The following is a 55872-nucleotide window of genomic DNA, read 5'->3' as shown; positions in this document are numbered from 1 at the left end:
TGTTTTCGATAATTTATGCTACACTGTTCTATTTTAGATCTAGGTTTTTTAAATACATTAATATGAATAACGTAACGAGAAAACTAGTTATTATTTTTAGTGCTAAACCCTATAGGAAGCAAATAATTATTATTTTCTACTTCAACATAGCTAAATGTTTAAATTGTGTTTCTATTTTGTTTAAAATTTTCTCTAATAACGTCGTATTAATAAAATGCTGTAGAAATCTCAACTTTTTTTGTTTCTGAAAAGCTTCATGTTATAATCAAACTGTTACTTCAATCGAGTGATATTTACGTTAATTATCATGAGTTTATAGACAAATGTTTTTTTCCCTAGTGAAAAAATAGTTTGCTGCTTTTCAGTTTATAATTTTCCGTATTATCCCGGCTTCTAGTCATCTAGCAAAGTTACGAGAAACTCTGGATTCAGTCTGAGTTGAACTAAAATAAACGAATCACCATTGTTTTTTACAAAGATAATAGTTGTACAATTAATTAATAATGTAAATTGTAGAATAAAAATAAAAGATTAATCGGTGGCGTAAATGTATAGAGAAAAATATTAAATTCATCATTTTTTTATTGCTGCAATTCTCATCTCTTTTTCCAACAATGACACGGACAGCTTTCTTTTTTTTTAAATCAATTTGGTATTACATCAACCGTGAAAAACATGGTCGAAACTTTCAAACTTTGCTATACATTCTCCAGTCTTGTTTGCTGAAATACTTTCGACGCTTTTGTTCATGATGCAGATAGAACATTTTTCAATCTTGGTGTCTTATGCCCAGGTAGCTAAGGCGAAGATTTTCTTCAAAGAGCTTTTTTAGTTGGTCTTGAAGTAGTCGCTTTACTTATTTTTATATTATATAAATCTATTTGAACCTTTAACTCTATTTCTTTTGCTTCCAAAGTTGGAGAAAGGTGTAAAAAATACTAAAACAGCCTTTAAGTATTGTAATACTTAATATATTAATAAAAAACTAATTTAAGATAGAACTAATGTTCAATAAATTTATCTTAATATAATAACACCCTAACAATATTTAAAAACTATAACTATACTTAGTTTGTGTAAAACTTCTTTTGGTTTTAAATTCTAAACTGTAACTCTTAGCTTCAACTGATTTATTAAAATGCATTTTGCTACAGTAAAGTTTTATTTCTATAAACTTTATAACTAAAGATTTTAGTTTGTTTGAGTTAATCAAAACCTTATTGTAAGACTTAGTAACTTAATAATATTATTTATCATGTTTCATAATTTTTAAAATCATAACTTTTTTACCGATTTGAATATCACACTCAGTTTTTTCTTCTTAATACTAGTAATAGATATAGTGGTTTTGAATAGAAATATTAAGATATCACATTAAAGGTGATATATTATTAATAACAAGTTTCTATGGTATGAATCAATAACTAATAAATCTTTTAAGATTAGCTCTTACATTTAATCAACAAACATTTTCTTCAAAACTATAAAGTTTTGAAGCAGTTCTAGTTTTATATAAGTTAATAACAACTTTGATTCTAATTTTTTAATAATTTAAATTATAACCATAAAAACTTTTGTTATTTAAAATACTACACAAACATCATTGTTAACTGGAACAAAATGATGATGCTAAATATTAAGTAATTAATCTAATAATATTTTTGCATCTGAAATCGGTTATGTAATGTACTAGAAATAACTAAAATTGGTATCGCACTTTTGACAGTTAAAAAATATTAAATAATCAAAAATGGTAGGCATAAAATTAAAGACAATATTTTGTGGAATTAATTCATATCAAATTGCTTAGTTTAAATTAATTTTTTCAATGTTGAATTATAACATCAATAAACTATTTAAACTGGTTATTATTGCTTTACTAATGCTTATTCTATCACATTTTTGATTTGAAATGCTACTTTTATGTTGATAACAAATGCGGCCCGCGAGCAGCCTTTCGTAGGGAAATTGGCCCACGACTTTTAAAAGGCTACCGATCCCGGTTTTAATTTTAAATTTAATGTGAATATTTTCAATATAAAATAACTATGAATAGTATTTTTATTGTAGGAATAATATTAACATTTACTTGTTGTGGTATAATTGTAAAGCTAGTATTATGCTTAGGAAATATAATTTGTTCAAAATTTACAACTTTAAACACTGATGTTACCCTAATTAAAATATTTTTTATTAATAATAAGGAATGCAACAACTAACAATATAAAAAATAACGCATAGTACATCTATTTATAAAATATATAAATTTGAAAGTGATAAAACATTAATTAAATTGTGCTAAAAGCGATGAAACTAAAAATAAAATAGAACTCTAATCACGAAAAAACGAACTAATTATGTTAATGTTGAAGAAATATTTAACAAAAACAACAAAAATCATCAATAAGTTGAAGGCATTAAATCTGTGCATAAATAATCTCAATTTATATCATACTTTATTCCTACTATTCACATGCAAAAAAAAAGCTTATAAAATTGCACGGAAACCATCTGAACGTAGAGGCTCATTTATCTTTATAAACCATAATTTAATTTTTTTTAAACTGTGTAGTAAAGATTTTACTTCTAAAATATCATTTTTTCCTATTTATCCAAGTAAAACTTGAATTACCTTTTAAATCAATAAAAACTGAAAGTACAAAGTTTATAATGAAAATAGTATTTACAAAGATCTGTTATTTGATGATATTTTAATTTTTCAAATTAGTTTAACCGAAAATAAAAAACAGCAAACTTTAATTAAAAATATTAAAATACAGCTTACAATAATAAACTTAATCATTTACTTTGAATAGCAATAAACTATAATTTATAAAATTTAATATTTTTAAGTTTTTCCAACAGAAGGTAAGTTGGTAAGCTAGAGGTTTATGTATAAAATCGTGTTAAAATAAATTATACAGTGTGTATCAAGTTAACAACTCAATTTAGTCTAAACTAAAAAGCTAATTAATTGCTTATACAGTTGCGCAATACAATATAGTAAACTATATTATTTTTTTTTTTAAATACCAGTCTTAGAGAAAGGCCAGTCACCAATCATTTTTACTCCAAAAATCGACAAAAACTTTATACTATGAATAAAAGTTCTACAGTATTAAAATATTATTATAAAATAATATTATGCTTTTAACTCAAAAACCATCTAAATTGTAATAAACTGATTACTTTATCTCTTCCCAACATAGCAAATTAATGATAACTTTATAGAAAAAATACTGTTTTTATATATATATTATAATACTTTACACCACTGTAAATAGTTAGGTGAGTACAAATACAAACCCTGTGATAAATAATACTTGAGCCAACAAAGCACAAAATACGTGGAAGCTTGTCCTGAATATAATTAAACCCTGCAAAGTAGCAACAATGTTGGAATGAACACGGACAAGCTGATGATGATGGGTAGGAAGAGCGAAGTGTGATCGTCCTTGTACGGGTCCTCCACCTTCTTCGATCCCTTCGTCTTCCTCTTCACCGGCTTCTCCTCCTGCTTCTTGTATCCCTGCGTCTGCTTGTGCAAATCCTCCTCTTCCGGATCGTATTCTGCATGGATATGATTTGTTGTTACAATATTTTCTTACATTAGTTAACGAGCATTAACTTAACTCGATTAGCATTTTTTTTTAAATGACCAAACTTTAGATCTAATTATTTTCCTTATGTTTAAAGCTAAGTAAGATTTTTTTTAATTCTAGAGAACGCTCCTTTGCCTTTAATTTAAAAAAGAATCAATTGGATTGGGGTTTATATTTTTGAGTGTCGCACAACTTATAACATTTTTCCATATTTTATTTATGAGGGATTTCATGTTCAAATAATGACAATTTTAGTAAAACGTTTATGGGTCATGTCTTACATAATAACAGTTTAGATAAATAAAAAACGATAACCATTTAAAAAAGTCATAACTAAGTGCATTTAAATAAGTTTAAAACTTTTTTTGCTACAGTCACCGTTAGAAAATTGAAGGTTTTGGAAATTTACAATTGGGAACATTTGTATAAATTATTAAAATATTAGATATTTGAAAAAAAAAAAACAACAACCCTTGAGAACACAGCAAAATAAAAATATTAAAAAAAAAGTATATATTTTGGCTAAAACATCCGTTAGATTGAAATTCTAAAAAAAACATTTTTTTTCTAAGGGGACCCACTCAAAAATTCAAATCTAGATCCAATGAGTTTTTTCTAATTAAAGGCAAATGAGCGTTCTATAGAATAAAAAAAAATCTTAGTTTACTTTAAACATAAGGAAAAAAATAGGAACGAAATTTAGGACATTTTTAAAAAATTGCTATAAATGCTAAGTTAACGCTCGTCATTAGTTATGTCAAAAAAGTAATGAGTTTTAAATAAGCATGGCATTTTATGTTTTATTGCATGGCATGATTGTAGCACGTAATGTTAGACCAGGGGCAAGCAAACTGCGGCCCGCAGGCCTTATTCAACATTTTATTTCAACTTAAAATTTATGTGCTATCTATAAAAGATAATATTGCCTACTTTGTGGTTCAAAAAAATTATTAAAATTGTTCATTTTTGCCAACCCCAGCGTTAGACAACACTAACTTATCTTATTATACTTTACATAACCACAGTAATTTATGTCTTTCTGCAAAAATAACTAATAATAACTAAAAAAATAACAGTAATAACTACATCCTGCGATTATAAACTTATATAGCGTACCTATAACCTCATATGATTAGTACGTTTTGAATATCAAAGTGTTTTAACTTTTCATTGTTTACGTTTATACAGTTAAGTCAGTACAAAAGCACATTAATGTAAAATCAACAAAAAAATGTAAAAAGAATATTATAGATGAAATTTAATATCAATACTTAGTTTATTCAAGCACCTTCTTCGTCACTCTCAATATCGAAGTTTTTCATCTGATTGTTTTCCTCTTCGTTTTGATTGGTCGGTTTCTTTTGAGCATCTTCTCTCTCAAGTGGTGGTAGCTTGTCTACATCTGTTAAGAAAAATCTACTTGCAATAATTTATATTTCTTAAACATTATCATTTTGTGTATAGATTAAAAGTATAATAAACAAACCTTTTTCAAAAACCTAATTTTTTGTATATTTTCAAAATATTCATAACATACTAACTACACTCTTAATACAAAAAAGGCGAACAAAATCAACAGCTATTTCATACTGATTTTAAGCATTTGAAGAACTTTTTTAATATAAATTTTAGCATAAAGTATGTATAACTAATTAGAATTAAACCAAAGCTTGATATAAATTTTAACACTGGTAGTTCAGTTTAAAACTTTTTAATGTTACAATTTAGTATAAAAAGAGAATTTTATTGTTTCACAATGATTAATAGTTTTTTTGCTTATGCAAAAGTCGGAAATTGAAAGATTAGTCATAAGTTTTGAAACTTTCCAACGTTGCATAAAGCTTAAACTTATTAGCATACATTTGCAACGACATATGTTGCATTGGAAGCTTTAGTACAGGGTTTCCCAAACTCATTTACTAAATCGCCCCCTTTTCAGTAACTTGAAAAAAAATCGCCCCCCACGATTTTACAAAGTAGTTTTTCTTTTGAGTACAAACTTTTGAGCTAAAAAAAGTTGTGTTCGAAATGTAATTTAGTCTTGTACTTCTTATGCACGCACTTTTGTGTTCAAAGTAGTTTACAGGGCTTGAGAAAATAATTTACAGTTATTTTCTTAGAAGCCCAGTAAAGTGTATTAAAATACTTGATTACTAAAAAGCCTTGAGTAATCTGTAATCAATCCTGTTTAAATATGAACTGTTTTGAAACTATAGAAACTTTTAGGTCAGTGGTGGACAACTTTTGTAGTCAGCAATTCATATTTACTAAAAAATATTTTCTATTTTCAACTCGTTAGAAAATGTAATTGCGGGCTGCATGATTTAGAAAAATTACAAATAAGAAAATTGAAAAACTCGAGCAAAATTGTAATAAAATGATTTAGTATTATTGTAATCTAGGAAGTACTTTTGTGAACTGAAAACGAAATGAAAGCGTATATCAAAATATTAAATATCAAAAAACTAAATTTTAATTAATTTTCACAAGTAGTTTTCAATTTACTTAGCGGGTCGAAATTCGACTGGATCTGCGACTGGATCTGAGCCGTACGTTACCCACCTGAAATTTTAACTTAAACCTGACATTTTAATAATATCTCATATAACAAATTTCTGACATTTAGAAGTTAATACTAAGTAACTCATTTAAGCCGCACAAAATACTTAAATTACTTTATAAATAGGCTTTTTTTTAAATATCTATACCAGAGATTAAAAAACTATAAAAGAATTAACAGTTTATATTACACTAAATGAAATAAATATTAAAACATTATTTCTGATCTGGTTAAAGGAAGTTTGACCGACTGGTTGATTATCTCACATGAAAAGTGGTTTCATCAACAGCTTCAGTTAATGCAGTAAGTTTACTAATTTCAATGCTAAGATATATTGTAAGCAATTAGTTGTAAAGTTAAAAAGATAATTTTTAACTTTTTAAACTATTTGTTTCGTAGTAGAATACCATGAAATAGCATAGAAATAGCATGTTTCGTAGTAGAAATAAAAACTTTAATGGTTGTCAAAATATTACAATCAGATAATAGTTTTATAGTGATATAAGTTGTATACATATTAAACTAGTAATAACAAAAACCTGTCAAATAAAGGTCTTTCAAACAAATAAATTAATCACTATGCTATAAAAACTTTTAGTGTAATGTAAAACAACGAATATCAACTAAAAAATTAACCAGGTCAAAATAAAAATATTAAAATCTTTAAAACATAAACCATTTAATAAATATAGTAGACTTCCGCTTGAGTACGCACTTTGAAAAAAATCAAAAAGTGCAAACTCAAAATATTATTACCATATTATTTTTTACAAAATGACAAATTTCAATATGTTATATGCAATGATGTTATGAATAAATATAAAATCCACTAAAACATAAAACAAACTTTCATAAAAAAAAAAGATCTATATAAGCTATAAAATATTATATATATATTTTGTTTTATTAATATTTAGTTAGTAATAGACTTTACTTTAGTTAAATTTAATAAAATATAAATTTGCACTTTTTTTTGGTAAAAAGTGTTAACTCAAGAGGAAGTCTACCGTAAATAATATTTATTAGGCATTATGCAAACATGTTGTAGAATTAATAGCTTAATAAAGTTGTTATTATAAAAAGACTACTTAAATACAATACAAACCAGGTGAAATAAGAAATACTTCAAAAGATCAAATAAAATTAAAAAACTTTCATAAAATAATGTCTGCTACTGAAGTCTAATATAATGTGGAGGATGAGGAATATGACTGCTTGCAAGTTTTTCTAATCTGATTCTTAATTAGTAAAATAGAGCCTTAAGTCACCTCCTTTATAAATATCTAGATTAGACCTTTTGCTCAAGATGTTGAAAGCTTTCTCAACAACATAGTTAGAAGGAAAAGGTATAAACAACAATCTAAATTCTCTAAAATGATTGGATACTTTTTCCTTAGTTTTTGTTGAGTCCAATAGCTTTCATATCGTTCTTTGGAAGAATTTACTTTAAGTTCAAGGTCAGTTTGTAAGTCTGAGAAGGTTTCCTGTAAGTCGTTTACTTCAAAAGTATTTGCCTCGAAGAGATCCATACTTTTATCTATATGATAGCTTTTTTGTGTCAAATCTAAATTTTACTACTTATTATGTTAAAATTGTTAAAAATTCCAGATTTTTTCCAAGTTTTTTTTGCTTAAATTGTCAAATTCTAGGTTTTTTTAGATTTCTAGGTAAATTGGCAACCCTGTATAGGTTTATTTCTTAGTCTAACTTAGTGACTTTTCAAAAAGCAACTGGAAATATCATGAGGTGATAGATAGTAATAAATAACATAGATTTTTACAAACCATTTATAACCCCAAATAACATATATGTCAGGTTATAAAGTAGTGAGAGGGATTCCAATCGTCTATGATATATTTAATTGTTAAATATGGAAATATATAAATGAAAATATAGTATTTACTTGAAAGTAGGAGTCATAAGCACTAGATTATTTTTCTTTTTTTTTCATAAATAAAATAAACTTTTTGTTTAAGTTTTACCTCAGGATCAAATAATTAATAGAAGGCTAAAAATAGTAAAATAGCAAGAAAAAAAGTAAAAATTTATGACAACCCAAAATTTTAAAATCGCCCCCTTTTCGCCCCCTTACTAGTTATCGCCCACCCTTTCGCCCCCTTACTAATTATCGCCCCCCAAAATACTAAAATCGCCCCCAGGGGGGCGATATCGCCCACTTTGGGAAACCCTGCTTTAGTAAAATACAGTATCACATCTTAAAACTTTCCGAAAAAAAATTAAAGAAATATACTCTTTTGCTGTAAAAGCAAGCTTAAACTTTTATTTATAGTCGTACATGAAACTCGAATAAAAAGCTATATGACAAATTGTAAAAACTATTGTGATATTGCACAATAGTGTAGGCTGAATAAAAAAAAATTATAAAGTTACAATTTTCAATACAAAACATTCAAAGTATTTGTATATTTATTACTCAAATACAATACATTTTCATTTGGTTCATTTAAAAACTTGATTAAGGGCAAAGGAGGTATAACACTTTTTTTCAAAATTAATTTTATTTTTTACATAACAAGATACTTTTTACCGCTTGTTAAATTCAAAGTACCTTTTGAGAAATAACCGATCAAAGCTAGAGCGTTCAATAAGTTCTTTGTGGGAGGCGCAAACTAAAAGGACAAAAATAGACTATTTTACTAAAAATCTTTCTCCTCCTCAAGTTTTTGAGCAATTGTTTTGAAACTTTTTCAGAAAAATATAAAATAAATTTTAAACAACTTTTAGGAAAAAGATTCATTATTTTTTGTAAAAAGAATGTTTTATAAAAAATAAACAAATTATTATTATTTATTTTGGTTGTAAATTCTTATATGGCGTTTAAAAAAATTCCGTTTTCTACAAGTTGTTTGTAATATTGAAAAGTACATTTCCTGAAAATTTGAATTAAATAGCTTTAAAAATTAAGGAGGAGATAGTTTTTTAGTAAATTTTCAAAAATTCAGAGAAAATCGGCATAGAAAATTTTTGACCCCATACGGTTGTATCGGATTTTTTTACAAAACTTGTCATATCTCAAAAGTAATTTTTTTTTTGTTAAATTAAAAGTATGTTATAGTTTTTACTGTAAACTTAAAAACAAGAGCCAATGGTTTTTTTTAAATAATAAATATTGTTAATACTAATAAATATTAATTCAAAAAGCAAACTCACCATCAACAGTTCCTTTGAGCAAATAGAAAGCGCAAATTTTCGGGTTGTCCTGAGAACCCTGTTATATAAACATTGTGAAAAATATAAATCTAATTTCTTGTTTTTTAATCTTAATTATTGCATTTTCTAAATGGGTTAAAAACATTGAATGTTAATGGGTTGTAAAACATAAAGTTTAAAAAAGTTAATAAACTGTTCATTAATGATGACTTTTTTACAATCTATAAAAGGCAAAAAATATATAGCTTGTTAATTACCCTATTTTGTTTTGTATTCTGAACTTATTTTCACCTTACCATAATATTTGTATTAGATTTTTTTCAAAATTTAATTGATATACACACGATTAAGTTAGACTTCACTGGAAATTTACATTAAAATTTTTCTTTTACAGTAATTTATCGAAACTATTAATATTTTTTTTTATAGAAACAACTTTTGCTTAATTGTACTTTTTTATGAGATGTTTTTTTTTTTAATAAATGAACTTTATTTTTAGCTATGAAAACTTAGTAATCTGACCATTAAAATTTTTTTTTTAACACATTAAAGCTTGTCAAACTTGGAAAAAATTTTCATACTTTTATAATATTCCCGAGATCATTTGTTTATCTTTTTTGTATTTCAATCATATTATATACTATATCAAAAAAAAAAGTATTTCAGAAGTTAAAGGTAGATTTTATGTGCGATATAACTTATAATCCCAAAAAAATATTTCAATTCAAAGACAGTATGCTCTATTGTGGTTTTTTATATAAACTAATACCGTAAACTATTTAAAAAACTAAAAAAGCAACTTTAGTTCGGTTAAATTTTATGAAACTAAAATAATACTTTAAGTACTTTTGGTTGATTTTAGATTTTTTAAGCTGTTTGAAATTTTTCTAGTTTTTTCAGTGAGTTCATATTAAAAACAAAAATTTTAAATAAATAAAACAACTTTTTGATTCTACTTCTAACAATTAATACTTTACAAATAAGAGTAGTAACAAATAAATTTTTAGTAATAAGTTCGTTGTTAACAAAGTAAAATATAAAAATTTAAAACCTTGAGAAGTTTTAGTTTTAGTTAGTTTAAACCAAAAAAAAAATTAATTAATAAATCTGGCGAATCAATGATAAAATTAGTATGAAACTAACAATACAAAGCAAAACGTTATTAAAACCTTTACAAGTTCCAGCTTGAGTTGGTTGCCGATGGTGGACATCTCGCCTTCAACGTTCAGCTTGCCCTGCTCAATCTTGAACGGCACCAACAAGTCGTGAGCCACCGAATACCCCACCTCGCTGAATATGTCCAAGTCGCTCGCCACCACGTGCTGATCGTTGATTCGAACGTCGAATACCTAAAAAGGTGAAAAGAAGTTATGTTTTTGTATCTAACACTACTGTTGTTTATATTAAGCAGCTTCTTTCTTTTAGTAAAGATTGGTTGCTTGTATAAATCAGTAAAAACGAAGTCAGATGGATCTTAAAAGTTTTCAAAGGTACGTTTATGAAAGATGTTTTTTGTTAATATATTAACAAATAATAGTTTTTGTTGCAAAACTCGAAACTTGTAAAGATTTAAGGTGACACTAATAGTAAATCAGTTCAAGTTGTCAACTAAAAGTGAGTCTTGTAAGAATATTTAGGTAGATAAACTATAAAATAATGATTTATAAACAAAGTATTTATTTTTGACAATGATTATTATACAAAGCATGTAAATGACTATAAAATTTGACTATATCCATATTTTACACATTTTACTAGTACTAAGGACTTGTTTGATTACATAATATTCTAGAATAAAAAGTTGCTTAATTAAATAATTATGAAATTTAGCAATTTGCCTACTTATTTATTGAACACAATTTTAATAACTTTGTTTCAATTGAAATAAAATTTTCACAAACTTAATGAACACTTCTATTTAAAATTTTATAATTGAGTTTACATATATTAGTATAATTATATTGTATGATTGACATAATGATTTTAGGTTTCTAATTTAGCAACAATACTCAATGTGAGAAACAATTACATTTATTGTATAACACTTAATGATCAAGTATGTTAATAAACATGAATATATAACATTAAATAAATGACGTATATAAATTTAGCTTATAAAACTACTACAGACTTTGTTGCATATTTATAAACTTACTAAAGTTTTTAAAAAAATATAGTTTACATTTTCTCTTTTAAGAACTTTGTACACTGCTGCTTTGTTAACAAAAAAACTGATAATTTTTATTTACAATAATTAAAATTATACTTAAAGAAATTAACTTTTTTTCGTATTTTGAATAAATTTAAAAACCAACAATATTTAAGGACTAAGTTTAAAATGGTGTTTTTTGTATGAAGCTAGTTTTTTTTTTAACTATAAGACTATAGTATAATATACAGTATTGAAATAAATGTGATAAACCTTTGAATTTTTAAGCTTGTTATAAAACTATAAGATACTTAGCAAAGTTATCATTCCAAAAAAACAAACGCCTAAAAAAACTTTATTTATTTTACAAAAATAGTTTTTATAAATTCTAGTACGACTATATAATTACTTAGGAAAAATATAAGTCCTTAAAACCATTTAAAACTGCAAAGAAGCCAGCTAATATATTAAAAGTTTAAACATATGTGCAAAAGTGGTTGATATATATATATATAATTAAAAAACTAATGATATTTACAAACTACATTACTTACGTATTATTGTAAGTACAATTAAAATTTACACAAAAATAAATTCAATTTCAGAAAAAAGTAAAGATTAAAAGAAGTTCTTAAAACCAATTTACTTCTAAAAAACAAACTGCTGACGTAAAAAAAAAGACATCATTAAATAAACATTCGGAAAATAAAGTTTTTACAGCATACGTTAAAAATAAAAGCCTGCTGTTTTGTTGGTTGAAATCAATAAAAACAGATAAGAACTACGAGTAATTCATTTACTTTAAGGAAATAAAATGCATAAACTTTTGAAGATTATTTTTGTACAGTGTTATATATAAAATTTTGAAAGCGTAGACTAAAGCATATTAAATCAAATTGACTTGCAGAAACAAAAAATATTTTTTTTTTAAGAACTAAATAAAGTGCAACCTATAGTGCTTTTTAATCTTAACTTGGGCTAGAAAAAAAGTTAAAGGATACTTTAAGATAAAATTACTTTAAATTTGAATGCTTTTCTTTATAGCATTTTTAAAACTAAACTAGAAGTAACTATTTTGTACAAACAAAATGTTAAATAGTTTTGCACAACAAAAACTGTTCTTTTTTTTTATATTGACAAACAACTTGCTTGATTTGAAAGCTAACTCAGAGCAAACAAAACAATTATTGAGAAAAACAAATTCTAAAAGTAAGTTAAAGTGTGTGTGACGAAAATTACTGTTAACTTTCACGATTTCAAAGAAATTATGAGATTTCTAAGACTATTATTTCTAAGATTATTAAATTTGTAGAGCTGAACTTTGAATACCATTTTTAGCAATCAAGTAACAATTAGGTTATTGTGTAAAAATTTTATTTACACTAGCAGATCATAAGGATTATCAAAAAAATAAACTAATAAAATTTGAAAGTATTTACTTAATTCAAATATTATAGATTATAATTTTTCTCAAACTTTTAACTGAAAAAAAGTGTATTGTGTTTTATAGTTACACACATTAACATAGTCTTAAGTTTTGTATGAAGAGATAGATCACCACTTGATGTTTTGTTCACAGAAAAAAAAATCTTATATACATTGACTTAGTTATAAATATTTTTTATTCAAACATTAAAATAATTTATTAAATAAAGATTATATACACCATTATACACATTGTAACCAATAACTAAGTTAAAACATTTAAAACAAATATTTTATTAAAGAAATAATTAAGGTAACACATTTAGAACAATACATGTAATTAATTTTTCACAAGTAAGTGTGGAAACAAACATTGTGCTGGACTGCTTTCAAACAAACTTAAGTATTTTAAACAAGATTATATTTAAATGTAGCTTAAAGAAAGTAATTTTATATCTCTTTTGTTGATTTATGAAGTATTCCTCTACATAATAAAGCACTATGTGTTTTACATATCAAATAACTTATCTTAACTTAACACGGTTTAAAAACATCTTTAAAACATATAAGTAAACAAGTTTAAGGTAAATTAAATTTAACCAATCATTTAAAAGAATATTAAAAAAAAAGTACTTTCTGTTGTGGACCGTGGAAGTATACTTCAGCGAACTTGAGCACGAGCACGAAATTGCCTTCCTCATGCACTGGTATGGTGTAATGGAATGTCGAATCGTGCCACCTCTCAGTCTGGTACAACAACTGATCCTGATCACTTGCCCTTCTCACGTGCTGCCTCGCACCGTAATCACTTGACACTCCCACCGATGATGTGTCAGCTCTGTGTGCAGTATTTACAAGATTAATCTGACACATCAGCTCTTGTATGTACATTACGTGACATGAACTTGATGTTTAATCAACACAATGCATAAAGTTACAAATAGATAGTATAGACAAATTGCATTATTAAATACTATTCAACTATTAGTAAGTTTTACTGATATAAAATCAGCGGGTAGCTATCAAATTTGCACAAGCGGACAAAATTGCACAAAGACACTTTTGCACAAGGGGACACTTTTGCACAAGCAGACAATTTTACACAGATTGAATTTTTTAAATATTTTTTTTTAAATATTATTTTAGTTATTGATTTTGTTTATAATGCTTTACTATCACTGTTACCTCTAACTCTTACCGTCGTTCAGTAATTTTTTTTAATTTTGTTTTTTTATTAATTTATCTTTTAGTTTTTTTACCTATATTTTTTGTTTTTTTTTTTTACTTTTGCTCAAAATTGACTCCTGGTGCAAAATTGTCTTCGTGCAATTTAGTCCCCTCGTGCAATTTTGACCTGTTCTCAGAATCAGCTTTGTATAACAAATTATTAATAGTATGTAACTGATTATGCTCTATAAATTTGTATTTTGGTTTTAATTTTTGTTTTTATTCATTCAGATTATTCTAAATTTTTTTCAAACATCTTACTAAAAGTTTCAGAACAAAATTTATCAAATTAACATTATAAATTAATAAGCTGAGCAAGCTAAATTATTATAATTTAATGTAATTGTTAGAAAACTAATTAGTGAAAAATAGATAAAATTAAGTCCTTAAAACAGTTTAGTAATTACAATAACTTAAAGTAATTTTGATATAGATTAAAATCACAACAAAAAAAAACTGGCATTTAAAAATCACACATGTTATAACAAAAGAGATATAAAGCTAAAATATAAAAAAAAAGTTTTTTTAATAAAAAATTTTAAGTACACAGTACCAGGGTTGCGAGATTTTGCTGCAAATTTTCTTCAGGTTTTTAAAAGTACACGTTGTTGGGTCTATGTATAGTTTAAAATTAAGTTAAACGTAAAAAACTATGTTAGTAAGTATAATTTAAAAAAATGCTGTAAACCTACTTTAAATAAGTTTCAATAAAAAAAATTGATGATGACAAAACATTTTTATCTTTATGATAAACTTTTTGTGCAAATCAAAATTTTACTACTTAACATGTAAAAATTGTTTAAAATTTAAGGGTTTTCTGGTTTTTTTTTTTAAATTTCTCAAATTCCAGGTTTTTCGGCAACCCTCACAGTACACAATGTTAGCTTTTATACTGTAACAGTTCGAACTAAGATAAATGCTAATTGAAGTTAAATTTACAAACTTTATTGCTATGACAAATAGTATTTATATTCAATTTTATTTTATAATAGAAGTCAACCAAACTGTAACAAATTTGACTGAAACTAGATTTAAAGGTATAAAAAGTAAATATATTCTAATAAACTTTGTTCATTTGATAAATAGGTTCATTTAAGAAATTTACAACTTTTAACATTAAAAAAACTTACAGATAATTGATACCATTCGATCCAACGTGGCTGACTCCTCCAGCGTTGAGGGCGTACAACACGCGCGGATCCGCTGACACACGGAGGCAGCAAAGAGAAGCAAGCAACAAAAATTTAACTAGCAGCATGTCACAGTTGTCCTGGTAAAATGTTAAGATCACAAATAACAAGAATATTGCATCTGGTTCGAGTACAAAACACTGATAACGGAAATATGTGAGACAAACACAAAATAACTATGACATTTATGTAAGTACAAGGATAAGATAAGTTTGCACATTTACTTTTATGAAAGAAAAAGAATTTTAGATTTGAATTTTAGTTCGCAACTTTTTTATATTTAAACTAACTAAAACTTTCTAAAGATAAATTTTGGAAAAGTATAAACAAACTTTATACAATTTCAATTTTACAGATTATAGAAATAAAATTTTAGCCTTTTTTGCATAAACAACTTTAAGATAGTTGTTATTGTAAAATCATTGAGACACTAATTATTTATACAACTACAAAACAAGTCAAGTTTTAAAAGACTAAAAGTATAATAAGTAACTATTATAAACCAATTTTAAACCACTTCTATCAAAACTAGTATAAATTATTTTTATGTTTTTAGTTATTTCAATTTAAATCTTTATGTTCAAGTAAATAAATTTTCATAAAAAAAGTTTATATATCCAAATATTGTTTTTTCTTCAAACTTTCAGAAAAGAAAAAATAATCTAAAGTAAACTAAAAACTTATTAAACTTAAATTTGAATTGGTATCATAAATTGTTGTGTAATAGATATAAAAAAATATTCAACTTTATTTAAATTTTTAATGCTAAAAATATGCACATGATATAACTACAGTGTTTAAGAATAACTTTAAAATACTAAAAAAATGCATGTGTGATTTTAGTTGTTTGTATATAAACAAATGCTAAATTAAAACAAATTCAAGTCAGCAAACATTAATAAATAAAATTAAGCTCTCAAAATTTTTCAAATAGAAACTAGCATAGTTTAATGATTGCAAATTGTCTAAGATATAAACAGTATTATCAAGTTTTTTTTTTATTTTAAAAGTTATGCTTCATTGCAAACAGACAACAGGACAGGAGGCTGTCTGTTTTGTGGGATGAAAGTTGACTCTTCTGCACAACTCAGCGGTGTTGCCCAAACACCAAAACAGTTCAGGTTGTAAGTTCCACACCTGGTGAAGAAGGCGTTCATTTTCAACGAAGTGTGACTGCAAGGCCCCATACTGACATTGTGTAGAGTCTTGCCCGCCCATGCAAACTTGTTTGTGTTGCTTCTATCTCCCTCTTCAAGTGATTTTAGATCTAAAGTTGCATCAAGTTTCACTCTTAGTTGACAGTCATACTGATTGTATAAGGTTATGTTAACTGGAACAACACAGGCTCCATTTGTTGCAAAGTTGTTAGTTATTTCAGAATCGCAATTTATTGTCCACTTTACTACTTTTTGCAGAGCTTCCAAATTTTGACTTGTAACAGAGTTTTCAGTGAGCTTGAGATTGACGTTTTGGAAGTTCTGAGAAAAGGAAGAAAACTGTGGCACTTCTACATACGACTGACCAACACATTCCCCATCTGTGTATTGTACAGCTACAACCAAAACACTATCAATTACTACCTCTTCTTCATTCTGCATTGGATAGTTTTTATCAAAGAAACTGCTCAGATTTTTTAATCTTGAAAAGGGTTTTTGGCTGTTGACTCCATCAGACAAGCTTACAGTTTGAATCTTTTTGTCAGTAGCTGTGTAGCCAGCTATATTCTCAGAAGTGAAAGCAAAGCACTTTGAGTTAACTGAAGTAGACATTGGTTGGAGCTTGAGGGTGACATTGTCTTGAAAAGAGCATATTTTAGAAACTTGCACTGAATCAGACGAAGGATAGCAAACCACCATTGCTGACGGAAGGCTGCTGAGCTTTTCTGAAGTTTTGCAGTCAAACTGCACTCCTTTTTCAACGTAAGCTTGGTGGGAAAACCTGGTGAATCTGGTGGTGGGGTAATTGTTGCCAGATTCTTTACAGTCGTTCTCATAGTACACCACAGCTTCAACTTTGTGAACTTCAGTCTCTCTTGCTTGGTACCACAACTTCAACCTGACTTCACATCCGGGGTCCAAGGAAGGCACAATGTGCTTTTGCAAAGTATATTTTTCTTTTCTATTTCTGTCATAAACATGGGAGTTAAAAAAGTTTTCGTTAACATCACTCAACTCAGTTTCAGGGTTGGTTATCAAACAGCAAGAAGCAGATAGTGAGACAAAACTCAAATTGTTAGCAGTTTTAGGTCCAACATTTTTCAAAGTAACCAATGAAGAGTCTACCTCATTTAATTTAAGTGAAGGTTTAAGTTCCTTATCTAAATTTACCATAACATTTGGCATAGAAGGTACTACATTTAAGAGAACTCGATACTCTTTTGGAAACATATGTAGTCCTGGTAAGCACACAAACTTTTGAGTTGTGCCAACACTGCTCAATGAGTAGCTGACTCCTGTGATTTTGATGGAACCTAATACATCAGGCTTAAGACTAAATGATATGTTTTGAACACTAAGCTGTTTAATCAGCTGAGATTCAATTTTTTCAACTATCATTGAACTTATACCATTTTTGTCTTTGTTAGTGTATTCATATAAAAGAGTAACATCAGTTACTGATATATCAAAGTTAAGCACATTTTCAAAGCAAACATCAAAAACAAATTCTTCATTTTCTATGACTTCATTGCCCTCTTTTTTTGGTGCAATTAAGTGATTGGGGTAAAGTTTGTACTCTGAATTAACTTCAAGCCTCTGGAAAACCTTTTCATTATAATTCTTGATAGATCCTAACCGTACTTTGTTATTTTTATACAAAATAGTTGGAACTCTAAAATTCACCTTTTTATCAGTTTTGTCCTTGTAAATTCTAGCTACATCTAGATATTCATTAAAGAACATAGTCTGCTGCACAGTGTTTTGCACAGATTTTAGTACTAGTTGTTCTAAACAATCCAAGGCCTTTTTTTGGTTGTTTAAAGCCAGGCACAAGCGACCATTGGTAACATTCATCAGGTCTAAAGCAAAGTCCCAACCCTTTTCATTGTAAACCTCTAATGCATTAGAATAGCAGTGCTGGGAGCATTTTTTTGACACTTTCTGATATCTGTGACCTGCTAACACCATGTAAAAGCCATATTTTCTCACTCTTGGAGGGTTGCACTTTAAATTGCATAGGGCAACCTGCTCCAAAAGCATAGCACACTTTATTTCATTGCTGTCATACGTAAATTTCAAAAGTTGGTTAGCTGCGTCATTGTACAACTTCTGGTGACTCAGGCACTCAAAACTTAACAGGACACACCTGAGAGGAACTATAGCGTCACAGCCTCTGCTTGTGTAAGTGTCAATGGACTTGTCAATGTCCTGACTGGGATAGCCTCTATAAACATTTGGGTACATCATGAACTTGCTTAATGCAGACATTTCACCTGCGCTTGCCTCCAAAATCCAAGACTTTTCGCTTGGCAATTCTTTTTTGTACAGCTGGTGGTAGAATTGATAGGCATTTTCATACAGTTGACACAAGAAGCAAAGGTCAGCTGCTTTTCTTAACTGTTCCAACGGATCACCCCTACTGCCAGGTGAGGGACTTGAACTAGCTCTACTACCTCCAAGCCTCATGAAGCCTTTGATAAAGGTTCTGCCCAGACCATTTCTCTTTTGAATGTCGGTATTGAAATTTTTAATGTATTTTTCCATGTGAGGAATAAGGGCCTTACTGGAACACTCAAACATAAAGTTGCTGATACTCTGACAATCTGCATCAGTCATACAGCTGCCATAAGCTTTTTGGTTTTCCAAAACATCTTGCTGAACACTGAGTCTGCTACTCAACATGTGCTGACTCCAATGGTCAGAAATGTTTTTGTTCTCACCATCTGATGCAGTGGAATTGATCTGAAGCAGGTGACAAGAACTGCTGTACATCGTTTGCAGTTCCTGGAAAACTGATTTGGCTCTTGAAATATCAGCTTTGGAGTTGTCATGCAAAAGCACAAAGTACTTAAGAGTGTTCGGGATCATCCACTTCCAGTTTGAGTCCGGTGTGCTGTGCTGGATTTGATTCTGGTAAGCACTCAGTCTGGAGAACTCTTCCAGCGGATTGGGGTGAGATGAAGACACAACAAGAAGGCAGGCCACAAAGTGGTTTATGTACTCCTTTTCTCTTTGAGGAACAGAGCTGATCACATGGTTCCTGTAGCTTTCAAACCAGGGACAATTGAGATTGGTGGCAACGGTGTAATTGTCATTGAAAATTCTGTTCTTTTTAAGGGACTCCTTGTTTGATATGTGGTGCTCTACTACTTTGTTTATATCTTCAATGGCTTGATTTTCAGTAGGAGGTGTGCATTTGAGATCTTGTAAGGACAGATGCAGGTCGGATAAATGTACAGGTTGCCCATTTGGGTCTCTGACTTGCAAATGTTCATTGTTAACTATACAAAATGGTTGTAATAATTCAACAAAACTCAAGTTGTTCTGCTTGCTAACAAGTTCTGCATCTTGGCTGCAAAGCACAGCTATGTTTGGTCCAAACACTTTTTTCACAAAAGAAGTTGATGAAACTGAAGTGCTTGACATTTTTTAAGTTTTAAAGATTAAAAATTTCTAATTAAATATATAATTCTAAACTTGGTTATAAACATTTGTTAAAGAATAACTAAAAAGATATGAGTAAGTAAAGATTAAAACCCTTTTATATTTTAATCTATAAAGTTAATAAAATTTATAGTACTGTTTTGTTGATGCCTGAAGAAAACAACAGTATTGTCCTCCAAAACATAACAAACTCTTGCACTTGAATCTGATGTAATAGTTTTACTTGATTAATTCAAATTAAACCAGGTTTTTCAAAAAATAGAAATCTAAATGACTTAAAAAACAAACTTAAGGGCATAGGGGGGGGGGGGGGGGGGGGGGGTAAACACCCTTTTTTGGTTTTTGATCTTATTTTATTTAGTTTTTACTAAGCTACAAAATGCTTTTTACAGATTTAAAAAATTCAAAACAACTTTTGAGATATAGCCGGTCAAAATCAGAGGCAACAATAGGATCCTTATGGGAGGCGCAAACTAAAACGGCAAAAATAGACTATTTCACTAAAAATCTATCTTCTCCTACATTTTTTGAGATAACTTCCTCAAATTTTCAGGAAATGTTCCTTGATATATTTAGAAAATTTTCCCACAGAATTTTCTAAATATTGCAAGAAATATTTCCTGAAAATTTGAGGTAGTTATCTCAAAAAACGTAGGAGAAGATAGATTTTTAGTAATTTCTAGTTATTTGCCATTTTAGTTTACGCCTCCCATAAGTAATTAGGGGGGGGTAAACACCCTTTTTTGGTTTTTTATCTAATTTTAATTGGTTTTCACTAAGCTACAAGATGCTTTTTACAGATTTTAAAAATTTAAAATAATTTTTGAGATATAGCCGGTCAAAGTTGGAGACAACAATAGGAACCTTATGGGAGGCGCAAACTAAAACGGCAAATAACTAGAAATCACTAAAAATCTATCTTCTCCTACGTTTTTTGAGATAACTACCTCAAATTTTCAGGAAATGTTCCTTGATATATTTAGAAAATTCTGTCAGAAGGAATTTAAAAAAAATTAAAAAATAAAAACTTTATAACAAAAAAAATTAAAAAAAATGTTTTTTAGTGATTTCATTTTTATAATACAACTTTCTTTTTTCAAAATAAAAAAATCCCTGCATAATCAATTTAACATAAGTAATACACTTTCTGTGAAAATTTAATGATTGGGTATAAAATTATATAAAAGATAGATTTTTAGTGAAATAGTCTTTATTTGTATTTTTGGTTGTATCTTAGTGAAAACTATATAAAATTAGATAAAAAACCAAAAAAGGGTGTTTACCCCCCCCCCCCCCTACGCCCTTAAGATTTATTAGTTTATGTAAATTAGTATAATTCTGTTTATGTATTTATAAAACATCGATTTCAAGCCAAAAATTATTGTTGAAAAAACGTCAAATACAATGTTATTCAGCTTGATATTGGTGCAACATCATGCTGGTATGGTAATTTAGCATAGGTAATTACCAAAAGCTATTTAGGAAACAAATTATTATTTAAGATATAATAACAATAAACCTTTGTTTGGATAAACAGTAACACAGGGGTCAAAAAAGAAACAATTTTAATGTGCTTAACTAAAAGTAATTTTTATTTATTTTCTTCATCCAAAAATTTTAGGGTATTGATTATCTTTCAAATAGAACATTAAAATTTTTAAATATCTTTTTGAAATTAAAATTATATTAAATTAGTTGAAACAAAATTTTAAACGCCACCCACAGGCTACATATTGTGGACCCCTGCAGCAGCACAATATTAATCGAGGTATCGAAATAAAAAGATTACAACTAAATTAGTGAAACAAAAACACATTTAGATGTATAAATACTAAAGAAAACTGTGAACAAAAATGGTCAAAAAATTGATGTAAAGAAAAAACTTTTGGTTATCAAGCTGCACACCATTTTCTTGCATACAAAGTTTTTAGTTAGCTTTATAACAATTAAAATATAACTTTAGAAAAAATTTAAATATACATGTTTTTATATCAAGTTAAATAATAAGTTTGAAAATGCTAAGCACAATTTTTTAAACCAATTGCTGACAATTTTGACCATAGTTAACATAGTATACTATAAACACTACAAAGTCTACTCTCTTGGTTTTTAATTTTTATGCTTGTTTGTGTTCACATTTACTTGTTGCCCTTGTTGTTGCCATTTACTTGTTGCCCTAACAAAAGCTTTCTACAACATAATGTAGTATTATTTTTTATAAAATATACTACTTAAACAATTAAAATTAATTGATTTTATGCATAGATTACTGTGATATAACTGCTTAAATTAACTTGAGATTTTTATAAACAATAAACACTTCTCAAGCTTAGTAAAAATTTTTGGGCATCTGTTTACCTTCTAGCTGATTAACCCCATCCCTTGTCCATAGTAAGTAAAAATTGACCTGCTAGTTTAAAGAAACTTTTTGATTAGTAAACAACTTATTTAAACGTAAATGAAGGTTTGTTTTCATGTTAAAGATGTTATCTGAAAATTTTAATTCCTCCTTGATACCCAACTACTATTTTGCATGTATTTCAAAATATTGTTATTATTATTTTAGTTTACAAGGTACTAATATGGTACATAGAAAATATAACTTTAATCTATCTTCATAACTTACGTGTCAAATTTAATAAAAAATTCTGTAATACTATTCTGAGTCGACTACTACTTTTTTCTTTTTCAATTTATAGAAGAAATCTTGAAGGAATACATTTTAATTCTTTATAAAACTTCTATTAAAATTGTTAAAAACTATTACGGTTAAACAACATACTAATTGCAGTTTTTAGCATCTAGATAAAAAAAAATCAAATAAAAAAAAATATTCACAAGTTTGACTGAAGTCTGAACATATAATTTAATATCATATAATAATTGAATTAACTATAGATATTTTAGTAACTTTCTTCAGCTTGCTAGTAGCAAAAAAGTGATAATTTACATCATAAAATACTGAAAAACTTTGAAAAGCATACTTCAAATTCAAAACTCTATTGAACACCCATTTTAATTTCTAAAAGTAACGAATGATGTTGCAAAAATTTAGATAAAAAAACCTTTATTTTCTTTCTTAAAGTAAAAACTAATGGAATAAATTTAGTAGTTGTTTTAATAGTATAGCACAACAGACTAGTACAAAAGAAAAATAGCATCTTACATTTGCCTGTCTAATAACTTAGATATATCAGCGAAAATTTTGTATGTTTGTTTGTGTGAAAAGTTCAAGTATATAATTAATAAGGATTGGATAAAGCCAATAATAAAGAAGGCACTTCAGTTTAAGATCTTAATATGATTTTGTGGTTCTTGACTGGTAGTTAGTAACTGAATAAACAAGCATTTAAGTGGTATAATTTTTAGATTGCTTGTAGAAATGCATAAAAATTACTCTAGCTCGATATATCAACGTTAAAACAAATAAAAATTTGTTTAGTGTTCAGAATTTTTATTTCTGGAATTCTGATAACCATGCAATAAAGTTAGTATGCTTAAAAATAGTTATAAAACTTGCTAAGTTATTATAGGTGTCAGCCTAACAGCAAGTCTATTAGCCAGTAATCTGAGCGCTGTTATTTCTCAAGCTATTTAAGAGAAATTGCTATTTTGTGTTTTAAAAACTAGTAATGGTGCTTATAAAGTTACTAAACGAGACGTTAAGAGGTGTCACTGGTTTGCGACTCGATAACTGAAAGGTTCTTCGTGCACTAGATCCTAGAAGTTTTAGGCTAGGACCAAATATTTTGAGCGTATTTTCTTTTTTTTGGTAAAAATTTCTTAATAAAGTTCTGTAAAAAATTTATTTTAGAATAATAACAACAATTTGCAAAAAAAAAAAAATTAAATTGACATTTATTTTTCGTTAGGATTTAATTTCTTAATTACTTATATTAAAAAAAAAATTATTACTGAATAATTGTACTTCCTTACTGATTAAATGTAAATTTTCTCAATTGCCTTCTACGACTTTTTTTCTGATTCAGTATTTTGTAAATAAATTTGTTTGTGCAGTTTATTATATTATATTATTAAAATTATGTTTATTAATTTTTTCTAAATTTTCAGCATATGAATACTCGTTTTAAAACTTTTGATTGTAAAGACTTAACTTGACACAGTATTAAAAATGACTACATTAGTTTAAGGTCACTTTGTTTGATCGATATTATAACAAAAACAATTCAAAATATTTAACAAAATCAATGACAAAAAATAATACAAAGTATATCAGGTGTAAGTGCTCTAATTTTAAGGTTAGTGCTCGAAATACTATATTTCATATCTGACTATGTATTATTTAGAAAAATGTGTTAGTTTAAGGCTTATAAATAAAACTTTTATACATTTTTGTCTTTACAAATTTTATGGAAAGGTTTTTAAGCTTCTATCATCATAAAAAAATTGGTGCAAGCGACAAGCACTTAACAATACTAAATTTATTCACATTGGTATCTAGTGGTGCACATTGTGGACGCACAAAGACATAGACCTGTGCGTTACAAACTGTAAAACTTAAAAAAAAACACAACCATTATTTAGCGCTTTGTTGACTATCTTAATCTGAAGTGAAAAAAACTTAAAACTTAAGTATTAACGTCAATTACAACAGGGTTTTATCGAAAAAGCGAATTCGCTCACATGCGAGTAAAAGTCAATGTAAAAACGAATGTTTAAAACCACATAAAAAACTATATTACTTTAAAAATAGTTGTAGTTGCATCATCAGTTAATCTTTTAAATTTATATTTTTGAGAAAGTAGTGAAAGGTTTTAGAAGTATACATATATTTTTTTTTTGTTTTAGATAATGAGAATATATTTAATATCTTTGATTAAACATAAATAAGTTGTTCTGACTTTTATAAACACCAAAATATTTTAAACTAACAGAAATAAGTGTCTTATTTATTGTTGAATAATACTCTTTAGCCTAACTAAAACTATTTTCTATTCCTAACCATTGATAATTTAATGTTTTTTAAATTCAAAGTTAGAAATTTTTTGGAAATACTTTTTTCAAGTTTTATACATTGAAAGTATGATATTTACGAAACATTAATCATTTATCAAAATGACAAACTTTCTTAACTTTTTAAACGATTTGTTAGGTTATTGAAAATTAATTCTTTTGTTTATAGCTTCTTAATAATAATGTTTGTTTAGTATGATATAAAGTAATTTATTGGATTAAATAAGCATGTTTTAAAAATGTTTTAGTTTTAAGATACCTTAATTGAATACACAGAGAAGCAGCTAAACATCAAATACTGAGCATATAGTTAAAGTTATTTACAAATTGTGTTTAAAAGATTTTAAACTATGTTCAATGATTTAAGTTAGCCAAAAAGTTTTAAATACAAGTGATAATATAAAATAGTCTAATATTTTTACTTTTAACCATTTATATTTATTGAAAAAGTTTTCGAAAAACTTCGATTCGCAAGCTGGAATATTTTTTTTTTAGAGTTTTAATTCTATTATGGTGTTTGTAATTCAAAAAAACAAATTAATTTAGTGTTCTGTAGTAAAATTATTTAAGTATGTTATTAATTTTGTCATGGTTAAGAATTAGCGAAGTTATTTTAATTGTTTTTTAATTAATACATTCTTATTTCACTATTTTCTTACATTTTTTAAGTAACGGCCCGCAAAAACCTTTTTCTTTGAAAGTTCACCTGTTATTTGCATAAAACGGGCCCCTGTTTGAAGCGTAAGAGTTAATTCGCCTTCGTAAAAAAGTCTTTCGTCAGTCTTTATTATCGTAAGTAAAAAATACATTCTAACTTTTTCTAAATAAAAATCTTAAAAAAAAAAGTTTATTTAAAAAATATATACTAAGTTGAAAAAAAATATCAAAAATTAAAATAAAACATATTTATTGTAAAATCTTTATCGACTGAATGTAAAAATATGAAATATTTCAAAGTATTTAACCTAAAAACTAAAATACATATATACGTACGAATAACTATATACTATGGTTTTAAAATAGCCACTGAAGTTAAATTTTTAATAACGGTCTTGCGCATAGTTTTAAAACCAAAAAAAAAATAAAACAGCTTAAGATAATAAATAACAAAACTACGATATAGTCTGAAATATAGATAAAGTAGTTTTCCACAGTCGATTAAATACAATTTTTCAAGAAACATCGCTACAAAAAAAATGCAAGTATGTTAAAACTTCTATTTACTTAAGAACATAAAGCTTATAGAAAATCACGTACCTAGTTTATTTATTTTTGGTGAAAATAAAGACTGTAATAAGTAAAGCAAACAATTTCAAACAAATGTTTTTTTATTTAGTACATCAATTTATCATATGTCAAGTTTTGTCATTTTTTGAAACGCTAATTTTTGTAATGAGTCTTGTTAGAACAAAAACAATAAAAATAAAATGAAGATTTTTAAAATTAAAAGCAAATAAAGTTATAAAACTTTCTAAAATATACTTAGGTTGACCTGTCTAATTTATAAACACTCCCTTTTTTGCAGACTTGATTAAACAAAGCTTCCTTCGATAGCTGAAAATTGTTTACTGTTGTGAAGCAAATTATAAGCGTGTAAAAGATAACTAACTGTACATATAAACAGGTAAATTGTAATCGGGATAAGAGCCTTGCTAAGAAGTATCTTAGAACCTTCAGTTACTATTGCGTTTTAATTTTAAGGTCAATTGTCTTTGTAAAGTTTTTAAGTATTTTACGAATGAACTTATTAATTTAAAACGTTGTAGATGACATCGACTTTGTATAAGTATAGTTTAACTCTTTACATTAATAAAAACTAAACAAACCACTAAAGTGTTTGTTAGAGTTGCTTTTATGTATAGGTGTTTGTGGAACATTTTTCAAAAATAGTTGAAGAGATTTGTAAGATTGTTTGTAAGTAGCAAAACCGCCGTAAGTAGCGATTTGCAGAAGTAGTTGTATATAAGTAATTTGCTCATCATAGTGAAAGCTTACTTCAATATTTATATTTTAATGAAAAAAGTTAAAAACAAAACTATCTCATATCTTATGGCATTAGCATGTTTACTTTTCTACATGGCTGATGCTAGTAGCTTGCCAATTGGTGAATTTTATGGAAATGGACCTGCAAGTAATGATATTTACGTGGTTAGAGCTTAATTTTATAAAAATAATAAAACTTTATCGTTTACGAAACAAAACTAATTATTTCATGCAATGTATAAGTATTGTATAATAAGTACTTGCATTATTATTCATAATTTATTGATTGTTATTTTGCTATTTATTCATATTTTTGTAGTTGATTAATTAGTTTTGTGAGTATTTAGTTTGCTTCGATAAGAGAATTAGTTTAGATTTGAAACCAATGTTCAATTAAGTTATTTTAGTAGTTTTTTGCAACTAAATGTTATAACAACATAATCAGTGTATTTATTAGGCTAAAACATGTAAAATTAAAGAAAAACAGCTAAGTGTGTTTTCCCGCTAAACAATTAAAAAACGTAAATGTCATAAAGCACTCAAATAAATTAGTTTTTAAACCAGACTGCTTATGAAATAGAAGAACTTTAATATGATATTTTGACTTCTACAGCAACTTGTTAGTATGAATAGGTGTCAAAAATGCACGGAGCGTCAATTTTACGCAGAGCGATACTTTTGCACGAACCAAAACTTTTTTAATCAACAACTTATAACTTTAAACTGAAATAGTAAACTAATTTATATATTTATGAGAAAAAGCGTTTTAAATAAATATTTAAAACTATGTAACTTATTGTTTAGAAGAGTTTAATCTTGTACAAAAGTTACACTCCGTGCATTTGTGACCAATTACCTGTTAATATACGTAATAAGAATAAACTTGATATAGAATGGAACTGAAAAACCAAACGACAACGACCTGATCAAAATTACTGTTTTCAACGAAGGGAGTAACCCTCAAGTAGTAAGCTGTCAGGTTTATTTGCCACACAAATCCCAGTTTAAGGAGTTTGATGCTAGGAACGATACTGAAAGTTACGCAGATGATTTTGAACACGAGTCTCTGCTCGAACCTCCAACTTTGACAAGTTTGTTATGTTGTTCCGATAAAAATAGTTTATTTCTTCAAATAGGAGGAATTAAGTTTTAGAATTAGAAAACTAATTTTGTTATCTTAAATTTACTGTAAACATAAATTTAGGTAGTAAACTAGAACTTAAAATTAACCTACTTAGAACAAAATAAGTAAGTTGGGATAAACTGATTACACTTATAGCCATGCTAAAAATACTAGATTGGTTTCTTAAGAATTTTAAAAAGTTTAAAATGTTTTAAACTGTTTTGATTATTTTTGAATTATATCAAAAAGTATATTTATAACTTATTTAGTTACGAACCTCTAAACTTTTTTTTTACTTAATATTGTATAGTTATCGACTATTTTAAAAAATAAATTTCAAAGTATAGTCTTTTGTATTGGTTACTATGCTAAAATATCAAGAAAGACATTCTTTTGTAAAGGTGTATCACTATTCTATTATAAAAAGCTTTCCTTTGATGGATAACTTAATTACTTGCGTAAAATAAATAAAAAAGAAAAATAAAGTGGAGAAAAACTAATCAAGTTAAAAGCACGGGTGATCATGTTTTAATTTTAGGTTCAGATGCTTACCAAAACTTTATAGTTTGCTTAATTACCCTAGTTTTTTAGCTAGTTATGTAAACAATAATACATGTACATATATTAAAGTAACAAGAAAAGAATAATATAAATTTTATATTTGCAAACCATATATTTGATATCAAAGTATCAAAACAAACTAATTACGCATGCAAAGTTAGAAAATCAACATCATTTTACAGAAGAATAACTGTTAAATAAAAATTTGAAGCTGGAATGGCCAGAGTTTTTATTGTGGGCGGTGGCAGTTCAGGTTTTTTGACATCTTATCACGTTTCAACAACTGATAAGGAAATAAATAATTCCTAGCTATGGTTGACCTAGATAGCGACGACCCTGAAAAACTCGAAGTCACCATCAAATCAGTTAATAAGGAGTTAGAGGATTACCCAAACAACGCTAAACATACGTTAGTGGACAGTATTTTAACTAAATTGTTATGTTGGTCAGTAATTTAAAGCTGTTTTTTACACTGAAAACATAAAACAAACAAAATCTATCTTTTCATGATAGTCGACTATCGTTACAAAAACCTAATGCGTTATGTCCATTGTATACTAAAATAAGCGTGAGTTTAATAAATAAATTAGAAATTTAATATGCGTAAATAAGTTTTATATAATTTTGTTAAAGTGACTAAACAAGCAGATTTGAGGTTAAAAACTGTTTATTTTATAATATTCTAAATATATATATGTTTGTTATTACTAACTATTTGAAATAAGGCTTAAACATGGTATAAGTTGTTTGCCATAGATTGAAAACAAAAGTAATTTTAGGAAGAGTTTTCCCGTTTTGTTCTTAAAGTTTTATTTGTAATAAAACTTTTAAATTTTTTATGATAAAAATTGGTATAGTAACTTTATATAAGCTATCATAAAATACAACACCTAGATATTTAATTTTTTGTATCAGTATAGTTCTTCTAAGTAATTAAACTAAAATATTTATGTTTAAAAAGTAAATTTAGTGTCATTAACTTTGTAAACTTTTAGCTGGTTTATTCGTTGCAAAAATGGATTCTTCTTAAACTTTAATACCACCGACTTTGATACGGAGACCAAGTTAGATAGCCTAACCCTAATATCAGTATCTGCTGGTTCTAAAATGGAAATAATCGAAGAAGTGACTTCTACTGGATTCACCAAATCTGAAACCAACCAGTTGCTCGTGATTTTCCGCTCGGATTGCGGCACTAGGCGGTGAGGATTTAAGGCAGTCATACGAGCAGTTTTCTGTTAGTGATAAAAATTTGTGGTAAGAATTAGACATTCATTTTTGTTGCTACTTTTTAATATGTGAAACTTTCATTATTTATAGACTATTCGAAAAAAATGGTATCATAATACAATAAAACTACAAAAGTTGCTGTCAGGACTTTTAGACTAAGAGTTTTTACATTTAAAATTTTTTTTAGAAAACACATTAGATCATAAAAACAATTTTTTTTGTTTTAAAAAATATAGATACAGCTTTTTAGTTTACTAAATCAAAATTTGACTAATGGCGGCCCGCAATGTAATTTCAGCCAATAATAACATATTCTCCTAAAACCATTAAAAAAATTGTGGTAAAAACTAACAGTTTAATATTTAATTTCAACAAAAAATAGTGCTTTACCTACTGTTTTGTATATAAAATTTATAAATGTAAATATATATCTAGTACTGTATGAAATTTTTGATTTACAACACTTTTTTTATATTGATAACTAGAATTATATTAAACAACTTTAGCTCACGGATTACTTTTTTCTATATAGTGCCAGGCGCAAGCAGCTTTTTCTATAAAACTTTCGATGTGCCTAAATAAAATCATTAATGTCAATAAAAATGCGAAAAATTATTAGCTTTAAGCTATAAAAGATTTATAACAATGGCAAGATATTTTTATTAATATCTTTAGTTAAGAGGTATTGTATTTTGAAAATTTACAACCTATCTACTTTTAAGTTACAACTAACACTTTAGCCGAAAACAACGATTGTAAAGACATAAAATTATCAAATCTATTACCTAAGTCTGGTATCTACACACTGAACAGTGGTAAGAAGGTCGAATGTGACATGGATACATCAGGAGGGGGTTGGACCGTTAGTCTGTACTTATCAATATTAGATTTTCAGTTTACAAAGTAACTTTTTGGCAAAACAAGTTTCAATTTTCTTAAGTTTGTAGCGTTCTCATTCTTGAGCTCTAAAATAACTTTGTTGTTTTTTAAAATGTTTACTGTAATAAAGAGGTTATTTATTTCTATGTAAATTCTTAAACTTATAAATCTATCTGGTACTTTTGTAACTAAACTGTGTAATATAGGTAAATAAATGTACATCTAACATGCATAACTTTTTATTCTGTTGAGTCAAAGTCTGAAATCGGTCTTATTACTTTAAAAAAGTGTGCACCAGTGCACAAAACATACTTTTGGGTGCACTAAATTTTTGGGTCAAAAAGTCTGATTTAGGGTGAAGGAAAATTATTCTAAACTTTAAAACTTACATTAGAAATTTTGGACTTCTTGATGAAGGTTCCTGTAAAAATTCCTATAATATGGAAAAATATATACAAGCTTTAAATATTATTGAGCTTTAGAAATATTTTTCTAAATAATAATAAAAAAATTAGTGTTAATTTAACTTAGTTGCTAAAGCAATTTATAAACAAAAACTTTTGCGAAAGTCTACAAAGCCGAAGTCTGGACTTTCGTATGCCGTGAGACAAGCTCAAGTAAGGATAAGGTTTGATCATACCAACTGATCATCAGACCACAAGCCTTCGGTAGACTGAGACCGGTTCGTCCTGATTAGGACTCATTAGTCAGTCACAACCGAAAAACCTGCAGTCATCAATCTACAAACGGTTTTTACTTATATATTTTCTTAAATTTAACTGCCTTTTTTATTCATGCAATTTTTCAGGTTTAGAGGCTGTACATAATCTGACTAAATAAAATAACAACCAACTGAGATTTGAAATGGAAACTTTTCAAGGCTTGTTTAGATACGCTCAATACAAGTAAGCTTCTAAATATTGTGAATTTTAAGGTTAAAATACAATATTTAATATATATTTAAAAAATACTCATAATTTATGGATTAATGTAACTATCAAAAAAAATCCTAAACTAGCGTTATAACTTTTTATTATTTAACTATTATTTGTTGTTTCTATTATAATTATTGTTTTACTTTATACTGTAAATCATAGTAAGTAAAAATCTACATTTTTTATTAATACTATGTACTATATTGTTAAAACGACTTATCACTACACAGAACTAGTTAAATTGAATTTTTTTTTTCATTTTAAATCGTTTATGTTTTTTACTAACATAGTGAAGTATGTATAGTATGTAAGATTGTTCTACAGAAAAAAACCAAGTGCTTATTTGATAGAATATACTTATGTTTTTTTAATTTAGTATATTAAACTAGTTAGAGTAAACTATTTACTGTTGGTTTTTATTTTTTAGCGGATTTAAAGTAGGAAATCATTTGACAAAATATATGTTAAACATTAATTCACGTTCATACGTAGGTAATGCAGGTTAAAACTTTTCTTTATACATTAAAAAAATTTAAATTTGCAAAAAAAAAAAAAATGTTTTTTCAAAAGTATAGGATTTTATTTTACAATAGTTTTATTAGTTTTTCTTTTAAACAAGTAATAAAACTTTTTTTTTTTAAATTAATTTTTTTTAAGTTTAAATTTTTCTTACTTGTTGTTCAACTAATTAATTTTTCTTAAAATATTTTTCTTTCAATTTGATATTTAGATTGTTTATTATTTTAAACTAGCTAGTTTTTTTTTCAGGAAATGCATTTGTTAGCAGCTATTACAACAACAGTGAACTTTCTACTATTGATTTTGGCGATGGACCTGCTGATGAATGTGGTGGCGCAGGAAATTGGTATTATAATTCAGTGTTCTCTACAAACAACCTTAACGGGTTGTACGGTAGCCCAGAAAAAGTTGAACAAAAACTAATGTGTAGGATTGCTCCAAACCAAACATCTATGATAAAATCATCTAGAATGGTGCTAAGGGCAATAAACGACTTGTAAATAATGTTTATGTTTAAACGTAAATATATAAAAACTAACACTTTTCAACTAAATTTATGTTAAAGTACATTATTAAAAAATATACAAAACCATATTAGACTTTTTAAATTTTAAAAAGCAGCGAAATGTAAAAAGTTTGTAACACATGTAATATAAAATGTGTCAAAAATAAAAAAGTTTAGCTGATTAGTGGCCGTAAAAAGCTAATATAACTATATGTTAAAAATAAATGAACATTTTTTAATTTCAAGTTAATTGAAAAAAAAAATTATTGCAAAACGTGCTAAGTAACAAAACTAGACTAAACATTTTTTTTCCAGCAAGTTATATACAAACTTTAATGGTATTTAAAATGTTCTAAATAACTAACTTTGTTAAGTTAAGCATAAAGGCTAAATTTAAAAAGATATTTTAGTTTTTATCAACTAAATCTTTTTTTAAATATTTTTTTGTAAAGTTTTTTAACTAGTATTTAAAGTTAAAAATATAACACTAAGTATGCTGAATGAAAGTTTTCCACAAGAAATCTTCAGATTAATTAGAACTAAAGCTTTAAACTGCTAAAAACCACTAATGAAAACATTTGTATACACTTAAAATATTTTTTTAAATTCTAAATTACATTAAGCATGTGAGTAAAATGAAAAACTTATTGTCTAACTTTTATTCAAATAAACTGTTCCTAAATTAAGTGGATAACTGCTTTAAAGACTAAGTTGTGAAGTAGAGGGTTTAGTACTTAAAAGATAAATCATACTTTTTATGTAAAAGAGCATTATTTTATTTAATATATAAATATATAATACTTTAAAAGTTGACTTAATTGTAATAGTTTTTATGTAAATTTAATTTTTTGTTGATAAAAATTAGGTGTGCCCCTAGAATAGCTGCCCTATTTAATAACTTATTTTTATAAAACTAAGTGTATGGTAAGAATTAAGCTTAAAATATGTTTATTAAAATTAAGTTTTATTTTTTTTCTTGCTTCAAGTATTTTAAGACAATGATAAGTACAAAACAATCTTAAACAAGAAACAAATTTAGATAATAATGATAAAACAATTTGTTTAAACAAACAGTATTAAATAAAATAATACTTTACATAAAAAAAAATTAAAAAAAAATTAATAAAGGAGTTATCATTCTTAACAGTTTTGATCATTTAAAATTTGTTGTTATTTTAGCACCTATTCTGCACTTATATCTACAGTTAATTTTTCAACACTATACTAATAAGTTTAAATAGCTTATTGAAGTTTGAAGTTTTACGACTAAAGTGTTTTTTTGAATCTAGTTATTGCTTCACTACTAGTAAAAATCTATAAACGAAACTAGAACAAAGGTGGTATAAAACTAAGCACTTTTACAGTTCAAACAATAAAGTTTTTTACAGAGTAAACCATTAAGATAAGTATCGTAAAGTTTTATAAGAATAAAGACTTGTTGTTGTTTACCTGAATCTTCTTTTAATTAATTAGCTGTGAATTTTTATAATTTAAAGTTTTCAAAGATAGTCAAATATCAATAATTTTTTAAACAAAATTTGTTTTGTAAAAATACCAAGTTATTTTACTAAAGTAATTTTTTCTGAAACAACAATTTAAGGTATTTTTTTGCAATTTCGTAAAATATCATTAGAGCGTACTAATAAAACACGCACACGAAACAAAACAAAAAAAGTACAACGAGTTAAACACAACTCCTTTTTATTACGTATGTAGTTGTGTGTTGGATTAGTTTGAAACTATGACATAACATTTTGTTTGTTAAGATTTTTTTTTGAGTATTTTATTTTTTAAAGAATATGTTTATTAAATAACAAAATTATAGCAAAAAAAATCAAGCTTTTACGAACTATTTTAAATAGTTATGTACAAAGAGCTAGAGCTTTTAAATCAAGAAGAAAGTTTGCACTATACTTATATTTTAACATTATATTGATATCTACTAGTAAGATGCGGTAGAATTTGTTTTCAATGATAAATCTAAACTTATATTAATTTTTTTTTCTTGGATAGGTTATAAATATGGATTAATTATAATCAACAATTTACAGCTCAATGAAACAATATTATGTTTTTGATTTGTAGATTATGAATAAATAAGTAGAAATAGAAAGTTGTAATACATGTAAAACTTCTAAAACTTCTTTATTATAACTTTCTTATCTAAGTGTATAAGTATTAAACTTAAAAATCAAGTTTGTTTTTTAAACCTGTTTGTCGTAATTAATAGCTGCTTATAAAAATATAAGTTATGTATAAATTTAGTCTAGACTATTAACTTTAGAAACAAAACTATTTTACTTTTAAAGAACTTCTACTATTGAAAAAGTTTATTAGTTTTTGCTAAACTAGATTGATAAATTTATTTTTTATCAGAACTACTAAAACAGCTTGTTTTTGATATCTAATTATATGATACGTTTTTAATAAATTTTGCAAAAGTTTTAGTAAGTTTCTGAATCGTTTAAGCTGGATGTCTTAAACTGTTTATAAAACTTTGAAGACCAATTGTATCACTTATAGAATAAAAGACACAAAAAGAACACTCGTTTTAAAACCTAATTGTAAGTTTATTTTAATTAAGTAGTTTTATTTTTAATAAACGGAGTTGGAATCACTAAAAGTTTTTTGTAAAAATTCTATACAAAAGATCCTTGTGAATATTTTTTCATAAGTTTTTATTAAAAATACAAAAACTTACAAGTTGTAAAACAAAAGACAGCTGGTTTTTAATAGTAGAAAAAATACAAAAACAAGTGATTTAGTAATTTCTAATTCTTTAGATGTATTTAGCTCAAACTAAACAATATATTCTCTTTAGACTTTTTTTTGTAATTATATAGATAGTTCCAGTTAATAACAATTATATGTTAATGTATTTTACTTATACGTAATCAGTTTTAATCAAACCATGTTTAAAAAGTTAAAAAAACGTATAAACAATCAAAAAAAATGTAAAAGTTGGAAATAAAATTGTTATTAAATTAATATAATTTAGTTGAAATTCGCTGAATAGTTTACAAATAAAGATAAAGTAAACTAAAATACAATAAACAAACTTTTAATTACTTAAAGTTTTAGTTGTTATAAGTATGACTTTTGCACTTGAATTTTTATAAACTAATGTTTGTTGTTTTATTATTAGTGTTAATAAGTTAATAACGCACCTTTTGTTTAGGTTGTTAAATTTTTTATAGTCTAATTTATATTTTGGATGAGATTTAGTTTTTTATAGAAGTAATTATGTTTTTAAGATTAAACTTGTACATAAAACACAATCATTTAAGCGGTTATAAAAACTTTTCAATTTTTTAATACAGTTTATTTATTTGTAATGGATTTTTAGATTCATTTAGATAAAGAAAACCAAAAGTACTTACGAATAATTTGATTTTAAGTTTTTTCATGAGTATTTACGAACTTTAACATAGAAGCTATTAGTAGATTTTTGTAGCAATGAGTTAAAAAAAACATTGGTAATCTAATGTCAGTTAAAGATTAAAGTTTAGAATAGGCACTTAATTTAGGATATTTTTTTAGCGTTAATACTTTTAGTCCATGGTTAACATTGTGTGCTAGTTAAACTAAAATAAAAAGTTTTCATACAATTCATAACAAAGCTTATGGAAATGTAAACCAGTTACGAGTTTTCCATTCAACTAAAGTAGTTAAAAAGTTACATTTAAGTTACATTAATTGTAAACAATAAATATACTAGAAACTTTTGTTAGAATTAATGTCAAATTGTTAAACTAAAGTAAAGTTTATTATAAAGCTCGCGGTAAAACTAAAAGTTTTATAAAAATAATCAAGCCTCAGACAACTAAAAATACAAATTATATTTTTTAAATTTGAAGATTTCTACAAAGTTATTTTTTATCGTTTTATAGTTAATGCTTATATGCTAGGTACTCATCTTAAGTTGGTTAATTATTTTAAGATATTTAAATTATTTTTAATTTGTTGTATTCTAATTTATAAAGTGATTAAGGTTTAGTTTGATAAAAATCTAATTATGTAAACTTTTTTCAAGAAATTTTTTTAGCACAAACTTTTGTTATTAAAAATTGTTATATAAATTAACAATTTTTACATTTTCAGTGAAACTACTAAAATTTCATAAGTCTTAAAAAATGATAACATTATTGTTCTTATGTGCTTTGATTTTTTTTCACACAAAACATTCTTCTATTAAGATAGTATTTGAGTTTGTTATACTTGTAACGAATTGTAAAATTACATGTAAGAGTAATCAAAGCATTATAAGCAGTAACTAAATTCAGAGGTGCAAGAAAAAGCTTAGTTTGACTTTGAAAACTACATTTTTTTTATTGTTTTAATAAAACCAGAAAAGTGTATTAATTTTAAAGTTTTAGGGAAGTTACATTAAAGAAGTAAATTTAGTAAGAAAATATCATAAAAATTGTAAAGTGTACTGTTCTATACTGTATCTTTAAGCTTGTAACTAAAACAACTAATGCAATTCTTACATCAAATGATAAGAAATCTTAAAAAAGAGTATAGTTGATATACTTAAAAATTAAATTCAGTAAAAAGTAAAAACTTTTATAGGAATATAAATTTTGTAATGACAAAGTTATTTATAGAAATAGTTATGTGTATTTACATTTACTTTAAAGTTAAAAGAAATTTTTCAGTGGTTAGTTTGAAATATTTTGTATAAAAGTCCAAAGTAATAAACTAATTTTTGTTATTAGTTAGGAACATGTATTATCTGTGTGGACAAAATGTTTACAGTTTAACATTATTAAGTTGTTTAGTTTTACCCTGAGCTTTTAAGAACCTAACACATGTTTTAGCATAACATAAAACTCAAAAAAAAAATCTTTCTCAAATTACAAAATACTTTCAGGACAAATTGATAAAATGCCTTCAAAAAAGAGTCGACCAGTTCTAATGTTCCTTGGAATGGAGGGTTCCGGTAAAACTTCCGCATTGAACTCACTGATGGGGCTTTCCCAACCAGTCATACCAACCATTGGATACGAAGAAAAAATCGTCAAGATCGGCAAGAAGATGACGGCTAAAGTGATGGATTTTGGCGGGAAAACTTGGAAAATTTGGCGCGAGTTTGAGCATCTCGTGGACGGAATCGTGTTCTTCATCGACGGAACTGACATAAAGAAATTTGAAAAAATAAAATTTTTACTGGCCGAACTCGGCAGGGGCGCTGAAGAAGTCCCCGTCATGATACTAGTGACGCATGAGGACATGGCGGGGTGCCGATCAGCTGATGCGATCACCGATTGGTTGGATGTTGGTTCGAATTTGCGCGGGAAAAAGTGGAGGGTGATGTGTTGCTCTTCAGTGTTCAACTTCGGCGTGTTGGAAGCGATGAAGGAATTGAAACACATGATATTTGACAAAAAGTAACATTTTCATTTTTGTAGTTTGTACCATGACAAATATCGTTTATTATAAAATCATTTTTAAATTGCTTAATTATAACAACTTACAATAACTGTATTTTTAACCTTTTTGTTTTGCCTACTTGAAAAATGATGTATTTAAATAAATTTGAACAAAATAGTAAATTTTTAAATTTTTTTAACTTTGTTTGTACCACAAATGCTATATTAACATCTGGTTGAACTGTTTTTGTTAAGGACTTACAAAAAGATTCATTTTAGATTTTTTAAACTAATTAGCTTTAAGTAAAGAATATATTATGTTAAAAGCAAGCTTTAAACTGCTGCTTACTGTTTAAAAGCACTTTATCACCCTTAACTTTATCATCTTATACCATATTTATATTTTTTGATATTTAAAAAAATTGGTTTTTCTTTTTAACTTAAGCTCATAATTACTTTTTTAACTAAACATGACTTTTTTTATTTCTAGAGAATGAACTTAAGATATCAAAAAACTAAAATGTACATCATTGGTGGAGTTTTCTTACAGATAGGAGTTATATGACTAAACATGTTTTACTAACTAAACTTTTATAATATTATATAACAAAATAAATAAATCTAAAATTTATTTTTTTAATACCGGATTATTTTAAAATGTAGAATGGCTGAATACATATTTAACTTAAGTTACAGTTTTTGCAAGCCTACATTTTTTGTGTTATATTTCTTTTTTATGTGTAAAATAAACGATAAAAACAAAAACACTTTATAATTTAGAATTTTTTAATCTGTTTAAAAACATTTTCTTTAAATTTTTTAAAAACTTTAATCCTTGTAAGGTTTAAAATGTTCAAAAAATAAGTTTTTTTTATCAATATTTAAAAAACTTTACAAGTGTATTGGGTTAACATTGTTAACACTTTTTGTAGTAAAATACTAATAATAAAAAAAAAACTCAATGAAGTATAAGTAGTAGAAAGAAAATTATTTTAAAACAACTTAAGACTTTTAATGTTATAATTTTCAGTAACTTTACAAGCATTAAAAGCTTTAAGTCAGAATTTAAAAGCAGAACATTTATTTAATGTTTATCAAAAGGTTATAAGTCAGTTATCGGCGAAATTTGGCCCTTGAGTCAAATGATATTTTTTTGTTCTAAAATTGCTTATCCACTTTTCGACTAATTTCTTCCGACCTGAGTTTTGTTGGTATCAGATCGGAACTCGGATCACTAGTACTAAGAAATATGTAATACTAACACGAAATATAAAAACTTCATTTAGCTTATTGGTTTATTAAAAGTTTTTTTTTGAAATCTAGCTAAAGGCCGTCAAGCATTTTTTGTTAAAATTTTTAAAATAAGAAATGTTAACAACGACAAAAGAGTAAAAACAAGCTACGCATTGTGTTTTACAAAGTATCTCCTCTACATCATAAAAGAGATGAAATTTCGTAAGTTATAATAACTAAGCGTCTAAAAATAGCAATCATTTACATAACTTCATGCTGCATTGTATGAGGTAGTTTAACAGCGCCTTAGTGTTGATATTTTCTTAGACTTTCGCAACCTTCCGACGTCTATTCGCTATTTATTACGTCATAATAATAGACCGTATCATCAATGTGATGGAACACTGGAAGGTGGTTTCCGATAGAAAGAACTGCGCTTGAATTACCATTTACCACTGTTTCAAATCTGTTACAAGTTGAATCGAAAACTTCAAAATATTGTCTGATCCCACCAAATACATACAACATGTTCTTCATCGCAACTGATTAGTGTTCGAATCTGCTGCAGACCATATTGGGCAATCTCGTCCACGCGTCAGCCACGTGGTCGTACGCTTCAACCGAATTCAGCGATCCCTCTCTCGTGTTGAACTTTTTCCCGCCTTTTCCTCCGGTCACCACATTTAATGACTATTTCTATAATGTCTTACTTATAGGGGTAACTTTTTTTTATTTATAGTTTAACTTTACGCGCCCTCTTTTTTTTTAATAAGTGAAGCCCGTATTTTTTTTTGGTAAATGTTTTTGTGGTAAAACGTTACAAAACCTTAAAGTTAATTGTATAAATTGTAGAAATCTTAGCCTCTGTTTAAACACCTAAGTTTTTGTGCTTAACAAAACGAAAAAAAAGTAGCTAGAACATATATTGAAGAATTAGTTCGTATCAAAGTTTTATTTGATGCATATAAACTATCTAATGAAACATGTTTGAAAACCTTGAGATGTACAGCTTAATTTTTGATAATATCCATAAAAAACACCATTTTATAGACGGAAGGAAACTGAATTTCTTACTTTTTTATCTTTTTGTTATGTAAACAGACTTTATGAAAAAAAAATTATACACCACCCCACGGCAAGAAAAATATTTACAGTTTTGTTTTAATCATAACATTATATTGGCATTATATTATTTTTAAAATATTTAAAAAGGTATTAAACAAACCAAAAAAATTTTTTTTTACATAACTAAAGCTGTTTGGACTGCAAAGTGTTTAGCCTCAAAATTTTTTAATTGTAACAGATTTTTTTTTCTTTAATTCATTTATAAGTGTGCTCAATAAGCTATTTTTAGTTTTAGTATAAAATAAATAAAGATAATTTAAAAAAAATACAGATTTTGAAAATTCGATAACAGTATTTTCTATAAGGTATTTTAATATTTTTTCTCAGTATTAAAAACAACTAATTTTTATCACTCTCATATAAAAATGTAATAATTTTCTCTAGACAAAGTCAATTATCGTAGGATTAAAGGTAGTATAAAACCCTGACGCATGTTGAATTCCAGTCAAGATGTAAAATAATGCTGGTAGAAAGTAGGGTTTCTAAAGTTACAAAAATTTTTTTTTAAATCATCACTTTTTATTCTGAAATAACTTTCGTTTAAAAGCGAATTATATTTAAGTTGATGAAAATAATTTTCATATTTAATTTATTTAATTTACTTAATTTTTTTTAGAAATTAGACGTGTGCAAAATTGTAGCCGTGAAAAATTGAAGCTCCATTCAAAATTAACCTTCTGTTTATAAGTGTCGCCGTGCATAAATATTTCCGTACGAAGAGTTTGCCGTGCAAAGATGTCGTCACGCAAAGATGTCGCCATGCAAATGTAACGCCGTGCTAAAGTGACGCTAATGCAAAAGAGTTGCCGTGCAAAAGTGTCCCCTCGTTAAAAATTGAAAAAATGAACAAACTGTATAAAATTTCTATTATTACCAAAGTTGCACAAATTGAATTAGAAGCTTTTCATATAATTAAAGCAATCAAAAGTGCTTAAAAAAAACTATTTATAAATGATTTTACAGTTCAATGAGTTTTATTTTAAACTTTGGAAACTTAAGACCAAAAAACATATTGTTTTTAGTTTTACAACATTAGTAAAACCGTAATTTCACAATATATTTTTTTCCTGAAGTTGTATGATAATTGTTTACGCCTGCTACTAGTTTGTTTTCAAAAGTATAATTTGTTTTTGGTTAAAGTTAAGTTTTTATTTAAGTTATTTCAAATGGTGCTGTTTGAATAAGTAGTTTATTTACAAATCATTAAATATGTTTTTTTTTTGTGAAGACAAAATAACTAATAGTTTTGATTAGTACTTCATTTTAGTTTCTTATGTGTAAAATATTCCGTTTTTGATGTTTGCTAGCTCGACAATGTTTGGCAAAGTTTCCATACTGTCAATAAAAACATTACTTAGGTTTATATTTAAATTATTTTACTAAAACTAAATAACTGGATTACTTATTAAGACTTTGCATTTTGTTTTATTAGTATTTTTAAATCATTTACAGTTGAAGCATTCTATGTACCTGCTAATATTTCAAAAAACAGTTGTTTGAGTTTTCATAAATTTAACACATTTATTAATGCTATACTTGCACCAAAAATGTTCAAAAATTGTAATTTAACAACTAGATAAGAAGGCAAATCAGTTGTTTTGTTTTATAAAAGTGTGATTAACAAAGTTGAAATACGTACGTCTGATCTTATATTTCATATTTAGTAAACTGCTGCTTTGAGTTTATGTTTCAAAACAAAAAATCTGACTATTTAGAATAAAAAGGTCTTATGAAAGTGTATTTCTAAGTCAAAGCAGTTAAATAAAAGTTAAAAATATCAAAACAGAGTTAAAGTGTTTTTTTTAATGATACAATTTTTATTTTTTTTGGAAACAAAAAGCAATGTTAGATGTAAAAGTACAAAAAAGTTATAAAACGTATACTTTACCGCTTCATTAAGGCAAAATCTGTATAAGTTGTAATAGCAAGAGCTGTTTAAAGCATTTAAGATTAAACTTACCTTAAAAAAAAGTGTTAATGAATAAAATTATGAAGAAATAAAATAACTTCATCTGAAATAGGTTCATGTAGTTTGTTGGCTAATAACATGTTTTTAAGAAATAAAATTTTTAAATTTGTTTAAACTTGTTGTTGCAAGTGTATAAATTATAAATTCAAAAATTTATTTAAATTTAATACTAATAACTAACTTCATGCTTAATGACAACTTTTTAACAAATTAATATTTTATAAAACTATTATTAAATTTATTTGTTAAAATACAAGTATAGTAATTTATAATGTAATCAGTTTTAAATCATATTTGGGCTCACGTAATCCGCAAAAAAAAAAGTAATTTATACTTAGATACAAAAGTAGTATTAACTAGATATTGTTGATTAAGTCAATAGTTCATGCAGCTTTAATTAAGTATAAGGTTTTACCAACAAAAACTTTGATTACTGAAATCTTAAACTAAAAATAGCGCATTCTAAAACTGCAAGTAATAAAGTTTTTTTTAAATAATATGAATATTTTAATTAGCAAATTAGTTTCTTTAGTTATAAACTTTTTATTTAAGAACACATGAAAGAAGATTTATAATGAAAAGAAAAATACGTATTTTTAAATCTCATCATTTAAGAAAACTTAAAGTATTTCAAAATAATCTTAATAATATTCATACCTAATGCTACTATACTTAAAAACCTGCTTTTTAAATGTAGAAAAAAAGAATTCAAATCGCTTGATTTGCATTTTAAAGTTTACTTGTGTCAAACATTCACTACAGTGTAAAACATAGTAAAAACTTATTTTTTCTATAACTATAAAGATTTTAATTTAAGGTAAAAAATAATATTTTTTATTTAAAATAGTAATTATAACTAATAATAAAAAAATATTAAAAAGCTTTAAAGCAAGACATTTTACAGAAAGCTTTTTTTAATTTCAAACAGACTTTTGAGCGAAACTTTGCAGAATTCTTAACCATTGTTTATCCTTAGAAAAAAAAGTGCAAACTATTTTGAAACCCTTTTTATCTTCACAATAAACTCAATATATTAGTTTATTTTGTTTTGTTTAACTTATATTTCTAAACACAAAAAAGTGATGAAAAGATTGATACAAGAATTTGGTGAACAAACCGTACTTTTGGTCATCCAGTTAAAATTTCAAGTTAACTTTTAATGGAATTGATTTAAGACAAGTAAATAAATTACACAAAATAGTACACCTCTTATAGTTTATTACTGTTAAAGTTCATAGCTTCAGAAGTGAACTTATGCTTTTTAGAGTTATCTAGCAGCTGTGTAAAAGAGCAAAAGGTTTTTTTTGTAAAAATTAATAAAGTCTGTATACGTGCTTGTAACCTTTTATCTTACACTAAGTAACCTAATGCTTGAACTTAAAGCAGCTAACATAAGTTTTTTAAATACCTTAAATCATATTTAAAATAGTATGTGGATAATTGCAAAGTTATTTAGAGTTTTGTCAGGGAATAAAACGTCATTACGGTAGTATTGACTGTTGTTTCTTTTAATGTTATAATGTTGATAAAAAATGTTTTGTTTTTAAAGTCGGAACACAGAATACTTAAAAAATAAAACACTGTGTTATATAACAAACTTTTGAGCAAACCTACTTAAGAAAGTAATAGATAAACATATTATTCTAAAAAATGTATTCTTTAAAAATTATAATTTGTTAATTGCACAAACATTTATGTTCATATTTATTTATGAAGACGTTTCGCTGAAAAACAGCTCTTCAAATATAAAAAAGCCGAAAATGATACAAAACTATACAAAAATATATCATAATTTACACTAACTACTTCGAAAACAAAATATTATAACTTTAAGTACGAAAAAAACTAAACTCAAAGGTAAGCTGTAAAAGTTTAAACAAGTATTTTATCAACTATAAGTTTTGAAGTACATCTCTAAGATATTTAACTATATGCTTTAAAAAATGTTTGATTTTTAGTTTGTATGTTTTTCATAGTATTTTAAAGAAAGTAAGCTTCAAAATTAGTCGTCCCGAAACAACAAGTAAAAAGAAAATTCTTTAGTTCCACCAATTATTAGCAAAAACTAATTTGAGAAATTCAACAAATATATTATCAGCGAGAACGTAATAAACAAGATTAAAGCTCAAAAAAAAAAACCTTACGAACATTTTTGCAAAATGTTAAATTTAAATACCTTCAACATTCGTAAAAGTTCACTCGGATAAAGTTACTTGGACAAAACAATTCTAAGAAAAACAAACTAACACTTTATGTAAGCATTTCTGGTAAAAAACTTTCAACGGTTTATAAAAATAGCTTATCTAGTACAAATTAATAGCAGTTTCCGAAGATTACATAACTGATAAAAAAACTCTTAAATATAAAAAACAAATTGAAAATAAATTAAATTTAACAAATTGAAAATAAATTAAATTTAACAAATTTAAAACTAATCATTATTTACAATTCTAAAAGAACAACTTAGATATTTTTGTTAACACAACTTACTGATATAAAAACTACTAATTTCTTTTTTTAATAAATTTCTTAATTTCTTAAACTTTTGCTATAATGTTTTAAGTTTACATCAGTTTAGCTAAATTAATAAAAACAAATACAATTTTATTTAAATAGGTTTCAAGCTATTCTTGAAAATAAAAACATAAATAAATTAAAACAATATAAATATTATAATTAGTAATATATTTATTTATGCGTTGTTGTATTTTTTAAATGTTTAAGCAAATTACATCATACCTCCAATTAGCGAGTTTTTTTTTAATTTTAATTGGTTTTTCCTTTACTAGAAAAGAATTTTGTACTAAATAATGTTAATATATCTGACTGTTTGCTTAAATTGTTTAAGTTTAAACACCTTTTTACTTAATTTGAGCTATCTCCGTTACTAAGTTTTATTTTTCACCTAATATTTACAACACTAATAAGAATAAAAAAATGTTTCATTTAAATGTTAAGATGGTTCCCATACTTTTAGAAAATTAGTCTTGTGAACTTACTCACTTAAAAAAAGTTTATTTTTTTAATGAGACTAGTGTTTAGTTAGTGTTTTTATAAAGACCAACGTTTGTTTAATTGCAAAACTGCATCCTTCGAAATAGCAATGCTTCTTACTAACAACTAAATAAATATTGTAGGTAATATATTGAATTTAAAACTGTTTATCCGTTGTAGCTCAAATATAAGTTGCGGGTTTAGAAATTCGGTTGTAACTTGTTAAGATTTTTTTTTATCATAGTAATAAATATGATGAACGACTTACGATTAAAAACAAAAAAATACCACTTTAGGTTTTGAAATGAATAACTGTTAATTAAAAATATTTGAATTTTGCAAAGTGTTTTAGAAAATTACATTTACAATTTGAGTGAAATCAAAACTTATAAATTGTTTAAAGTGGAATTTAATTTAAAGTAAAAATTTAGTTTTGATGAAAAAAGAAATATTTTTTAGTTGCAAAAATAGTTTAATTCTAATATATAGTAAAATAGAGCTTTTTTATGCTGAGTTTATTAATGTTTACAATGTACTGAAACTTTATATAGTTTAATGATCATTTTATCTAATATAGATAATATATTGAAAAGAAAAATGAAATAAACAGCTATTATTTTATAAAATATATATACAATATATATTAGAGCATATATATATATATATACAGCAATATATACTTATATATATATGTGTTAAGATTTTTTGGTAAACAGAGCATTTTATGTGGTTTTTAAAAAATAAAAAAAAGAATACTCTTTTTAAAAATATTGTAACACCAAAAAATCAAAAGCAAACCAAATAATTTCAACAACAAGAAAATTCAAAACAAGTTTTAACGACAAGTTTTAGTAGTGTTTTTTAAGTACAAAATTTATAGTATGCACTAATTAAGAGTGATATAAACTTGAAACAAGTTAAAATAAACTATAATTAGCTTTATAAAGGTTAAAAAATAATTAGTGCATAATAAATTTTGTACTTAACAAAAACAAACTTTATTACAACAACGCAGAAAAATTAGGGTAACAAACGAATAAAGTAAAACTAAAATGTATTTAAATTTTTCAAACTACTAATAAAAAAAGAACTCAACGTTAATCAAATTTGTAATTTTTTATTTACTTCTTCTATAAGTATACACTTCTTAAGGTATTGTTGCTACTTGTTTTAGCCTTAACTTCAACAGGAAGTTTTTAAAATACTTCTTTATGAAACACATCAAAAAAATTGTCTTAAAAAACATGTAAATAATATTGAGTTTTTAAGCATTCCAACTAAAAGTATAAGAAAACAAACTTTTTAGTTTCAGCAAACTTTTGATGTAGCATCAATTGTAAAAGGGTGACACTTTTCCATGGGTGAATCTAAACTTACCAATGCATAACTTTGCAACAGTCAGTGTATTTATTTTTTATTCATCAAACACCAATGGAAAAGTGTCACCCGCACGGAAGTTGTTCGCACTTGTGTTTTAATGTCACCATACATTTTCTATTTAGGTTCCAACGTGACGAGAGAATAATAAACAAAAACGACAAGAACAATAGTTACAACGCAGAACAATAGTTTCAACGCAGAGTTTCCCTCCTGCTACCCGACCATGAGTATGGCGTCCACCACGCTCCCCTTGCACCTCCTCAGCGCCCTGATCGCCTCGTTGCGGCCCACCCGCGCCTTGTCCACCACGTGGTTGATGTCCTCGCTCGACAGGTCCCCTTCCACCTCGCGCTGCTCGCCGAACGCCTGCACGTTCGATTGGAGTTGAGCGAAATTGTTTGAAATTGGTTCAAAGTTTTGAAGTTTAAATAGATGTAAAAAGATTTTTTTTAATTAAAAAAAAAAAAAAAAAAAAACTTCAAAAATTTTTTCGTTGGTCAAGCTATGCACTTGATGAAAATTTATTTTCGCAAGATGTTTAATTGAACTGTCAAACGGAATATATAATTTATCTTAAATCAAAAAAAAAAACTAAGAGGTGTTGAAGAGTGAACAAATGTAAACTAAAACTAAACAAAACATACCTTGCTTGACCGAACACATGGTTAAAATAATGAAAGTTAAAGGTTACTGCGTTTGAAAACTTAATTACTAAATATTGTGCATACAAAATACTTTATTATAATTATTAAAAATAAAGTTCTTATATTTACTTTTCTAAAAATGCTTTTTTTAAATAAAATATACAACGCATAACTTATTTGTATTAAATAGTTCTGACTGCAAACAACAGCTTTAATTGAGATTAAGCTATATTCAAACTTCATTTGTAATAATAATACTTATTTTAATTTTAAATCACATGTAATAACTATAAACAAGTAAGTACCTTGATAGTTTAGTAATAAAGTTTATAAACTTTTAGATAAAAGTAAAAACATCATTACCCAATTATAAAGGATGCTATAGCAAACAATAATTAATATAAAAAATACTGAAGTAAAAATTAAAAGATTTTTTTAACAAAAAAAAACATACAAAAGCCATATCACAAATTTCATTAGCTATTTTAAAACAACAAAAAATTGAAAAAAATGTTAGATTGCAATCATGATTAGCGCAAAAATCCACAAGCGTTCTGATAACTTCTATTACGTACCAGACCATAAAATAACCAACTCGCAACACTCTTGCACTTAAAAACCTTACAAAGTACGAAAGCATAGACAATTATTGCGGACGTGCGTAGAAAAAATTTCCACGTTCTATTTGAATGTTGAGTTAACTTAGCGCAATAACTTTCAACACTTTTCGCAACACAAACAATTGTAAGGAAAACTTTTTTGAACTTGGTGTTTACATAGGAAAAATGCAAGATAACCATTGCTTTTATCTAAGAATGACGTCGTTTGTAAGTGTATTATATTTATTAGAAACTGTATGCATTAAATAAGTTATATGTTTGTCAAAGCTTTGCAATATACAAACGAGGAAGTTTATGAGGAATTCTTCCTCTCTACAAATACACAAACTTCAATAGAAATCTAATTAAACACTATTTATTCATACGTGACTTAATAACAATGAAACTAAAGTTTTGAGTTTTGTAATACAAATACAATGACATACTACATATTGTTAATTTAAAACACAGTATTTCACAACATTTAAATTATTTTAAGATATTTAAGTGTTAAAGTATTTTATAAAAACAACTCAGGTATAATAAAACAAAATAACGTTAACTTATACTGTTAATGAGGAAATCTACCGCTATATGAAGCTTCAATGAAATTTTATTAGATACTATTTATACGTAATTTAGTAATTTTTTTATAACTAGTTTAAATTTAAATGTAATCAGATTTTAAATGCTGTAATACAACTACATTTAAAGTATTGTATTTTGTTTATTTTAAACATACTTAATTACAATATTCTAAACATTTCAAGATATACTAAGTATTAAAAGGTTTTTTTTAATGAATCAGATATAATAACTACCAAAATAAATTTTAAACAAAATAAAAGTTATTTTATATTGTTTTATTTTTCGACACAAAACTTTTTTTAAATGATACAAAAAATATTTTTGACGTATTAAAACCAACCCTTACCCTTTGGAAAACCAAAAAAAAAACTAAGTGTATTATTATTATTATTATTATTATATTTTCCTTCCTTTGATAACTTAAACCTGCTCTTAAACTTGAAAATTATATACATTAACAATTTAAAACAATCTAGTTAAACCCCAAAGAATAAAAAAATATACTTACTTTCCAAGAATCTCACTGTGACAAAATCAGAAAATAATGTAAGCTAAACACATAAAAATAAAAATAAAAGACTGAATAGGACCGATAGCTTTAAGGATGATAATTTTTTTAGATGCCAATAAAAACCCTAAAAACATGGTATACAAATAAATAAACAATTTAAACTTTACCATTAAATTATACTGGCTATTTAAAAGACTTTATCTTAATTTAGTAAATCACTTTAAGCGTCAGTAGCCATAATTTGAACGCTTATAAACTTGTTGTTTGTTGCTTATTTAGTTTTTTGTTTTTAACTAAGTTATATTTTTGTCGTAAAGGTTAAGATATGTAAAATGTATTTTATTTAAAAAGACTAAACGTACGTAAAAATAAACAAGCCCAAAATGTGTGTTATTTACCCAAAGTAATTCAAACATATATAATTTTTTTAATAGTTTTAGTAACAAACTACAGTGTATTCTTGGAAATAATATAAAACTTTACATAATATATCACCAAAAATAGACTAAAATAATTACAACATCGAATAAAAACTTGTTTAATAATTAAGTTAAGTAAAACTTAAAATCAAGAAACTATTTTTATACTACAAGTGTTATAGGTCTGATAAATTTCTAACATTTTATGTCTTTTAAATATTAGCAGGATATTTTTTTATGTACTTTAACTTTAAGGAAATGTTAAAAATTTAAAAAGTTTATTTATTTATTTATTTTAGACAAATTTATAAAAATAATATTTCTGAGAATAACGTTGGTTTGAAAATAACTATAGAAATAGTGTTAGTCAAAAAAAGAGAATGTGTTACATAAAAACCTATTTTTTGAATATCCTATAGTTTAAATTTCAATTGAATCAATATTTCGTAAAAGAAAAAATTCCATTTTAGAGGTTATTTTTAATTAAATTTTGCAAAAACTTAAACTTTTAAGCATTTAATTTCAAACCGTATAAAATAACCGAATAACTGATGTATAATAGTTAAAAGGAATGAGAAAATAGTTTTGTTGCAATAGTTTAAATAAAAAGTATGATAGTTATACCCTTTTAAGTTTCCCACTGACAAGAACTAAATACTCAAATAAATTAACTTTTACTATTTTTACATTACGGAAATTTTCTATTAAAAACAAAACCATTAGTACAAATACTATTTCACTCAAAAGAAATTTCAAAATTCTGATGTGTCTAAATAAAAAATTTAAAAATATTTTTCAGTAATTGAACAATAAACGCAAAAAATTTCCAACTTAAAAATTTGATGATTAGTCTTTATAAAAACCATAACCTTTATTGTTTTTCTTTAAAGAATATATTGTAGAACATAAAGAGTTAAATTATATCTAAGTTACAGATATACATCTGCTTTTTAAGTAAACAACTGTACTTTTTATTTACCTATAACAAACTCTTAATGTTTATGTCAATAACTTTTCAAGATACCTGAAAATAATTTTTAAATTTACAAAACTAAACTATAAGTTCTATGGTATTGAAAGTGTAAGTTGGGTGATTTTTATCAAGTTTGTAAAGGAACTGTTGTTATTAATTAATAAATATAGAAAGACATTAAGTTCGTATAGAGCTGTTAATAAGAATGATTATAATTTATTAGTTATATAATAAAATCGTAAATCTAATTTTTACGTGAAGCTTATCAAATTATTAAAAAAGTAAACTAATAAAATATTCACAATGTACATATTCTGACTAAACAAAAAACAGTTTTTATAACAATAACCATCAAGAATTTTAAGTATGTGCTGAAAGTTTTAGAGTTTAAGTTTAAAGTTTTAGTTAAAAAATCTTGTTTTTACTAGTCATAATAATTTAGTTATTAGGTAAGACTAAATTTAAGAGCTATATTAAATTTTTTTTTCCAATATCTATTGTTGGTAGACATTAACTATCTTACATAACAAAAAACTTTTAGTGTTGCAACTAAAACAGTTTTGAAATGTTAAAATTAAATATATAAAATGCTTTGAATGTTTTGAAATGTATAAAAACAATGAGTAGATGATAAAACTTTTACTTTAATAATTGATAAAACAGCTTATTTATTATAATCAAACATGTTATTCAGTCAAAACAAAACAGCTGAATGCTGTTTAAACTTATCTTTTTTGATCAAACTTAAAACTTAGAAAGTTTTGAAATGTTTTCAGTGAAACCTCTAACATAACTTTGGTCGAGTGAATTAAGAAATGAAAATATTTAAACTGCTACAACAAAAAAAATCATTATTCTTAGATATTCAACAGGAATAAAATAATTGAACTTTAAATTAAATTAAACAGCAAGAGTATTTAGTTTTATTACTAAACCAAGTGTTTTTTGAAAGCTAAAAATACTCTCTAGCCGAAATTTCAAATAAAAATTAACTAATTGTTTTTGACAGTCGAATAAATCAATGACATAGTAGTTATTAAAAAAATTAAGACTTAAAAATTTAATAAAAAATTAATGGGTCGCTACTAATTATCTACTGCTACTTATGTAGTTTAAATAATAACAAAACATTGTTTTTTTTAGTTTAATTTTCATAGCTAACTTTTCAGAAACTAACATCCAAAAATAAACTGTGTCTAGTTATTACTTTTTCAGCGTACTCAGCTTGTTTTACATAGGTATCATGATTGTTAGTTTGTTGTCCAACGCTAAACTCAGGCATCAAAACCTGAGCCACTTAAATCAAATAAACGCATCTAACATTACCATTTTTTGTTTAAATTTACTATCACAATTCTTAGGTTTGATTATTGAAAACTTTACCGTGTAAACTAAGTTTGAAAAAAATGGTATTTCAAAAGTTTCACTTGGGGTTTACTCAAACTAGTTTATTAGCTTTTAAATAATTCAGGTTTCAAAACAGTTTCAAAACAGTTTAAAATGTCTATAAAACAAAGTAAAACTATTAAAATTAATATTAGGTCAAAAAATTCCATTTATTTCATTAGTGTTACCTTCACACTAACAATTTACTCCTATTAAATCATTATACATATACTCAAGTTAAACAAACACGAATTAAAAACAAATCAAAACAAAAAACTTTCAAGTATAAGCATCAAGTCCAAAACATATATAAATCAGTTATTTTTTCTACTAAACATATGTCTAATTTGTCTACAAACCATTCACCAACTTCTTAAATTATTTTTTTTTCAAAGACCAACCATGAACTTGCTGATCTTCTTGACGAATATGTGGTGGTGGCAGTTGGATTCGGTCAATATTTTTCCCCTGCAAACAACCTTCAACCGGCACATGGGTATGCGCAGCTGCTCCGATATCTCCTGCATTATTCGCTTCCCTGTATGTATTTAACCTTTTTTTAAAAATATATTTTTCAAGTTGGAATAAACAAAATTAAATTTTAAAAGTTTTCTTCAATAAGATTTTATTAGCTTTTTAGCTCGTGTTCAAATCTAGTTCTACCTATATTAACATAAACCATCAAATTATGAATGACTACTATTAGGGAACAAATATTATTTTTAGAAAAAAAAAATGGTTGTTGGTTTTATGCTGCTATATTGCTTAAATCGTTAACTTTATCTGATAATTCATCAAAATGATGATTAAGAAATCACTTATTTTATATGTGTTATACAATGACAATATATTTATCTAAATTCAGAATTTTTGATATCGTTATCAAAAAGTATACGTACAAAAAAAAACAAGCAAATAAAATCTTTGATGTTTTTTTGAAATAATTGTTTTTAAATATATTTTTATCATGAATCACAATTATTGTTTGTTAATTAGACTCTTTTTCTGAGTAATCAGATTATTTGAAAATTTAATCAAAGTTATTTGTTAAAAAAAAATAAAATAACGTAGATTTAGGTTTTTTTGTTGTTTGAAACTAAATACAGTTTTTTTTTCTACATACAACTATAATAAAATTTGAAACATTCGTAGGAATATTTAGAAAAAATTACTAAACAGTTTGAAAGAAATAGCTGTCAACTTTTCGGCATTCAGAAATAAAAGCCGACAATTGCTACACTAACCGGATTATTGGTAGCTAATCAATTAATAGATAGAACAGACCGGCCTTAAACTACTGTCGAATAAGATGTAAAGAAGTGAAACAAAACCACTTTCTTCTATTGTATTTTAAAGTTATAAAAATACAACTTAAGTTTAGCAACAGCTAGAAGAGACAGAAGAAACTAACAAAAGTCTCTCGATTGTTGGAAAAGGCCACAATAAAAATTTAAAATAAATAAGCTAACTGTAAAAGGCGCAACATAAAAGGGGTAAAAAGATTGTTTCGACAAAAACATGTTTTCTTCTTCATTTATGAGCCAATCTTCTTAAAGTTTTTACAGTTAGTCCACTACTAGTTTTAAAAATTGTATTCACTTGTTAGAAACTTTGTAATTATCGGAAAAGAAGCTAAAATATTGAAAACCAAAAATTATTTATCTACAACTTTAACTGGTATTTTTTTTAACATGTAATATCATTCCTTGGAGTTCGATGGTTGTAACTTAAAAAACAAAAAGTTATTGATAAATTTATTGAACATTATAGTTCCAATAAAAATGACCATGACAAAATTATGGTCTAAACTTTAATATCAAAATTTTTTTCAAAAAATCAAAACATCTCAAAAGCTAGTTGTAGTTTTTATACGCTATAAAACCACATTCATAATTCACACTTTCATACAAAATCCAACACTTATGTTTCAAACTTGAAAACAACAACCTGACAACTGCTCACACAGCAGCACGGTGAGCGACTCCTTGTTGTGCAGAACTTTTATCCGCTTGGGGGACTGCAGGTAGTCCTCGCACAGAAAGCACTTGGCCCTGTGCGTCTTCCAATCCAACACTTGGCACTCTCTAGAGCTGTTAACACGTTTGTAATAAAATTTACATGGAATACAAGGCAGAGGTTTATGTTGGGAAAACTGTACTTTCAAGTAAAAACGACTTGAGTTATACAAAAAAAATATTTTAAGCTATTTTTTTAAGCTAACAATTTTGAAGCAAAAATGTTTTGAAAATACACAATCTAGAAATGGTTGATATGACTGAGATTATTACATTTTTAATTGAAAAATGAACAACTTACGCATGTTGGAATTTTCAATAATAAATAGTTATATGGATTGAATAATAATAAGTTAAAATTAAAATTTGTACTATAAATCTATTTATGCTGTAACAAAAGTATAAAAAAAAGCTTTGAGAAAATTCTTAAGTAAAAAATAAATACCTGACACCATTAAATTTATAAAATAGTAATTAAAAATCAAAACATGGTGATTAATGAGCATCGGTTGGAATAATACTTTAATGACATCACAAAGGCATCAGGAAAAAACAATGATTTTTTCTCAAGTAATTCCAAAGGTTAATTATATTTTTTCATAACTAGTGACTCACACGCTTTCTGCTTATGTGAATTTATTTTTTAAACAATTTACTTAAACTACTTGAGAAATACAAAAAAACAAGTCTTATTTATAACAATAATTAAGCAAAAATACTGAAACAAAAATTAACAATCTTTTAACATAAACTTGTAATGTTTTTATATTCAAAATTTAGAATAGTTTTTCTTCAATCTATTAATTAAACATATTTAAACATTTTGAAAATACTACTATTGATTTTAAAGCTATCATAAAACCTAAGTGTTTTGAACTTTAAGAACTTTTTTTAATTAAAGTTATTTCCTAAAAAAATGTTAATTAAAAAAATGTTTTTATTTTAGCGCAGTAGTTTGTATACAACTACTAATGATATTTCAAATATGTTATAAAAGTCGTACTGTTAAAAAAACTAGTTATTAGAGTATTAAGGAATATAAATTATTTTCAAACAAATAAAATCAAGAGTAACTAGTATAAATTAATAAATATTAAAAAGAGAAAAGTAAACCTTAAGAGGAAAAGAACAGTTAAAACATAGCTAGAAATACAAGTTTTTTCAAAATAAAACGCTTAAAAATCTCTTATAAACATAAATGAATAATTTATATACACGTAAGGGATTGTAATTTTTACAAGTTATTACAAAACTAGTAGAAATTTTCTTTGCATTTACATATGAACAAGTGCAAAGTAGTTAATAAAATTACTAATATAGAACTTTTAAACTATTAATGTGAATAAAGTATTTAACCTTCTACTACATACTATAAACGTAAAATTTACTACTAAAACATTTATCATAAGCTATTGGTTTCAATGAATTAAAAAAATAAAACAGTTGTTATAACTTTTTTTAATGCGTTTCAAATATCAGTACAAAAAAAATTGCACAAGTATTTCCATTGGTTAAGTGTTAGTAGCTTTAAAAACTTTAAAACTCGCTCGCATACACCAAAGACCAAACAAAAATGTATTTAAATAGCAAGACATATATAAATTGTCAAAAACAAAAAAGTTAACTTAGACAAGAAAGCAAAAATTCAAAGAGCTTTCGACTGGAGAAAATCAATACTGTTAAGTAATAAATAGAATTTTACACCAAAACAAGCTGGAAAGTTTTATGGTGATGCGAAAGAATTGAAACAAATCAATGAATACTATCTGTGATCAATAAAGTAGTAGCAAAATTACGCAGTAAGGTGCACATTGTGTTAACTTCAATAACAAAAAGCTCCTATTGTTCGAAAAATATAAGTAGTTTCATTAAATGATGATGCATTCACTATATCAGATCAATGTATACTAAAAGGTATTTCGGTTGTTATAAAAAACCTATCAGTCTAGATGATTTACTTTGTATTTCAAAAAATCTAGAAATGTAAAACCTTAAACTAGTTTGTAAGCAACAAATATTCAATTCCATGT

The 55872-nt window shown here is 25.9% G+C and overlaps 3 protein-coding genes across 3 annotated transcripts in view; all 3 read right to left on the bottom strand.

Annotated features, from left to right (window-relative positions):
* Window positions 1–2235: 2235 nt before the first annotated feature.
* On the bottom strand, window positions 2236–15399 carry LOC145838075 (malectin-like). The gene is made up of 6 exons (XM_082945611.1): window positions 15265–15399; window positions 13541–13745; window positions 10503–10682; window positions 9334–9391; window positions 4891–5004; window positions 2236–3570 (listed from the first exon to the last, which is right to left on the bottom strand). Exons 1-6 carry the CDS (start codon window positions 15390–15392, stop codon window positions 3371–3373), a joined length of 885 nt encoding a protein of 294 aa, XP_082801737.1. The 5' UTR covers window positions 15393–15399; the 3' UTR covers window positions 2236–3370.
* Window positions 15400–16052: 653 nt separating this feature from the next.
* LOC145837878 (trafficking protein particle complex subunit 8-like) lies at window positions 16053–19911 on the bottom strand. Its single transcript, XM_082945360.1, has one exon. The coding sequence runs from the start codon at window positions 19905–19907 to the stop codon at window positions 16335–16337; it is 3573 nt and encodes a 1190-aa protein (XP_082801486.1). The 5' UTR covers window positions 19908–19911; the 3' UTR covers window positions 16053–16334.
* Window positions 19912–46033: 26122 nt separating this feature from the next.
* Window positions 46034–55872, bottom strand: part of LOC145838377 (uncharacterized) — a 14365-nt gene continuing 4526 nt past the window's right edge. Inside the window, exons 3-5 of the mRNA XM_082945955.1 lie at window positions 53775–53917; window positions 52229–52365; window positions 46034–47073 (exon numbers count right to left, since the gene is read on the bottom strand). Coding sequence (XP_082802081.1) covers window positions 46921–47073; window positions 52229–52365; window positions 53775–53917 — 433 coding nt within the window. The 3' untranslated portion in view covers window positions 46034–46920. The remainder of the gene's footprint in view (window positions 47074–52228; window positions 52366–53774; window positions 53918–55872) is intronic.

This window comes from Thalia democratica, chromosome 6, assembly GCF_965202585.1.
Source record: "Thalia democratica chromosome 6, ktThaDemo2.hap1.1, whole genome shotgun sequence".
In the NCBI taxonomy this organism is placed as follows: domain Eukaryota; kingdom Metazoa; phylum Chordata; class Thaliacea; order Salpida; family Salpidae; genus Thalia; species Thalia democratica.
This window is presented reverse-complemented; position numbering and strand designations above follow the sequence as displayed.

What these genes read in the sequence shown, in the direction of transcription:
- LOC145838075 (XM_082945611.1), bottom strand. Translation starts at nt 15,392, where the DNA reads ATGCTGCTAGTTAAATTTTTGTTGCTTGCTTCTCTTTGCTGCCTCCGT. An exon ending in TCAAGCTGGAACTTGTAAAG is followed by an intron (nt 9,392 to 10,502) that starts GTTTTAATAACG and finishes TTTATATAACAG; the next exon opens with GGTTCTCAGGACAACCCGAA. An exon ending in GCTCAAAGGAACTGTTGATG is followed by an intron (nt 5,005 to 9,333) that starts GTGAGTTTGCTT and finishes TTTTCTTAACAG; the next exon opens with ATGTAGACAAGCTACCACCA.
- LOC145837878 (XM_082945360.1), bottom strand. Translation starts at nt 19,907, where the DNA reads ATGTCAAGCACTTCAGTTTCATCAACTTCTTTTGTGAAAAAAGTGTTT.